Source organism: Equus przewalskii, chromosome 3 (assembly GCF_037783145.1).
Source record: "Equus przewalskii isolate Varuska chromosome 3, EquPr2, whole genome shotgun sequence".
NCBI classification, from domain to species: Eukaryota; Metazoa; Chordata; class Mammalia; order Perissodactyla; family Equidae; genus Equus; species Equus przewalskii.
The window spans coordinates 61,282,676-61,354,411 of NC_091833.1; the positions used below are offsets into that span (position 1 = coordinate 61,282,676).

The window sequence follows — 71,736 nt, forward strand, 5'->3', positions numbered from 1 at the left end:
GCAAATATATCTGTTTTTAACATCGCGTGAGTAAATCCCCAGTTCAAATAGAAACCTCAGGGACAGTCCTTCCAATGAGGAAATTAAACAGAGATTACATGGCCACCTGAGGCACTGGCATCATCTGTTAAGATTTCAGGTTTCTGTTCTAAGCATTGCTAATACATTGCTTTTTAAGTCCCCTGTGTGAGGAAGCTCAAAGTAACAGGAAGTTGTTCATTTAAGATGATAGAAGGATTGCAACAGTTCGAGACAGGCTGGTTCTTGACTGCTTGTTAGCAAGGGAAAAGGCACGTGTCGCCTGGGTTTTTTGGCTGGTGCCAGTCCCAAGCTCTGTTGAGGCATGTCAGTACTGATGCAAGACATATGTGGTAGTCCTGGAGGTTGAAATCTTAGTATTTCATTCATTCCCTGGAATCTAAGCTCCATGCAAACAGGAGCCATGTACATACAGTTCACTGTATCTAGAAGGGCTAGAGAGAGATGGGCACAGAAGTGCTCAATAGTATTCATCAAAGCAAATGGAATTATCCAATCATTTATTCCAGAGAAATTTATCAAGCACTTACCAAGTAAAAACATTTATCGAACACTTGCCTGGGTTACAAAGATAAATAAGACACAGAAGGTAACCTTAAGGAATTTTCAGTTTATTAGAGGAGCTAAGCGTGAGTTAAAATAACTGATAATACAAAGTGGAAAATGATAAGCAATAATAGAGAGGTATTGGTCTTATATTTTCTAATTATTTTCAAAATATTTCCATACCTATTTAATATGATGTAATGCCTTGGAGAATACTCTGAAATGTACTGTATGCTAAATAAATGTGAAGGATTATTGTGGTTATAAATGGCTCTGTTGTGTCTGAGGAGATACAACATTGGAGCCACTGCTTTAGGAGGATTCCTCTTCTTAGATTTCTACAGATCTCTAAACAGAAGATACGGGCAATGTATAAGATCATCATTTTGGCCTGGCTGTATTTTAGAATCACCTTCAGAATTCTCAAAACTCCCAGTGTTCAGACCGCACCCCAGATCAATTAAGTCTGAATCTCTGTGGGTGGGACCTGAGCATCCCTACTTCATGAAGCTTGCCGAGTAATCCCATTGATTGAGACCATTGTTCCCAACCCTGTCAGCACATAAGCATCAGGAGGAGCTTCCAGAAACTAAGTCTCACTCTAAGAGATGCTGATTAATTTGTCTGGAGTAAAACCTGGGCATAGGTATATTTTCTAAATCTCTTGTGTTCAATAGTGATGTGCAGCCAGGGTTGCTATGCACGGAGTTAGAGAATAACAAAACTTATATCTTATCATAGAAGAAGTATGTTTTTGTCACTGGCTATCATCACTGTGAAACCAGCAAACAGCCACTGATGATTAACTATCTAGGTACTAAAGTTTTTTCCTTTTTGCAATTACTGATTATGGCTTTCAGCTGTTTAACCCACCCATTGTTAACTGTGCTGTTGAGGCAATATGCTATCTGACTCCCACTAGGCTCCTACAGATAACATCTCCCTGGAGCCTAGGTCACCATGGTAATGGGTGTGTGAGCTGTTTTCAGGAATTAGAACTCCTTGTCAACTTCAGGCCAGTTGAGACCACCAACTCATCAACTGGGCCCATGGAGATGTCCCATAGGCGATATTTTAATGTGAAGAGGCTAAAAACTCTACCCTCAGATCATGCTAATGCCGCCATTTTGTGAACGTGGGTCCTATGAAGAGACATGGAGTCTGACTACGCTTGTGCACATCATCAGTTACCTCACCTCTCCTCACCTCCAATCACCTCTCTCCATATTTGAGACCACCTTGCCCCCATCTCATAAATATCCCTGAGTCCCTATTTTCGGCCAAAAGAATTTGAGGCTCATGTTCTCACTTCCTCACGTGGCCGCCTTGTGAGTAAACCCTCTCTCTGCTGCAATCTCGTCATCTTGGTGTTTGGCTTTCTGGGCGGCGGGCAAAAATGAACCTGGTTCGGTAACAATCTGGCAAGCCAGCCAGGAGCTAAGTCCAGACGGACCTTTTTGCCCAAGGTTCGTCAGCCCCTTGTCAGTGTAGAGAGCCTGTGGGTGAGTCCAGCAGCTGCCAGGAGTGTTTCTCCTGGGACTGTTCGGGATTCTTTACTGGCTTGGTGCTGCCAACTTCTTGGCGCATATTTTCACTTTGCAGTAGACAGATGGTTCCTTGGTTTGGAAGACGTCCTTTTGGTGAGTAACTTCGGTACAAGTGACTGCATTCTTATTTCTTCTTCCTTTAAGTCTGACTTCCAACAAAGGAAGCCTTGGTCTGGCCTTCATTGTGAGGGCCTTGGTTTTGAGGATGCCCAATAAGAAGGAAGAATTAGGGGATCCACTCACAGAAGTGCTCTTGGCTTGGCTTGGCTTGGGTTGGTTTGGAGATCTGGTTCTAGCTGCAGCATAAGTATACTTTGACCAGCCATGTCTAAATTACACTCATTTGATTCCCACCTGCAGCCTCCAGGCTGTCTTCTTCAAAATTGGACAACATTCTGTTATGAGTCCATGAAAAAGAAAAAGATGGTATTTTTCTGTAACACCACGTGGCCACAATCAGAGAGCTCTTACAATGACTAGTCTTAAGAACTTAATCAAATTTGGAATCTCAGCTTCCACTCATGGTCTTACAGATGCTAATGAAAGCTCCACAGCCCACCCCCACCCTGCCTCTGCCTGGTGTTGAAGAGCCCGTGTTCCACCCGGGAGCTCTCCTCTGCCTGGTGTTGAAGAGCCCATGTTCCACCCGGGAGCTCTCCTCTGGTTTTCGGGCACCAGTAGTGATTCCAGGTTGGCCCATTAGTCAATCCCTTGACTGACAATCTGGAAACCTGTTTTGTCTCCTGTCAAGAGCTTGTTGAGAATTTTAGGCGCCTATTAAGTCAGTTGTGGGAACAGGAGACGGGTACTTTATTCTGTAAACTATCTTGCCCAGGAACTGTTGTTTGTGTGAACTTTATCTTGATAACTCTTGTAAAGAGGCTGGGAGGGCAAGGCCTGATCACCTCTTTCCCTTCTTTGTCTCGTTCGTTACCTCCCCTGTTGTCATCAAGTCGGGGTTCAGTTCAGGCTGGACCTGAGCAGAACCTAGACCTTCTATAAAATCAAAACGTGGAAAACTTTCCGCTAGGGACTTAACTCTCAACTCTGACATTGGGAGCCCATCCCCGCCAGCTCCAGGCGTTTGCTTTTTGCCTCCCTGGCTTGGCTTGTGCTGGCTCAGGGACGAAGTGCCTAGACTGAATGGGACTTGAGTAAATCTTATAACTAGGTTGACACCTGCAGTAAGGCTCCGCACCCTTCTCCAGCCCACTGTGAGCCAGACACTGACGGTGCTTTATCACCATGGGGAATGCCCCAAGCATCCCCAGAGACTCACCCATTGGGTGCATTTTAATTAATTGGAAACACTTTCAACTTTAGATATGTTATGCCCCAGAAACTCCATCTTGGAGAAAACTTGAGTGGTTCCTCTGTGCCTTTATGATGTAGTTGGACAGGTAGATCAAACCATAATGTTGTTTGAGTTACAACACTATTTCTGAGAAATCAAGAGCAACTGTCCTAGGAAAATCCTTGTAAGACTGGAAATGCAGCTTTAGAGGCAGTTCCACCCGTTTCCCTTATCTCAGAGAGCTCGCAAACCCTCTGGGGACTATCTAGCCCATCACTAATTCCTAAGACTGAAGGAAAAGAACAAAAAAGCCAAAAAAAAACAGCCAGAAGAGTGCCCTCGCCAAAAATCTAGCATCTCGAGTGTCTTCTCCACAAATATTAATAAAAAAGGCTCAAAACAAAATTTGGATTCATAACTAGAGAGCCTCGTACCTGATTCATGGCAGTAATTTTAAAACAATAGCTGTGCAGTCTCTGTGTATGTGTGTCTATGTGTATGTTATATGTGTGTGATATTTTTACCTCGGGATGGTATGGCCAAAAATTAAGAGCTCTGTTTAATTGGCTTAAAGTAAGCACTTACCTAAATTATTTCTAAATGGAAAATAAATTAATCCAAATGTCTTTTAAGTTAACATGATATAAAATTAATCTTTGGTAAATGAAAGCTTATTTAAATTTGTGGGTTTGATTAAAATGGACGTATCCTCCAGAGTCAGCACTGGGTATGATGCAGACATGCAGCCTTTATTCTACATTTATTGGTCAAATAAGCTGGTGTTATATCTCCATTACAAAACTGGTTAGCAAAAATAATAATTTAAAATGATGGCTAATTTTGTCTAATGCCTCATGAAGTTTTATAGGCAATCTAAATAATTATTTAGAATTAGCAAACTAAATAGATGCGAAAAAGATAAAAGTGTTGGATGAACTTTTTAAAATAATTATGACTTATAACAAGTATATTTAAAATAACTTCCAAAATGTTTCTGATAACTTGAAACTTTGAAGTGTTGCTGGGTAAAATTGAATGATAAAAAACTCACTGGATATCTGGGTCATTTTTCAAATAAGATGAAATATGAAACATTATCTCTAGAAATGTCTAGATTTACCTACTTTTGGCTTCTTATTACAAAGAAATTAAAAGATGTTTGGGTCTATTAATAAACATGTCTTGTACTTTATTAAGATTGTACCATGAAGTAGCATGTTTCTAGAAATATAAAGCATATTTATAAATTTGCCAAGCCACAGGATGCTAATGTAAAGGACGGTTCATAATTGCTTAGCTTTTGGTTTTTACAATGCTCTGTAAGGGTTAAAAATTCTAATTAATATATATGTAACTAAAGCTACTAAAAATTGATAAGGCAAACAGCTCTGTATACAAAGAAATTAAAATATGTTTTCAGTAAAGAAGGTATAAAGAATGGAAGTATTTTTGTTTGTTGGGTTAAGAAAGATGAATTTGGGGGCCGGCCCAGTGGCCGAGTGGTTAAGTTTGCCGCTCCGCTGCAGCACCCCAGGGATTCACTGGTTCGGATCTTGGGCGTGGACGGACATGGCACCACTTGTCAGGCCATGCTGAGGTGGCGTCCCACATAGCACAACCAGAAGGACCTACAACTAGAATATACAACTAGGTACTGAGGGGATTTGGGGAGAAAAAGCAAAAAAAAAAAAAAAAAAAGAAGATTGGCAACAGTTGTTAGCTCAGGTGCCAACCTTTAAAAAATAAAAAAAAAAAATTTAAAAAAAAAAAAAGAAAGATGAATTTGTCCTCAAGTACTAGAAGGGAAGAATGAAAGCATGGGACAAATTCTGAATGCAAAAAGGAAGTTATAGAAGATTTGTGAAAAAAAAATTCTGGAAGGAGTTTTGTGCCTGGTCAAGTTGGCTAAGATTAAAGTAAATCCAATTAAGTAAATGAGTTTTAACATAAAGAAAAATATATGAGCTGGTGCAAAAATTAAAATTTGGTTTTCTCTCCCAAAAGGATAATTTTCTTGAACTTTTGATCCGCTCTTGATAAAGAGGTTATAAAAGGTTTTTTCTTTATTTTTGAAAAAGTCTACCTAAAAGAAAAATCTATGTTTTGTTAAAATAATTTCCTGTGATCAGAAAGACTAAGGTCTCTCTATTAAGATTTTTTTTTTTTAAAGATTGGTGCCTGAGCTAACAACTGTTGCCAATCTTCTTTTTTGTTGGTTTTCTTTCTTCTTCCCAAAGCCCCCTAGTATATAGTTGTATATTCTAGCTGTGAGAGCCTCTGGTTGTGCTGTGTGGGATGCTGCCTCAGCATGGCCTGACAAGCAGTGCTAGGTCCATGCCCGGGATCCGAAGCCGTGAAACCCCAGGCTGCCGAAGTGGAGCATGCAAACTTAAGCACTTGGCTGGCAGGGCCAGCCCCTCTATTAAGATTTTTTGACTGTTTTAACTGTTTGCCCTTGACTGTTTCTGTCATCACTTTGAATAGATAACTGAGGATTGTTTCCTATCTGAACAAGTGTTTTAAAACCTTTTGATATTTTTGACAAGCTTCCCCCCCCCACCAACTAAAATATTCAAATCCTGAATAAAGGCTTTCTTTTTGCCTGGAAGAAGGAAGAGAATTTCTCTGAGGATTTTCAGAGGCCCCCTGTGACTTCTCAAAGAGATTAGCTCTCTCTTCCTATAAGGAGGAAGACACTAAGCTAATTAGGCTTATTTGGTATGTTAAATTAGATGGGAAGCATTATCAAATAAGTGATGATAAACTTTCTTAGCTGGTATTATGTGGATAAATGTTATTGATATAAATGTTTTAAAAATTATATAACATTCCTAAAATTCTCATCAGTCCTGCTTGTCAGCCATAATTCTGGTTATTACTTTAAAGCATCATATGTCACAAAATTAACCAAATTTCTTTGTCAGTTGCCATTTTGGAATCTTGTGGTTTACAGACAGTTAATGTTTTACTCTGATACTTTTGCAAAATACGTTTTGTCTTCAGAGAAATTCATGGAAAGGACTCTGACACTCTAGAATACAGGTTTCTTATAAACTTTCAGATTGTAAAACTGAACTGGGTAAGAAATTACAGAACTCTAACAGAGAAATGATCACCTTATAAAACTGCCAACAAAACATTAAGATCAAAAATTGATTATGCAGGACTGGATGAACTGATGAGGTTGATTATAATTTATATGACTTTTCATTTGAGATATTGCTGATTTTTTGATGTTCTGTTTTGTTTCCAGATTTAAGGAAGTCTTTTTCTCTCATGGTAACTATAACTCATATCAACTTGATAAATTATACCTTTGTAAGCAGATTTGAAATATTTATTTCTCTCCCTACCTTATCCCTCCAGGATTTGAAAACTGTTAATGAGTGAGTATTGTTTTCATTGCAATATAGTTGTTTGAATAAGTTCAATAAGAATCTGTTTTCCTTATAACAGGACACAATTGGAAACATTGGTTATCTTACCAAAGCTTTGACTGGAATGTCATATTTGAGAAAAACATACAGACTCAGATATGACAAGACAGCTTTTAAGGAATAAAGTTGTCTTCCTGGAATAACGCCACTTGGAAATATTGGCCTGGTACCTTGTTTACCAGGATTCCAGCAACCCAGGTAAGTAAGGATGGTCACTTATCTGGCAGGTACCTGGAGCCTTGAAATACTTTGTGGAACCTCAAGAGAAGAGAGGAATCCACCCAAATCTGTAGGTATTGCAGGCAAAATCTGATGGCAGGTCTTTGGCTTGGCTTTCCTGGCCTCAGAGAGTTCCAGCAAAGCAGATTCTTGCTGTACTTATGTAAATAATTGGGCCAAGTTTATTGAAACTAAATTTATTTTCAAACCAATTAGTCTTAATTTGGCTATCTTTGGTAAAAATGAGGGTGATTTTAGAGAGAAAAATTACATTTCAATGAAAACTATAGTACACATTCATGGATATTAGGTTCTAGTCTTGATAATTGTCTTTGAGGTTTTTATTTTATATTTGTTAACTGCACTGCATCCTAAATTCTTCTAGTCTCTTGAAATATCTGTCTACAAATCTCCAAATTAACGTTTTTAATTTTTTTCCCATCATTTTCATTTGGAATCATTGAGAACTGAACCTACCATTTTTCCTGAAGCCTTGCAAACTGAAGCTGGACAACTTGATATAAACTTAAGAGAGATTCATGTCTGTTGCTGTGTAAGACATTCAGTAAGATACCTGAACACCTGATGACATCATCAGACACATTTCAAACTGCAAAAGATGCTTCGACTCTGACACCTAGAAATCTTTTGACTGGCTGCTGCCTGGGCTCAGGAAGGTTTATAATTCACTGGTTTATAATTTGCTCCAAACATTAACCTTCTTTTACTTTTTGTCTCTTAGAAATACTTCTTATTAAATCCCTGTTTACTTGCTGACACAATACAGGCTGAACTTTGGGAGCCCACCTCAACCACCATCTTACTAAGAGGCTGGTTCAATGAGATGGAACAACCTATGCCCCTCATCAACAGGATAATCCCTCAATATTGAAGATAACAAAAGGGGGGATTGATACCAGTCAAAACAAGGTTAACATAAGAGATGCCATATTGTAAAAAAGAAATCATATTGTAACTTTGAATGACCACTGATTAACTAACCCAGACATCCTCTGTAGATTTTATGGACCTTCGCAGCTGCTATAAGTTGATAACTTTGTTCTTTTGGGTTCCTTAGGAATGTGATGACCCCCAGGCAGAGAGTCTGTGCTGATGGCCATCATCAATGACAACTGAAAGATCAGGGCATAGGCTGTTGCTCTGATCTCTGAAACATAGCCAGTAAAACAAAAGACTATCAGGAACTGAGACCAGATGTCTGCCTCCACCTAGAGATCAGATGGAGGCCCCACTGGGATTAGGTCTATTTTTCAGGGACTATTAAAATTTGGGTTGTCTATACTTCTTACCCTTCTGGTAAGCCAGGAACAGGAGAATATTTCCAAATAAGTGCTAAACAGTTTCGTTCCTTTAACCCAGATCTACACTCCAATTCAGCAGGAAGTAGCTAGATCAGTCATGGCCCTAAAAAAAAAATCTCTCAAGAATGAGGAATGACCAAAGAATAGGGGGGATTGAAACTGGCAAACAGCCATTGATGATTAAGTATCTAGGTACTAAAGTTTTTTTTCCTTTTTTAAATTACTGATTATAGCTTTTAGCTGTTTAACCCGCTTATTGTTAACTGTGTTGCTTAGGCAATATGCTATCTGACTCCCACTAGGCTCCTACAGATAACATCTCCCTGGAGCCTAGGTCACCATGGTAATGGGTGTGTGAGCTGTTTTTCAGGAATTAGAACTCCTTGTCCACTTCAGGCCGGCTGAGATCACCAACTCAACAACTGGGCCCAAGAAGATGTCCAATAGGTGACCTTTGGACACCAAGATGCTAAAAACTCTACCCTCAGATCATGCTAATGCTGCCACTTTGTGAACATGGGTCCTATGAAGAGGCATGAAGTGTGACTACGCTTGTGCAGATCGTCAATTACCTCACCTCTAGTCACCTCTCTCCACATTTCAGACCATCTTGCTCCCTATCCCATAAATATCCCTGAGTCCCTATTTTCAGGGAAGCAAATTTGAGGCTCATGCTCTTGCTTCCTCACGTGGCTGCCTTGTGAGTAAACTCTCTCTCTACTGCAATCTTGTCATCTTCGTGTTTGGCTTTCTGGGCAGTGGGCAAAAATGAACCTGATTCAGTAACAACTGGTCACCTGTAATAACTAAGTAATATCTAGTTTAAGAGACTATTTAACTAATTTTTCCCAGTTGTAAGTGGTTATGAGGATGATCAGAAATGATTTCTACCCATGAACCCATAAGAGTTTGGGCCTGGGCAAGCAAGAAGACTGTCCTGGAATTCTTGGCCCCATGAGCAGGTTTGGTCACTCTTAGTCATTTCTCTTTGATGGAAAAAGCCCGGACATGAATAGCGTGCAAGCGTACATGATCATTTCACCATAGATGTCACCACCTATACAAACCACCGTCTGGGAAGGAAATTGACTTACCCCTTGCACATCTTATGAGGATAAAACAAAACATCGTGTTATTTCAACTATCATTTGTTTGTAAATACTTTTATTGTGTAATCTGTGGTACAGTTTGGAAATTTCTTGGATACCAGTTTCTCAGAACTGTTGATATAAATGCATCATTCTGATGCATTATATTCTCTGTTCCTGAAAAGAAAGTATTACAAAATTGAAAGTTTATTGAAAAATTCAGATACCTTCCACCCACGGCAAAATTATCTGCTTTAATTTCAAAATTTGAATAATGGTATGCTGGTTTAACAATCCTGAGAGAGTCTGTGATTTAGATGTAGAACAGAGGGGCAAATTCAAGGTGAAGGACAAGTGGAATAACTACGAGAAGACTAAAGATTCTAAATGATGTCAGGAATTCTAGAGCTTTTGGAGAAAAGAACTGACTCATCTCTCAACATTTAACTTATTTTGTTTAGTTCACTTAATACAAAATTTTCCGGATACCTTCAAATAACTTTACATTTCCGTTCCAATGAGTCACATGAATGGTAGCCTAGGGCAGTTTATTTGGCTAGAATTTTTTGTTTTCAGCTCCACCTGGACAAAGTCTGACAAGTTATTGTGGATTCATGACTGCAAAGATCATTTTTGGAGAATACAGTTTTGATGAGAAATGGGATCCAAGACCGCATCGCATTGTCTGGTGCTTTTGTTCAACTTGCTTGCATATCTTCTAGCCAATCATAGCCTCAAATACCAACTACATTTTTACCCTGGCAGTGACACATTCTAATCAGACTGAGAAAAAGGAAGGACAGGTTTAATGGGTCAGCTCCTCCTGGTTAGCCTTGGCTTCTCCTAAGAACAGTCTTTCTCTCAGTAGAAGAGAAGGGAACGCTCAGGTACTGAATATCCATTGGATATGTTATTCCATGCAATTCTCACCGCAATCCTAGAAGTCAGTGGAGATAACTATAACTAATGTTAGAAAGTAGAAATTATTAGAAATAACTAATATTTATGTTTTAAGACATTTTATAATGTTAATTTTTATAGATATAAATATCGAATTTGAAAAAAAACAACATCTGTATTTTAAACTATTCATTTGTACTCAGGTGATTCTGTACCAATTAAATTACTTGGAAGCCAAGTGAACTGTAGACATCCAAAAAAAATGACAGGCATAGGAAGAAAGAAAATCTATGAAGTGCTATACTCTCAAATACAAACCTGAAATGTAACATCAAACATTCTTGGATAAAGGGATTGAAAATCATGTGTCTTATATTCTCCTATCTGAAACTTTGAAAAGCCACCTTTTCAAGATATCCCTCTCTTTCTTCCCTCTTCTTTTTAAATGAATCTTTTTTTTTTCTGGCACTCGCGCAAAGTAGGGTCCTGCTAGTTGTCTGAGCTGACAATCCAGACCCCTCCACCTGGAGCATGTCTGGGAGCTAGAGAAGAATAAAGAAATTAAAACCAAGTTCCTTATTGTAGCTGTTGAGCAGCAGCTCCTGTAAAAGGTGTTGGGTGACTGGGGACACCATTGTAAGTGATGTGTTGTTGCTCATAGGACATAGTCCAAAATCTCTATATGGCCTTAAGGGCCCCCCCCCACCCCACAAATCCGTCCACCTCATCACTGCCTCCTCCCCGTCTAGACCCTGACCACAGGCATTCTCCCTGGGCTTCAAATGTGACCTGTCCTCTTCCAGCTCAGTCTTTGCTCAAATTTCTTCTTCTGACTGGGTAGGAAACCCCTCTCCTCACTCCTTCCATTTTACCAAAATGTGCTTAGGGCTCAGTTTAAACATGTCCTCCTTAGGGACCCTTCCCTGATTCCCCCAGAGTTGTTTGGGTCCCTCCGGTGTATACCCCATAGCACTCTGTGGCTCCTCTTCTTTAGCACTTAATGGCTTTACGATTTCTTAATCTGTCTTCCCTAGCCATGATGATGATAACTAACTCAGATTTAATACCAGGAACAACTTCCTGAGGGAGCTATTATTATTCCTATTTACAGATGAGGCAACTGAGAGTTAGTGATGCGGAACGACTTACCCAAGGAGACAGTAAGTGAGAAAGCCAAGCTCTAAACCTGGGTGCTTGACTATAAAGCCGTTTTTTGACCTCTTTATTGTTCCCTGTGCTCTATCTGGTTGCCTTATCTTCTGATCCATGCCTTGCACCTCACGCAAGGCCAGGTGCATCCTGAAACCCATAGACATTTGTTGCATGTAGGAATAAATGAACTGAGGAAAAACTAAGAATGAAATAAAATTACAAGGCCCTAGTAGCCTACAACCCACAGCTAGGCCGTGGTGTCCTACAGTAAATATAAACCATACACACAAAACATCAAGAAGAGGCAGACAGGACTATGCCACGACTGTGATAGAACATGACAAAAATAAGGCCGCTTTCAGGTCATGTGTGAACACACAGACAGGGTGCGATGCAATTACAAAAGTAATCAAATGTCCCCCTTTCCTAGTTAGCATGAGTCAATATTATTTCTTTACCAATGACAAATCCAACCTCGCATCCTTCCTTCTGCCTCTTAAATAAAATTTTTCAGAGACCCAATTGAATTACCCATGCTTTCTGACAACAGCCAGGCCAGAACAAACCTGGACTTCCTTATCCTCTCCCCGACATCATCCAGCAGAGTCCCAAACCCTATCAAAGCCCCTCCTGACTGCCCTCCACCAAAAGCACCCTGTGGCATGTGCACTCCCTTGCTGCAGCAGCAACACGCTAAGAAATAGAGCTTTTTTTTTTTTTGAGGAAGATTAGCCCTGAGCTAACATCTGCTGCCAATCCTCCTCTTTTTGCTGAGAAAGACTGACCCTGAGCTAACATCTGTGCCCATCTTCCTCTGCTTTATATGTGGGATGCCTACCACAGCATAGCTTGCCAAATGGTGCTATGTCCACACCTGGGATCCGAACCGCTGAACCCCAGGCTGCCAAAGTGGAACGTGGGAACCTAACTGCTGCACCACCGGGCCAGCCCCTAGAAATAGAGCTTTGTTTGACCATATGTATGTTCTTAGCGGACTTTCACTGCTGGGCACCGACAGAGCAAATAAGTGGTTATTTAATAAAGTTGTGGTTAAATAAATTTAACCTCAAAAAGTTAGGACTTGTACACATCAAACTGCTAGTATTCTTATTAGTTACTTATGCTACTAATAATTTTATGATGGATTTTACAGTGACTACTGAATTATCTTAGTCCTGATCCATTTAATGAAATATTTATGGATTGAATTTACTAAGTGAACATTCTCCTGTGTTAACCAATATACTTGAGAACTAACTTAAAAAGCAAGTAAACAAACAGTCAATCCCAGCTCATGTTGTCGCTCTTTGGGAAAGCATCTTTAGTTAGCAGAAGGAGAAATGTGAATTACAGCCATGGCTGTAGAAGAGAGATGGCATGACTAGCTCGCTTTATAAACTCCACTGCATTCGTTGCAGAATTTTCTTATCCTTAAGACAGCTGGTAAAAAGGCAAAAGTTCTATATTGATGTCCTCCATATCTCTGTGTAACCTCCCTTTATGTGTTGTCACTACTCTGGCCTTTGAAGCCTTCCTCCTGTCATCTCAATTCTCACAGTATCCCTCTAGCTCTCAGCCAGGATTATCACCTTCAATAACTCCCATGGTCTGCATTTTCCTTCTCTCTCCTCTCGTTAAAATCTCTCTCCTTTGAGGCACATGTTTCTGCTAATATGACATATGACTGTGTGCTAATGTCCTTAAGAGTGCTAATGGGTGAATGAGTTATCCCTCCTCTTTGATAATGGCCTGTTAAAGAGGGTCATTTGTCTTACTCCAAAGAGTTGATTAATGTTGGGAAGACTACTATGGTTTAGCTGGGGAGATTTTGAATAATAAAGACATTTTAGCACCCACCAGCTATATCATGTAAACTACAATTAGAGATCCCTATATAATTAATTTCTATTTTAGAAGCATCGCTACTGTGGAACTTCAGCTTGTAAACTCATATACACTTTCCTGGATACAAAGGGGTACAGGGCAAAAGCATGTCAACTCTGCCTGCCACCAACAGGTGGCATTAGGAGTTATGAGTGACCACTTCTGCCTTCAAGCAGTATTTTGATGGCTGTTTTGCTTAGTTTTGAGATATTTTAAGAATATGGATTATTACACAGTAAGAGAAATTCATTTTATATGTGGAAAGTGTTGTTTATATGCAATCCACGGTAATTAAAGACAGGAAAAGTGATAGACAAAAATGGAAGAACTTCAGACTATGGCTAGAGAATACACATCAATACTGGGCCCTGTTAATAGTCATTCAAGGAAAGAATAGATGGGCTGACCCAGTGGCACAGTGGTTAAGTTTACACGTTCGGCTTTGGCGGCCCAGGGTACGCTGGCCTGGATCCCAGGACTTACACACTGCTTGTATAGCCAGGCTGTGGTAGGCGTCCCACATATAAAGTAGAAGAAGATGGGCATGGATGTTAGCTCAGAGCAACAAAAAGAGGAGGATTGACGGCAGATATTAGCTCAGGGCTAATCTTGCTAAAAAAGAAAAAAAAGGAATAGGAGTTTGTCTGGAAACTTAAAGATTAAATATGGTTCAAAGTATAGCCGATGAAAACTTTTTTTAGCCAGCCACAGATGGCTCACAGGTGTGAGGACTGTTGGATTCTAAGCAACATCAAAGAAAGTGGCACATGGGGCCTAGGAGCTCCACATTATGCTGGCAAAGATGATAAGGGAGGATGTGATGGCTCTCAGCCAGCTGTCAGTGGAGATGATACTGGTTTATTTTAGAAAAAGGTGCTTTGTAGAATATATAACAGCAAGAAAGAGACAAGTTCGCCAGATTTTAGCAATTTGGAGGACCAACTTACTTTTCAATTTGATAAATACCTGTAAACTGACTGAAGAGAAAGCACTTTGGAACATTCTTTCAGAACCTAACTTGTTCATAAGAAAAGCATCTCTGGATCATTCTGCCTTAGTTATAAATGTGATTATTGTTGTGACTTTTTAAAGCTGGAAAAATCTGTGTTGCACTTGTAGGTTGTAAACACAGGGTTGCAAACGTGGAAGAGTTTCTATCTTCCAGTGTCATAATCATAGTTGTAGCCTCCAACTGTTCATAAATATTAAAGAAATGTAATACTCTTTCAAAATGTGTCTTATTTTTAAATTATTTTCTGTTTGACTACTGTAACAGTCATATTTGCCTAAGAATATGACACACATATTTATTATGGTAGCCAAAATTAGAAATAATTTGAATGTCCAATAATAGAGGAATGTGAAAATAAGCCATGATCTTTATAACGAAATATTATGTAGCTATTGAAATTATGTGGAGCAGTTTGATGCTAAGTGCAAAAAAAAGTATGAAATTACATTTACAGAGATCTGCATTAGAAAATAATATCAGAAACACTAATAATCATTATCTTTAGGCAGTGAAACCACAAGGAAATTTTTTCATTCTATTTATATTTTCCAAATTTTACATTTCCTTTTAAAATAAAAATAAGCAAACCTTTTCAAAGTGACTTTGCAGGCAAGTGTGAGGAGATTACAAAGGTTGTAGGGTGTTGTTCCTTCGCTCGCTGGGAAAGATGGAGAGGAACCTTAGGACTTGCTATTTAACTATAATACACGTCGATTTAGCAATTTTTAAATAGTGCTGAAAAATTTGTTTGCATTCACAGGGAAATATTTAATGAGAACTAGGCTTTCTCTGCTAATCATTGAAGAACTACACATCATTCTTATAGCAGCAAGGGCCTCTGGGAGTCTCTGTGGCATGGAGATCTCAACAAGCTTTTAAGTATGACTGATTTCAGATGGGAGGACGAGGAAATATTTAATGCTTTTTCACACTAATTTCCATGTGAGCCGTTTTTGAATCAATTTTCTTTTTTTTTTTTTCCAAGAAGATTAGCCCTGAGCTAATATCTGCTGCCAATCCTGAGGAAGACCGACCCTGAGCTAACATCCATGCCCATCTTCCTTTACTTTATATGTGGGATGCCTGCCACAACATGGCTTGACAAGTGGTGCCATGCCCGCACCTGGGATCCGAACCGGCGAACCCCAGGCCGGTGAATCCGAACGTGCACACTTAACCGCTGGCCACCCGGCCAGCCCCAGTTGTATCAATTTTCTTAGTGTAAAAGGAATGCATGCTTATTGCAGAAATTTGTAAAATACGTAAATGACTTTTTACAAAATTCATATTCCCACAGTCCAGAGATGATCAATATTAACCTTATTTTACTTATTTCCCTTGTCTTTTGCTTTCTCTCCCTCCATCTCTCTCCTTTCTATTTGTCTTTTTTCCCTCTTTCTCAAAAGTGAGATTGCACAGAATAGTGTTTGCTGTAGCATGGAGGTACCCAGCCAGACGTCCCTTCAAGAAGGAGTGCCCTGATCAGCTGTGAGGAGTACAACTGGCTGACACATCTTGGCTGCAGCCTCTCTGGAATCTGCCCCAATGTTTGAGAAGACCGCACTCTCCTCAGGCAGGTTTAGCCCATGGCTGTGCAGAGCACAGGGTAGTAGGGCCTGGCCCTGTCTGCCCAACACAGGACTCCTCCACAAGCAATCTCATGCCAGAGCCCCTCGTTGGCCTGGCTGAAACTTTCTCACAGTCTGAGTCTCCTCTTACCCAATCCTCCTTCTCTTCCTTGTCTCCTTTCACAGATGTCAGACCTACATTGTCCTCCAAAGTCTCTCCCACTTATCCTAGCTCCTCTCCCTTATCTTTCACAGGCATTATTCTGCCTCAAAATCTTTGCTTCCCAGAGAACCCAACCAACATGGTTTTATATCTTGATTTTCTCATTTAACATTAAACGGTGAGCATTTCCCAATGGCACTAAAATATCTTCATAAACATTATTTTCATTCCATGGATTCATTACGTGAATGTATAAGACGTTCCCAACTTTTTGCCGTTATACACATTATGATGAGCATTCTTGTTCGGATTCTTTACATGAATTTCAGAATATATTTTCAGAATAAATTCCTCAATGTGTAATCACCAGCTTAAGCTTACTACTTTTTGAAAAATGGGTTTCCAAAGACAATGTCAACTTAATATTTTAACCAGCAATTTATTCCCCATTAATTGAGCCTTCACGGCGTCCCTAAATTTGTGATCTTAAAAGTAAGATCACAATTAATATCTTTACCGATAACTCTTTCTTCACATTTCCGCTTTTCAGTTCCTCCAGCTCTGGTTTCTGCGGGGTCTTCTATGATGTTGTGTAGACCACTACACTTCCTCTTCCCCATTCCTGAACTCCGGCCTCTGACAGAAACAGCAACCCCTCTGACGTGGCTCAAAGTCTTCTGTACTCATACTTGATGACAGTGCAGCACAGAAAGAGGTCACTATGCTGTTCTGCAACCACAGTGATTCCAAGGAGACCCAATGTCTCACTAAAAGGAAACGTTCACCTACCAGCTTCCCATGATTCCACCTTCCACCTGCCCTGGATGCTGTGGGAAAGTTGTGTATTTCTCTGCTTTATACTGCCAGAGAATACTTCTGACAAAAGGTTAAGAATGCGTTACTGAAAACTTATCAGAAACAGAAATTACAAAAGGTTTAATTATATGAGGGAGAAAACCACAATTACCCCATAGGTAATTTAGGAGTAACTGGAATTGATTTGAACAAACTATTTAAAATTTTAGCTTCTCCCAAATAACTACCAGTTATGAGGAAATATTCTCCTTTGAAATAGTGACAACAGATGGCATTTGTTGTGCATTCAGTATCTGCTAGATACTATGCTTAGCGTTTTACATGTATTAATTCAATTAATCCGTATAGCAGCCTTATAAGGCAGGGTTACTATAAAGACAAGAAAATGGAGGCACAGAGAGATTTAGTAACATGCCCAAACTCATAGGTTAAGTAAGAGGCCCAGGGTACCAGAGCCTTCATTGGATCTCAGTCAGTCTGGATCATGAGCATGCTCCCTTAGTCTCTTTATTAAATTGACTTGAAAGGCCATTTCTGTTTAATTTATAAAAACAATGATAGAACAAGGACTCATAAGTTCATAGTGATTACAAATAAATAAACAAAGCTTTAGGAAAAGCTTTTCCTTATAACAGAATGCCCAATAATAAATGTAGAAGAAATGACGGATTGGAAACACCATCAGTGATGCTAAAACTAGTGGATGAAATTTTGGTGAGAAATAGTTTATTTACATAGTCCAAAAATATCTCCCTACAACGTAGTTATTAACCATAAAGGGAAAAAATAAGTAACTTCACAGTGGAGAAATCTAGTGGGTAATACCTTAACTCAGTGATCAATATCACTTACATTGTGTTAATATCACAAACACTGGGATAAACTGATATCATGAGGTTCCTAATATAATGTACTGCAAGAAACACACTATTACTTCCAGCATATTCCTTCCAAAGATATGCACCTGAATTTAATCATGAACCAATACCAGAGAAATCAAAAATGAAGAACATTTTAGAAAATAGCTGTACTGAAATCTGTACAAATGTCAAGATCAAGATGCTGAGGAACTGTTCCAAATTGAAGGAAATTAAAGAGACCTGACATTAAATGTGATGTGTGATCCTGGATTGAATTCTGGACCAAAAATAAATAAATAACCATAAAGGACATTATTAGGACAATTGATGAAATCTGAACATGAAATAACATCAGATAATAGTATATTAATGTCAAATTTCCTGATTTTAATAACTTGACTGTAGTTATATAAGAGAATATCCTTATTGTTAGGAAATACATACTGAAGTATTTAGGGCCAGAGCCACACAATATCTGGAACTTTTCTCAAATTGTTCAGAGAGAGAAGGAATGACGGAGCAAGTGAGATGAAAAGCTGATAGGTTAATTCATGGTGGAGCCATTTGCCAAAGTCTCCTATCGATATTAAGATATATTTTTTATTTTGTCACCTGGAATTTAAAAAATAACATCTGAGAGTGTATCAAAAGCAAAATTTGAGATACCCTTCACTATGTCCCAGTAGTTTCACCTCGGGGCATTTATTCTAAGGAAGTAATCATGGAGAGGCACAATGCTTTTGTTTCAAGGATATTCATCAAAATTTGTACATAATTTTGGAAAATTGGAAACTATCTACACATCCAATAATATAGCTTTGTTTTAATATTATACAGTCATTAAAATGGTTTTGAATAGTATTTAATGACATGTTAAAGTGCCATTATTAAGTGATAAAAACAAAATATAAAACGGTGCACTCAGAATGACTCCATTTCTGTATACAGGTGCATAGAAATATACCCACAATCTCATACACATAAAAGATTGCAAAACTGTACATCAAAATGTGAATGTGGAGATTTTAAGATATAGGAAAGAAAGCTAACTTTTAAACTTAGTTTTATTTGACAGTACTTTAAAAATTTGCTGAAAACATACATATTATTTTATAATTAAAAACAGTAATTATAAAAAATAACTTGCTGGAAGTCTAGAGTATGTCTTAAAAAAAGAAGTATAGGCCAGCCCTGTGCCCTAGTGGTTAAGTTTGGCATGCTCCCCTTCAATGGCCCGGGTTCAGTTCCCAGGCATGGACCTACACCACTTGTCAATGGCTGCGTTGTGGTGGTGGCTCACATACAAAAAGAGGAAGATTGAAAGACAATGTTAGCTCAGGGTGAATCTTCCTCAGCAAAAAAAAGAAGAAGAAGAAGCAGCCATAAATTTCAATAAAATTCTTATCTGCTTATTCCACACACACCCACACCCCTGTTACATAGTATCACTTCTTTGCAATGACACAGGATCCTACTGCTGAAGTTGGTGAGTGACTTGCAGAGCTTGACCCCTACACTCTTCCTTTTGTGGAATATACATGCAGGAAATTCCTCTCTGTTGCTATAAATTGATGTATGGTTGATATAAAGGGGCTTGGCTCATTGGATTTGTTTCCTGACGAAACTATCAAGGCTGAAACCAAATGCTGCACATTCTGATAAGAGAATGTGATATGATTTGTTACTATCTGTGAAAAGGGCACACTTCTTTTATTATACGTTCAATTTGCGTTTTTTAAATACCAAGGACTTCCAAGTAATTCAGTTATTTCTTTTGTGATTTGATTTCCACTGTTAGTTTCTTACATGTTTTTTAGGACATAAATTTCAGATAGTATGGGCTGGCTTCAGAAACTACTTCTGTAATCTTCTTTTTTAATCTTTTCTTTGTCATTCACCTCTGAATGTGTTTCTTTGTTGTTTTGTCTGTGTATTGCTATAAAAACAACCTGTATTGTATGTGTGCGTTTGTGTGTGTGTGTGTATTTGCCTTAAAAGGCATACTCTGTGTCTGTTATAGTCTTGATTTTGGTCTTTTTTTGCAATCTAGACTGGTCCTAATGAGGAATCATTACTTATATTATCTTTTTAGTAATAAATATTGAACTCTTCTACTAAGTACCACAGAATGACAGATGGCCAGAAAACAAGTATATATTCAGCACATAAACAACTGGGAATTGGGTTCCAATCTACAGTGGAGGCTGTGGACTGTCAGAGACTCTAAAACACAAATTTAAAAGGCAGAAACAATGTTGTAACATGGCACTTTATTTCATCTACAAGCCCTTGCTAGGCTTCCCAGTCTTGTTATATAAATGAGAGCAAATTGCTACCTTTGAGGAGTCAACTATCATTTGTATCCATTAACCTGGAACCTCTTACTCATGATTTCTAAATTATATGACACTACCAACAGATCAAGAGCCATCATGTTCATTGGAGGAGGAATAAATTCTCAATATAGCTCCTGGTATGTTCTTCAGTTCAACTTTCTCTTCCATAGCCCAACCCATGTTTTATAAAGAGGCCCTACCCAGTGATAAGGGGCTTATTTATATTCCCACAGCCAGATTCTCCCACTGTAATCTAGACTTCATCTTATGTAAGCACATGACTCACATGCATTGGTCCCTTTCCTGAAACTCCAGGTGAGAGCCAACTCTCAGTTATCTATGGTATGAGTGCCAGAGGCGGCTGGAAGAAGTGAAACGCATTGGTTATTTACAATTTACATTTTAGCCAGTAATCTTAACCTCCTCCCTAATGTCAACTTTCTTTTACTATTGATTTTAAGGAACACAGAAAAGGCCAAAGAGAAAAGCATAGGGTCTGATAAATTAAAAAAACTGCATGATCATTGAACAGTCGAGAGCTTATCATTTCCAGTCTCTTTCAGTCAAGATGCTAGATAAGCATTTTCTACCAGCAGCCACCACCAACTCCTTTAATCTAGTGCAATCTAACCTCCACCTTCATTTTCCACTAAAAACACTTTTTCAACCTTCATGATGTTTGAAAGTCAAAACCAGTGGCATTTTCTCTCTTCCTCAGTTTTTTTTCTCCTTTTATTTGTCCTAGACACTGTTAACTATTGCTATAAATCTTGAACTTTTTTTTCTCCTGACTTTCACACAATTGTGTTCTCTTCATTTATCTCCTGGTTATAGCTATCAGCAAGTCTTGTTGATATGAAGTATATTCTAAATACAGCACAAGTTCAACCACTTCTCATCACCTCCACTACTGCCATCTCTGTCCCAGCCATGATATAACTTAAGTGAGTGATTAAAATAACCCCCTACATTGTCTTCCACGTTTCAGTCTTGCCCCTCTTTAGTCTCTTTTCCACAGAGCAGATAGACTAGTCTTTTTGAAATGCAAATTATATCACCACCCTTTCCCTAACCCTCTGATGGCTTATTGCATTTTTAATAAGAGGCAAACACCTTACCGAGGTCTATACCCCCTACATTTTCTACTCTGGCCCATCTGTCTGACTTCTCTTGCCACTGTCCATTGAGCATGCTTCAGCCACACTGATCCTACTGGCTTTTGAACATTGGACTCCTTATACTTATTTCTCCAGGTCAAGAATACTTCGGCTCCACACGTTTGTATGGCAGCATTTGCCTCATTTCTCTGTGTCTCTGCTCGTATATGACCTCCACAGAGATGCCTCCCTACCCACTGAGCTAAAGCAGCCCTGAGGCCATAGTATATTATGTATTACTACCTTATTTCATCACTACCCATGAGCCCTTGGGCAAGTTACTCTGTGCCTCAGTTTACTCATCTGAGAAATTAGTCTTATAAAAATAGTTACACACTCATAGGGTTGTTATAAGGATTTAATAAGCTTTACATTTAAAAAGCTTAACTGCAAATAGTAAGCCCTATATAAGTATTTGCTACTATAATTGTTACTAGTATTTATTTATTTTCCTTCTTTTCTCACTAGAAATATAAATTCCAGGCATTTTCTGTCTTGTCCATCACTTATTCTCAGGATATAGAACAGTAAGACATATACTAAACCTTCAATAAGTACTTGTGAAATGAGTGAGTGAATGAATGAAATATTTAATGATTTCTTTTGCCTTCACAGCTCTTTTCTTTTACCAGTTCCTCAGGTGAAGACATTTCCTTGGACTCAATCATTGGTTTCCTTGGCATTTTTCCTCTACCCTCACTCCACTGAAGTGTTTAACTCAAAATGTTTCTCTGGCTTCAGCTATCGTCTCTATGATGGGAATCCCCACCATACATCTTTAGCTCAGACCATACAGCCAAGCTCCACACTGGGGAGGCAGCTCTAAGTGGGTGGAAATGCGGCCTGGGACTCAGGAGATCCTGGATAGTGTGTAAGTTCTATGACTTTACTTGCTTTGTGACTCAGGGCAAATCACAACCTTTCTGGAAACTATATTCTCTTGTAGGTGATAATTATTCATCTCTACTTTCCATCTCAGAAAGTACATTTAAACAAAGAGTTAATAGATGTGAAAGTGTTTTGTAAATTGTAAAACAGTATATACAATTGTGAAGTTTTGTCAAATATCTCAAATATGCTATTTCTACATATAAACCTTGCTATTATCTTAGGGTCAACGTATTTAAACTAGATTAATTTTATTTTTCCCAAACTGAGTTCTTTCTGACTTCTCTTTCTCTCATTTCTCGTATCCAATCACTAAAGACTTTTGGTTCTCCCTCTGAGATATGTCTAAAATTTGCCTCCTGCTCTCTGTTCTCCCGGACACAGTCTTAGTTTAAGCTTTCTTCTCCTTACTTCTAGGTCGTTACAACACTCCATTAGCTGGTCTCTCTGCCTCCAGCCTCTTTCTCTCAATCAGTCTTCTCAAAAAGTGTCATTTCAATCTTCCCAAAATTATATTTGGTTTCTTTTACTGCTGTAACAGATTGCCACAAATATAGTAGCTTAAAACAATAGAGTTTATTATCTTCTAGTCCTGTATATCAGAAGTCCAACATGGGCCTCACTGGGCTAAAATCAAGGTGTCAGCACTGGGTAAATGTCAAGGTATCGGCAGGAGCCTTTCCCAGAGCCTCTAGAGAAGAATACATTTCCTTGTCTATTCGAAATTCTATAGGCCACCTGCATTTCTTGGCTTCCGGCCCCCTTCCTTCTTCTTCAAAGCCAGCAACTGTGGGTCAAGTCCTTCCTGAAGCACAGCTCTCTGACCACAGCTGGGAACAGTGCCCTGCTTTAAAGGACTCACGTGATTAGATTGGGTCCACTTGGCTAATCTAAGATCACCTCGCCATCTCAAGGTCTGTAACCTTAATGATGTCAGCAACGTCCCTTTTGCCGTGTAAGGCAACATAGTCACAGAATCTGGGGATTAAGACATGGACATCTTTGGGGGAAGGGAGTATTATTCTGCTTATCACACCAATTTAACGGTATCCTTAAGCTGATCAAGAGCTTTAACTGATTCTTTATTACCCATTAATGTCAAGTTTATCTTCTCAGTATGGCTTTGAACATCTTTAAAATAAATTCTTAACTATTCTCAGTTAGAGAGCCTGTACTACTGTCAGGACGGTCTCCCTGACATACCTTAAACATGCTGTGATTTTCCTAGTGCTTTGGCCGATTATTCTTTCATTTGAAAAGTCTGACAGTCCTTCCTTTGCTTATCAAAGTGCTATCAATTTTCCAAGATTCAGATAAAGTCCCACCTCCTCAATCAAAGCTTCCCCATTGATGTCACCTTTCTCTAAATTGTTTGATATGATACTATTTAGTATATATGCTGGACTTCTGTTTGTCTGTTCAGGATTCACTCATTCTCCCTCTGGTAATAGCACTCTGGTTTTCCTTTGGGGGAAAATTTTCTCCCATTGCATACAAACTTGGTGGCTTCTCAACTAAAATGTACTGTCCTCTTGGCCGAGAGGTGAGCCCATACTCCCAGCTAGGCAATCAGAGGTATCTCCTAGACCACAGGCACCCAAGGTTGGAGTTCACACCTTCTAGAGGTGGCACACTGCTAACTAAGTCACTAGAATTTTCCTGGTTCTTTGCCTTTTACTTTAAGTCTATCTAACCCCCCACATCCTTCCTACAAATTTCTTCTTGATTAAGCTAGAATTGTTTTCTGTTCCATAAAAATCAAAGAACCCTAACTACTATTCTTTAAATGTCTCCATAACTTCAAATTCCTCCTGTAAGTTTCTTGAAAACTATAGTATATTTTTACCCTTCTTTTGAATACCCCACAACCTCTTGTATATTACAAAAAAAAAAGCTCTTTTCAATAAGTATTGGTTGACTAATTCATAAAGTATTGATTTTTATCATTTTTTTTCAGCTTCTCATAAGTAGTTGAGGGCCAGGAACGTGACATATATATTATCCTTGGTACCAATCTTGCCAACCCCAGAAGAGGAAATAGAAAAGCATTGCTCCCTTCTGATAGACTGGTTGGAAATGTCACCATTCTACTGATTGTACTTTTTAGGTTCATTTCTTATATCCAAATGAGTATAATCAAAGCCTTTATCCAAAGTTTTCTATCATCCTGTCACATGGCCTCCATCTATTTAGCACGTAATGGATCCATTCACAATACTGCATTAAATGAGCCAGGCTGTGCTTATTTTCTTAACAGGTACAGTGCACTTCAGGCTTATATGAAGTTTTTGGAAGACTTTTCCCAATAGTTCTCTGATATTCAGATAAACTGAATGGAGTATTTGTGTTTGGTTTTATGCGATGGGTAGTTACAGTTAGCTTGTGACCAGAAAGGATAATCAGAAGTTATTCATGTTTTATGTCTCCTTCTTAGTGAATCCATGTTGGAACCAAATGAACAGCACTTATGTTTTATGTTTTGTGGCCATTTGGGGTAAAATATATTCTAGAATTGATCAAAGTCAAATTTAGTGCCTATAATGTCCTCCTTTCAAAATTGTGATATTCTGACTCTGGTTTCATGAAATCTTTTTCCTTCTGTATAATCTCTTCAAAATGATCAATTCTGCCATCGTTGTAAAAAGTTTAGCATAATCATCTTTGAAATTACTTGAAAATGAGTCCTTCAGCACCTCGCAGAGGATGATACCAGGTTTTTGGCCTGAGATACAAGAAGGATGGAATTGAACTTAATTGAGATAGGAACACTGAAGAAGAAACAACTTTTCAGGGGAATGAGTTATTGATCATGTTACCTTTGAATGTCTAGTGGACATCCAAGTGATGTTACGTGGGTAGTCAGATGATGAAGTTTGGAACTCAGCAGAAATATCGAGACTGGGAGTAATCACTATATAGATGGCAATTAAAGGCACAAAACTGTATAAAATAAAGTAGGGAGTGGCTATACAGAGAAAAAAGTTCCAAGATTGAGTTGTGGGGGCACTCTAGGATTTACAGATCAGTGGTAGGGGATTGGAGATATTAAAGAAGGTCCATCATGAGACTAAGAAGCAGGTGGAAAACCACATGAGTGTGTCATCCTGGAAGCCAAGTGCTAAAAGTGTTTCAAGAGTTCGTCTCCTTTACCCTCTGGGTTCTCAGACTTTGAACAGAGTCAGTCTGATCGTGCTGTGAGATCCCAAGAATTTCATTTTACAAGAATTTCTGTTTCTCCCAAGAGAACTCTAAACTAGATCTCAGATTAACTCCACGTGATGGTTCTGCTGCCTCTGACATGGCCAGAACGGCAGTGGAACTGGGGATCAGAAAACTTGTTTCTCATGCCAGCTCCACCTTTTATTTATCCTTGTGACCTGGGACAAATTACTTTACCTCCATGTAAAGTGGTCATTGCTATGCCTCCCTGACCTATCCGCAGGCCAGCGAAATGGCCTAAAGAGCTGATAAATGGATAAAGCCCTCTATGGGTTGTTGAAGAATGTAGCAAGGAAGCCATCGTTGTGATGGAGGTTCAGAGCGACCAATGCTTCCTGCTCTGAAGGCCCCGGGAAGCCAGGCCTCTTGGTTGGGAGATGCTAAGGGAATCATGAGACACGCTTCTGGCTGATACGTCCTTTCAAAAGTTGCTTCTCAGTAGGACAGCTATAATCTTTGAAAATAGACTAACACCTAGAATTTCATAACTAATGTGGCTTCTTTTATTTCAAAGAAATTCTTCATTATGGTAGGCCATAAAATATGATACATTTATTTAATGCTTTCCCAAAGTAAGATCATATGTCTTTATATCTAAACACATTGTAGTCCTGTCATTGCTTTGAAGCCCTTTAATGTGTTATGGAGAAAAAGAAAAAGAAAAAAAAAACAGAGACTATGTTTATCAGTGAAGTTCTTTATGCATGGTGCCGAATGCATTTTTTATTTTTAAATTGTGTTTTTTCCCCCAGTTCCCAACAAAAATAAATAAACGTTAACAATATCTTGTAAAGTATCTATATTCTCCTTCAATATCTTAAGGTACACAATTATCAAAGCTGATATTGAACACAAACAAATTGATACAATTCAGTACTCTGATAAAATTCACTGTCAAATAAGTTACTTTAAACTGTATGCAATATAACTTTATGTTCCATAACATCTTTAACATAAACTCTATACCAAAATGGCTCTTCAAACTTAAAAAGTGCAATTACAGAGTGCAAAAAAAGCAAAGAGAAAAATACATATCTTAAATTTAACATCATCTAATTTGAATAACAGATATGATTTAGATAAAATTATTCTTTAGTTAAAACATTAAAATGTACTCCAGAACACCATTTATACAAGTTGTTACCCTCTTTCTCCCATATGAATAAGAGGAGGAAAAAAACAGAAAATATTGGGCAGCAAATTAAACACATCTTTTTCCCCAAAAGTCTACAGCATGGATATTGCAGCAAAACATGACAAAGTGGATCAGACACAAGTCTTTAAAACTGCATTATTGAAATTAACGGAAATTAGAAACTAGTATCATGCATTTGCTACATAAAAATTGATGGGCTATGTGACAGCATTTGAATTTAGCTAACTCTCTTCTCAAGAACTCAAAAATAAAAATCTGGGTTAAGACATAGTCATAGCAGTGCACCATTTTTCCCATTGCTTTGACTTTTGGCAGAGAGAGCAAAAAAACATCTAGGAGAACATTGAACTCTATTGCATTATACATGTTTAATATACTACATAAATCTCAAATTTGATGTTAAACCTTTAGTACTAACCATAGAACTTTATGTCCTTGGTCATAGAGAGTGTCAAATGAGTTATTGTGTGGCCTTGGTGGGAAGCCATAAATTATGCATTGGATTTGCATTTGTTCTCAATATGTTGGATATAAATAGCCCCTTCTAGAAATGCGTATAGTGAGAAATCTGTAAAATGAGGAAGATAAACTAAATGTGAGCCACAATCTTTCCATTGTTTTTAGGAAACATGAACTGATAGCAATCATCTTTTTATGTTTGCTCAGCATTATCCTCATTAAAACAATTATTTTTTACTTATTTTCACTTATAAAAAACACTTTTGGTCATACCTTTTTATTTAATATTCATTTATAAATATAGATTTAACTTTTACAGGGGTTCATTTTTTAAGCATTCTTAAATAAAGATTAAAAACACCCCAAACCACATACAATTAGTTATGTAATACGAATTGAGATGCTTAAGAAAAATAATATGATTTGCTTTTTGTGAATAAAAGAAATGGATTACAGATGATTTCTGGGTTAGTCAATAAATTTTCTTTGAAACAATCAAAGTCGCTTAAAACAGGCAGACTTCCTTTACACAGAGGAGGTGTCGATGGGTATGTGCAGGATTTAAAATGTGTTCTTACACAGCACATTTGACTCGGCTATAATAAATAGGAAACAGAAATATCCTTTGGGATCTCACCGAATTTTATTTTATTTCTCTTTGTTTTTGTTTTATACATTGTTGATAGAGCAACAAATGACTATAATTCTGATTGAGCTCATGTGTACATGTGCGTTTGCATATGAATAGGCACATACATATACACATACATATACACACACACACACACACACACACACACATGCAACCATATATATCTATGTTTGTTTTGTCTGTTTGCTGCCCTAATAGTAAGGGACCAGATCCAAGACTTTGGAAGAGAGTCACTTGAATGCACCAGGGTATACAACACAGGGACACATACAGAGGCAAGCCTTGGCACCTGGCACTTCAGAGATGAGCCATTGCTTCCACTTTCTTTGTTGCCCTAGCCTAGGCCAGGAAAAAATGTGGAAGAATAGACCCTAGCTGACCATGTGTGTGAGCCTGAGAGACTCTACCCAAAGGGCTAGCATTCAATGAGGCAATCTCCCAGGAGATCTGGCGGTGATGACAGCTGTGGCTCGCTATGTAGTTACCTCAAGTACCCTTATGAACTCACTGAGACCATGGGTTCTGAGCACAGGAGAAACCTTAGTCTCTTCCAAAACATAAAAGACAGAAAACAGGACCCTGGTTTCATCTCAGTCTCCATAGGAAGGTGTGGTTAAGTCTCTAAATTGTAAAAGCTTTCAAATGCATTTGTTCTTCTGGAAAAATACACTATAATTAATTTTTCTTATTTTTCCCACTTCCTGCATCAGGATTTAATTTTTAATATGTAATTTTAAATTGCAGAAAAAGCTGCTTACTGCATTGTTTTAAGTTAAAACTCTCTTGCAAAGAAAATGAAATAACTGTATTTCCATCTTTAGAAATACATGGAATGATTGTCTTAGATTATACTTTAAAATAATAACTAGTCCATCAAATTTTGGACTATGATTTAACCTTAGAATTCTTCAACAAAGTCCTTATGAAAGTAAATACTCTTAAAAAGAAGCATAAATTTTGACTTCAAGTGTGGATTTTTTTTTTAATTGTCTTAGGCGCAACAGTTACTGCACATAAACTTACTTTAAAAAGAGAAACATTGTGAGGCTACAACATACCTGCTATTTATATAAAAGCTGGTATAAAATTAGGTTCTCAATTCATTCCACTCAAGGAGAATCTATTAGATGCAGGAGTTGTGGGGTCGAATAGGGAATGGCCCACTTCCCCTCCAGGCAGATAAATATGGAGTTACAGCTGAGGATGGGGCTGGAGGGAGCGCAGCTCTCTCCCAGGTGTAGCTTGTTTCAAACAGCTAGTGTTTAGCATGTGATCTACATTTGCGTCTCCCCCATTCCCATTAGCATCATGTGTTTAATACATGACACAGTGGTGTCGACTCATATATCAAACTATGAAATAGTCAAACCAATTATCATTGATTTGAGGAGTAGAAAAATATACTTATTAAATTGATTTGACCATATATTTAGGCTCACAGAAATCTGTCATTTTTTGACACTTTCTGAGCAACGAACTGGGCGTTGCTCACTCCTAAGCGTTGTGCAGCAAACAAAGCAGTTTTGAAGCTTTCAATAAAGCATTTAGTCTGAGAAATGATTTCTTACAAAAATAGTGATTTTCTTTCTATATTAAATATTTTGTGTACATTATACATTAACAAATAGTCCATCAAAAATAAAACAAAAATAAAAACTTTTCCAAGTATTTTTAAAAAAACACCATGTTGTCTTAACACATTGTCCAACATAAATATTATTAACAAAATAGGAATATTAACATAATCTGGCATGCTGCGCATCCCTGTCCGTAAACTTGATGGCACCATTCAGACTTGTGGCAACGCTGGATCCCCTGAGGTCACCCTTTCATATTCTTTCTTTGATTCTTTACTTTTTTGATTTCTGTACCTAGAAATATCCAGAAGTGAAACTGTCAGCACTGGAGTTAACAGTAAAGAACAAAGTATGTTAACAAAAGAAACAAATATATGGACTTAAAAGATACAGCAGCATAGTGTTTCCAAAAGGACAAACGTGAATAGGTTTAGGTTGGACATGAGAAGAAAAGGAGGGAAGAAGGGAGTAGCGTTCTGTGGTCCAACAGTTTGGGGAGGAAATGGTGAAACACAGTTAAAGAAGTTCAGAGGCTTTTTAACAAGATCATGAAAATTGCAAAATTCCAGGAGAGCATGTGACCACATTAAAGCCTTGATTGTTTTTTTTTCTCTCTCTCTCTTTCTCTTCCTTCTCTTCCCTTCCATTCCCTTGTCTTCACTCTCTCTCAGTCTTTCCTTCCTTTCTTCCTTCCTTCCTCTCTTTCTTTCTTTCAAGGAACTAGTATTTTGAATACTACACTACATTCTAACCGTCACACTGATATAATGTTAACATCAATACAAACAAAAATAATTAATATTTATTGGGCACTAATTAAGCAACTGACAACATTCTAAGTGCTATACCTTCATTATTCATTTTATCCTCACACTTATCCATTATCATCCTGATTTTACAGATGAAGAAAGTGAAGTATAAATGGGTTACACAACCTGGCGAACTTCTCCCAGCGAGGACTCACGAATCTATCGTGATTCAGAATCTTCATTCATTCAAGCTATCTTCCCAATATTTTGAGTTCATTTCCTACCCATTTTGGAGATGAGGCATGTAGCCTCGAGGAAACCACATAATGTCTATGCTTAGTGGAAGAATAAGATTAGAAAGCCTTTGTTTACACTCCATTCTGCCACTTGTCAACTCCATGAGCTGAGGCACCTCAGTTCGCCTCTCTAGGTCTCATTTTCCCCATCTTTATAAAGGAAAGGACTGTAGTCAAAGAACTTTCAGGTGTATTTCAGTTTTAATAATATTCAGTTCTGTGATCATAACTAATTAGGAAGGCCTTATGATTTGATAAATACTTGGAATCGAATGGCAAAATCAATTTAATTTTAAAGTAGCATACTTTCAGGCCTTCAAAAGCAGAAGTACACTACTTTCAGCAAAAGTAAATAATAATAATAAAATTCACTCAAATCTATCCTGAACAATTTGTACCAGCTCCAAAATAAAAAGGATTTCTTGGAGACATTTTAAGGGCAGCTGTTACTAACTAGTTCACACTATCCCATGCCCTGGTCCAAACCCTAAAAACTGCCAGTCTGATATACTGTCAGTGGTTCCCATGTCCACTCTACTTTTTCTCAGGTGCCAGCATACGTCGGTATAGTATCACACATGAGGAGGGAGTGTGACTGTTTTGGGGGACTGACATGAACCATTTTTTACAAGTAAGCTTTTATAATTGTCTAGAAACTCATTTCTACCAGTCTGTCTTAAATTTTAAGATCCTAAGCCTCTGGGCTTACTAATTTACAAGACTGTGTTTTATGAAATTCAAAATTTCATACAAGTGGCTAAGTATAACATTGACATCATGCCTTTTGGATTACTTTCACATGCATTATCATGTTCAAAACTGAAAACAGTCCTCTAATTAATGCAGGATAAGGATTTCCATCTGTATTTTATAAAGGAAGGAACTGATTCTCCAAGTTTGACTTGCATAAAGCCACATAGGTAATAAATGACAGCTAAAAATAGAATCAAATTAAGATGTTCTGCTGCTAAAACTTCTTCACAAATATCATCAGTGCAGAATCGATTATCCCTCTAAATAATACATTGTCCATATTTGTAAGCATATATTGTAATTTATAAGTAAATTATAAGTAATAAATTATAACAAGTAATTTATAAGTAAAAATAAGTAATTTATAAAAGTAGAGTGTTAAAAAACACTGGCTTACCATCTGCAGAAATAGTATATGGAACCGGCGACTATGACCAAAAACAAGATAACAAGAATCACAGTCAGAGCCACATATTCCTTGCTCAAGGGCTGTTGGACAGTTAAAAAGAAGTGCTCACATCGGACGCCAGTGTAACCCACTTCACACCTAAAGGAAAATGCAAGAGAAAGATCAATTATTTAAAAAAGAAATCATAATTATGAATTAGTTTTGTAAGAACTAATCTCACACTGTAATGCAAGAAATCAACAAGGTTTGCCAAAAATTGTAAAGAAGAAGTTAAAGATCAACCTTGAAGCTGGGCCGACATTGATAAAAGAGCTCCACATGGCTCTCAAGTTAAATTGCAATATTAAAATGACAGTCTGGTTCAGACTGACTATCTAGAATAGTGTTTTATAAGTTTTGTAGGTTTGAGGTGCTTTTCGTCTAAATCAATGAAATCAGTTCTTAAAACAATGGCTGATATATAAGTCATTGAAAAGATGAAAAGTGGAGCTGCTATTGTGGGAAGTGGGAGAGGGGAGCGCCCGAAGCTTCCCCCACTCTGCATCCCTGAAGTTTCTTTACAGCTTGATAACTACTATCTATTTTTAAAAATTCACTTAATAAAGTTCCAATAGAACATATAAACTGCAGCCCATGGAAATATACAATAACTTCAAAAAATAGAACATAGAGACGTATGGGTTTAAAAACGTGTTTTTGGTTTTTTGTTTTGGGGATATTACCTGCAATAATTTTCATTCATGTCCACCAGGAAGATGCATTGTCCATGCAAACAGTAGCCATTCATGTCAGAGCTGCACTTCGTTATTGATACTTGAGCCACACGTGGATTGTTTTCTGTCTGAACTGTGAAGGAAATGGAAAGTTGAATATATTCTGCTGCCTTCTTTTTCCCTCTTCTTTTTTTTTTTTTTGCTGAGGAAAATCCACATCTGTTGTCAATATTCCTCTTTTTTTGCTTGAGGAAGATTAGCCCTGAGCTAACAGCTGTGCCAGTCTTCCTCTACTTTGTATGTGGGTTGCTGCCACAGCATGGCCAACAAGTAGTGTAAGTCCATGCCCAGGAACCAAACCTGCAAACCTAGGCCACCAAAGCAGAGTGCACCAAACTGTAACCACTGAGCCACGGGGCTGGCCCTCTGCTGCCTTCTCTGAAGTATTAATCAACCTTTCATATTAGCGACCATTGAGCTACTGTAACAAAGTAGGTCAGGTGCCAATCAGTGGAGGAGAATTTTCAGGAGAGGGAAGTTACTCTTGTTATCACAATTCCCAGGCCAATAAACAAACAACTGACCCCAAAGGAAAATGTCCAACAGACTAAACGAAACAAAATAAAACCTGGGAATTTAATCCTCAAAAGACAACCTTCAAGGATAGAAAAAGTAAGTTTAAGACACAGACAAAAATCATTACCCTCTGCTGTTATTCACTGATCCAAGCAAAGTTTGTGTAATTTTTTCAAATCTCAAAATTTATGAACTTTTGAGCCAAATTCTGAAATTCATTACTCCAAAAGCAATTGCAAGCTGAGTCCATAAATTAATTCAAGAGAGTTTAATTCTATAGTGAGATTTAAGCTAGTAAGTCTTGTTCTAGTGTGCATTCCCAAATTTTTGAGGTTATTGTCAAAGAAATCAAAGTCTCTCAACATCTCTAACGAGACCTGAATAAACCCTGTGTTAAAAATGTCTGAGGTAGGCAAATATAATATTAAAAATAAGAGCCTCATTAGAAATAGTGTTGCAACCTACTTGTAAAATTCACTTCAGTATGTTTTAATTTAAAAACGTGAAGGATGCTTATGAAGTAATCAAAAGATAGCATCTTGATTGCAGTATTCTTGCTCAAATAACTAAAAACAAAAAGGGAAGGAGGGAGACCAAACCTCCAGAGAGCCCAATGATGTAAGAGGACAAGAGAGAAGGTGAAATTATCGTGGAAAAGACCCTGGTTCCTTAGGATAACGCTTGACTCAGTAGTTCAGACGGAATACAAAGCAGATCTCTCTTGAACCACATCCAGGGCCTTCTAGGGTCCTTAAAGGAAGAAGACTGGGCGTCACTTTATTTTTGTATCCCTGTGCTTCAGCACAGAGTTTGACATGAATTAGCATTGCATAAATATTTTCTGAATGAATGCTGCAACTAGAAAGAAAGGACATCATTTGTTCCTTTTACAAAAAATAACAACAACAACAAATACATTGATTATCTATGGTGGTGTTGTTGTTGTTGGTGCCAACGTGTTGATTCCAACCCCTACTGCCCCTGTGTACAGCAGAGATGAACCCTGCCGTCTTTTTGCCCCACTCTCTCCCCTTCTGGTGCTACATCAGACAATGCTCTGCTGCTATGCATAAGATTTTCGTGGCCAATTTTTTCGGAAGTGGGTGGCCAGGTCCTTCTTCCTAGCCTATCTAGTCTGGAAACTCTGCCGAAAATTGTCCACCATGGGTGACCCTGCTGGTATTTAAAATACCAGTGGCATAGCTTTCAGCATCACAGCCACACACAGCTGCCACAATATGACAAGCAACAGGTGTGGTTCCCTGACCAGGAAATGAATCCGGTCCCAGTGGTGAGAAGCCGAACCTTGACCACCAGGACTGGCTATCTATTGTAGAAAGTTTAAATTTTCCTATATTGCCTGGGATTCAACCCCTAACAATGGTTTCACATCATAACTCTGGGGACTGGACGAAGGGAATCTGCTTTTCTTTCTTCCCTATCTCTTTAACATCAAATCTCTCTATATAACTAGATGCCCAGTCTGTCTCCCACCAGCTATTCCTTTATCTAATTTTTCCAGATTGCTAGCTCATAAGGGGGTTAAAAAAATCCTTTCCTTAATATAGCAGCTACCCCTTGCCTTTTTCCACTGTCACATATTTAGAGTCACATTTCAGTCAAAAATCTGTCCTCCTTTGCTGCAGCACTGACAAAGTTGGGCTTACCTAAGGCTGTGCAGTTGTCTTCGGACTCTCCTGGGATACACGAAGGGATCACGGTTGTACTGAGAACTGCTTGGAGAAGATGGAAACCTATTGATGGAGGAAAATCAAATACACAATCAATCCTTCAAAGAAAGAAACTCTGATCAGATTTCCATACAACTGCAGTATTTATGGAATTGTTATAATTTGATCCATCAAAACCATAAACAAAATAATTCATGGAAACAGGCTTATAATTAAAAACAAAAGAACTCCCAGCTCTTCTAGCCAAGGGTAGAAGCCTTGGCCTTACATTCACACTCCTAGATTTGAGTTGCTCTAAATGTTTCATGGCCACCTGATTTTGAAAACATCCCTGATTTTGAAGTTTGATTTCCTAAGAAGTTTAGCAATTGGAAAATTGGGGTATTTCCACTGTTTTACTCCATGATGTGTTCAAAGCAATCCTCCAAAGTAGAACCTATCACAAAAGAAGGCTTCAAATAAAAATCAAGTTCTATTTATGGCAACAACTAAACAGGACTCTGAACCTAAGGTACATTCATTGTTGATTGACGTGCTTAAGTTGCTCTTTGCATTGTATCAGGAACAAAAATAGATTTTAGTTAAGAAAATGCAATCTAAGTAAAGTCAGCATCTATCTTATCTAATATGGGACAGAACACCCATACTACATGAACCACACTGAGCCCTCGAATCCAGTTTCTGTGAGGCCAGTAAGAGTCTGAACACGGTGTTTCATCGTGTGTCTCCACGGAAAAGATGAATGTTGGAAAACAGGCACTAGAATGATTCAAGTTTCTGAATTCCACAGAAAGCCTAAGAAGAATCCTTTTAATATTTTCCTTACCTTGTAGAGTTTAGGGGAGAATTAGATGAAGTGGTATTTTTCTGAAATGCCTAACATACCAGAGACTTCCATCAGTGTTCCTTTATCCTCAACATGCAGCCATTTAGCAGTATATGTAGGTAGTGCCCTCTACTGGTCTAATACAAGATTACAAATCTCTTTGCAATTTGGTATTTTAAAGGATAACTTGGTCCATGTAATAAAGCATTTTATTTTATTTTTCTCAGCCAGAGGAAGCTTGAATCTGTTAAGCAAATTGTCTATCCTTTGGATACTAAAAAATAAATTACATATCAGCATGATTGTTTGTAATTTTATGTTTCAAACTTGATGCTTATAACCATCCTATAAAGTAGTCATTAGCCCCAAATCAGCTCAGTTAAATTAAATGTCTTGTCCAAGACCAATAATCTAGTGACCATAGAAGACAAGAGTTACGCATCTGTCTTTTGACATCAAGGCTCATAATCTTTCAATGATTTGAAAATACTTTTTGAAAAGTTTAGAATGATCTCCTTCCCACTCCTCATTTCTCCTACAATATAAATGCTGCTTCAATTGCTCTTATAAGAAAAAAAAATCATCTTTCTTAAATGACAAAAAATGGTTAAACTTTGGGTTTCATCATTGGTTTAACAGAGATTTTAAAAAGGTGACTGTCCACATAGCTTTCTGTGGAGGATGAGCTAGAAATGCACTCAGGCCAGCTTTGCTGTACTTCTCAATATAATTGTGCCATGCAGTCTCACGACTGAATTAAACCCTTTAACTTATACAGTCTGTTCAACACAAACTGGATTTCCAAATGTGCGTTTTTATATCCCTGACACTCCTATTCCTTCATGGTTCTTCAACTGAGGAAAGCATTGGAGGAGACATTACCAATTCTCCCACCACCAAAGGGGCCAGCCAGGTCCATTGTGCAAACACACATTGGGAGCTCATTTCTCTGTCCTTTGCAGAAATCAGAGACTAGCCTTTCCTGTTTGGAATTGCTTACAGCTGCAACCCATGACTATTATAGAATCTAGCTAATTGCTTTGTGGGGTTGCTTCTTGGTCTTTTTTTTTTTTTTTTAAGGTTTTTAGTAATTGTTGGTTTTTCCACTGGTGGAAACTTTGTTCCAGTTTGTCAGGCCACAGGTGAAATATTTGTCTTGGTGAGTTAAAGAATGCTCAGCCCAGGGTGTGCCTCCACGAAAACTGGGCTCCCCTAACCTGTGACGCTCCCTTGGACACAGTCCATTACTCGGGATGGTTTCTGTGAGACTTGCTTCATTAATCCAACATCCGGGTATTTTACAGATGAAATTGTAAATAATTTTAAATACTTCTCTCAAGCATTAGACTACAGTTCCGTCATGGATGTATGTAGCCAATGAAATAGCAAAACTGGTGCTAAATCTTGTGTCCATGTGCACAGATCTATTGCTTTAAAACAGTGGTTCTCAAGCTCTCCTCAACCTCACCTCTACTCCAGGCCTTGCAAACTGGGGTAGAGGGGTAAGTCGGGGTGATCAGAAGATTGAAAAAGTCCACCATGGGAGATTCTGATATCCACCACCCTGTCACCTTTAAGAATCACTACTCATTATTTTAAAGTCATACAGGGAGGGAATAGATTCTAAAGTCATATCCATTTATTTCGTGAATCTTTCAGTTTTTCATGACTTTAATGTTATTTGAAATAACAATCGCTCTATGATTCAATTGCAAATATTTTACTAATGTTTTGATCCTTCACTATGGGTGCCGGCTAAGAAAATAATTCACTACGATACTAAAGATTTTGGATAGTGTCAAGATGTCAGAAAACAGATCTGGCAGCAAGCTTTACACTGGTAACTAAGATAGAGGGGAATTCTGCACAAGGGGACCTGGGGTAAATGATCTGTAAATTCAAAATTGGCAGTGGGAACCTCTGTTTCATCAAGACTCCTTTAGAGGTCATTTTTTCTGTCAAACTTCCAAATGATTTTAGGAAGTTGAGGCTCGCCTATTCATCTCCCCACCATCACCTTTCAGAGATTGCATTTCAGTGCATCTCAAATGTGCCAGCAGGAAGTGGGGCTGGTGACTCAGAGGATACAAATCACCTCTACCCTGTGAGTCAGGGGAGAACCCACACCCTTACACAATCTTGGGGATGGCGTGGGGGAGGGGTTGAGTACCTCCCCCCCACACCCCCCCCCCCCGCCCCGAGAGGGGTAGCACTAAACGTTGTGGGACCTTATCGTGGCCCTGTCATGGGCATTAAGAAGTCTTTGCCCAATAGTCAGGCAGAATGCCAGATGTAGAAAGCATCCTTCTTATTGCACATAGTTTCTCTGGCCTTGCTTCCTTATGGCCACGCTGAGGGGCTCATCTAGAAGGAAGCTTGGATTTGGTGACTGGCTGAGCAAGCCAAGTCTGCAAAATCAAATGCACTTCTCGGAGATAAAATGGCTCTCCTGAAAAACAATCGAGCAAATAAAAATGACCCCACATTAAAATGAGGCAGGTTACAGAAGGAAAGGAATGCCCTTGCTTTTCTAATTTAACCTTTTAGAATATTTAGACCAGAACAGCAAACTCATAATGAATCATAGTATTTGTCCAGCCTAAACAGGTAGCAAAATCCGCTTTGTTCACACTTTTGCTGTGGTCATACGCCAACCGACTCACAGACTGTTCCTTTTCTACCTTCTTGCACGGTAGTCTATAATTTTAGGATTTGTCTTCAACATAGTAGGCTTGTTAGGTCTTGTATACTTTCAAGGAGGGAATATGCTTCACCATTTCCAGATGCCTTTTTGTTTCAAGTTAAATCGCACTATTAGATAAGGTCTTGCTTCATTTTGTTTAAAATAACTGTAAACTCTTTATCACATCAGATACTGAAAAGAACTAGTGTCAGCACTTTCTAGTAATATCCTCTTTTTCATGCATATATACACACACTTAATAAACCCTGCCGTCTACTGGCAATCATTCTCTTCCTACAGTTTTTCAATGTTAACTTTATAACTAAGCTACATTAAAAACTAAATGTAAAAACTAACTATAACCGTTTGAGGTAAAACAGGATGAAACCAGAGGCTGATATAATAATGGTTTACAAAACAGTATTCCTTTTAATTTTGAGTTTTAAAAGACAGCCATAGGATCTTCCTTGTCAAGTGGCAAGAAAAGATTCAATAGGCTATGTTTTCAATTCATAGGTATTAAATTATACTTTTCCATTTGGTAGTAATTTCTAAATCACACTTCAAAGTGCTCATATATTTTAGTCATCATACAATGCTATCCCTAAAGATATCCAAATATCAAGAATCAGTGAGTCCAAATATAAGGGTATAGTTTACTTTACCCTAAAAATGGATTTAAACATGTATATCTTGTACACACGGAAGTGTTCTCATAATGAAAGAGAATGCTTGTCAACTCTTGTGTAAAGGGTTCAATTTATATTAATCTGAGTGTTTTGGAATTTTGTGACTAAGAGCTCTAAATATGGGACTTGCACCCCCTAAATGCCAAAGATTCATTTCTAGATATTATTTCAAATGTTCTATCGGAAATACCTTTTTTTCTTCAAGATAATGTTACATGGGAGGTTCTTTTTATAACCTCTCTACCTTCCCTTTCTTCCATCTTGCTTCTCCCCACACCTATCCCTACAGATCCAATTGAGAAATTTGAATTATTATTACTTTATTGTTTCAAAAGAAAAATGCAACAGTTTGGATTACAAATGTTTTCCATTTGCCTTCTTTTCATTATGATCATATTGTGGCCTGAAGCTTTGAATGCTTAACAGCATTTATAGAAGTATATTGATTATTATATCATGGCTTCTTTAGAGAAGCCTGTTGCAAAAATAAATTTGAAAAAGGATAGAGTTTTAATCAGAGAGCATCTAATAAAAGAGGAGAAAGCAAGAACAAGAAGATAATTTTACATAATGCAACTAGCACCTTGGAAGCTGCTAAGAAATTTTATTTTGTGAAAATACATTTTTGGTTAACATTGGAGACCCCAACTTCAGTGAGAAGCACATATGCATCTGTGGAATGACAGAAGGGTGGCAAAGGCTGACTTACCCCCAATAAACGGAAAAGAAGGAGGAGAGTAGCTTAGCCTTTTAGTAACTACATGTTTCAAATTATATTTGTTCAATAAATATCTATTGAGATTTTTCTATGTGCAAGATATTGAACAAGATGCTGAAAGGAAAATTGATGCAAAAGACATAGCTCCTGTCCTAAACAGAGTTAATGGAGCTAGACGCCTGGGGGTGGTGAGGAAAGAAGAGAATTCACAGATAATGCCAAGTTTCTGGCCAGAAAATATCAAGGAGGGTGGTGATATTAAAAGAGAGGAAAACACAGGCAGGTCAGCAGGTTTTTGGTGGCATTTGCAGCTAGTAGACATGAAAGGAAGACATAAGAAATGAAGGAATTGGAGTTTGTAGTTTATGTATCACTTATTTATATTTGTGAGGCACTTTTGAATGCAGATCTTAAGTAGAAAGAATAAGAATGGAGTTGATGGAGTCTATTTGAAAGGCATATGAGGAAATATGACCTTTATAGGCATAGGGGCCATTCATATGTTCCCAGGGAAATAGTATGGAATAGAAAATAATAGAACTTTGGGAAATAGGTGGTAAGGAGTAGATAAAAATGGCTAAGGAAATTGGAGAAAAAAGAAAGTGCAGTGTGGTGGGAGTCAAGAGATCAGAGTTACAAAAGGAGACACAGAGTGGTCAGCAATGCAATGATTGAAAAGAGTAGGAGTGACTCCTTCATGAATAAGATTCAGTCTTATTCATGGTGTATTCATGGTGAACGGTGCTAAAACCAACAATAAAAATTGCTAAATTGATTTTTCTAACACTAGAATCGGTTTTATATTTGCATCCAGCTTATCATAAAGATTAATTTTATTTGTCTTGATAACTCAAAAACCGATTATTCAAACTATGAATTATGACAGGCAATATGTTATACCAATGGAACACACATTAGCCTGGTGGTTCTCAACCAGAAGCAATTTTGCCAACAAAGGACAGTGTCTGGAGACGCTTTTGGTTGTCACAACTGGGGGGGGGGGGGGGTGCTACTGACATCTAGTGGGCAGAGACCAAGGTGCTGCTGAACACCTTGCAATGCATAGAACAGCCCACGACAAAGAATGATCCAGTCCGTGCGAATAGAGCCAAGGCTGAAAAACCCTGCCTTAGACCATGTGGTTTGGAATCCAGTTCTAGCTCAGATACTAACTTTATCCCCCAAAAGCTCCGTTTCCTTATCTCTGAAAACAGAGACCCAGGAGTGGGGTGGAGTAGAGGGGGGAGGGCATTTAGATTAGATTACTCTAAGGTTCCTTTCATTTCTAAAACAATACCACTCTTTCTTTCACTGATTATCCATCATTCAGTCGTATCACTGCTCAGTCACATCTCTTTTTCTCTCTCTCTCACACACACACGTAGTGTGTGTAATATACACTCAAATTCTGTTAGGTACACCATCAGGGAATGCAGGCTATAGTAAAACAGAGAAATGGGAAAAAGAGGGAAGAAAGATTATTAGACTTTATCGGAAACAACAGAATTGAATTTTCAAAAACCACTGCTTAGTCTCAAAATATTTTGCTTCTCAACTACATTATCAAAGAAAAACTGGTTGAGTCAAAACATAGTGGTGAGAACTCTGAATAAAGTATCATTCTAATCATCCATCTAACAAACGTTTATTGACTGTTTCATATCAGTCTATCACAATATGAATGATAAAAGATGAGTATAGCACCTGTAAGGAGGGACCCGGCTAGATTCACACTTCCAGTGCGATGTGACAGGGCAGGATGGGAGGAGCGAGCAGGAGAGGTGCAAAGGAGGGGTGGAGGGGTGCAGGCTGCCCACCTACTTTTGAGGGTGGGAGACAGGTGGAAGGGGTTATCAGAGAAGGCTTGTCTGAGGAAGGGACACTTTCCTTCGGTCTTAAAAGATGAGTAGAACTTTCACGCAAAGTGCAGAGTGAGTTGGGAGGGTACAGCACATTCAGACGTGGAGCCTTACATGCTGGGCAACTCACTTATTTTTAAGTCTATTTCTTCATTTGTAAAATGGGAATATTAAAACCTTTCCTGGCTAAAAGGGAGCTACTGTAAGGATCAAATGAGGCATTTTGTAAGAAAGCACTTGAGGAGGAGGAGGCGGATGATAGCTCTAACTTAAAAGTGCTTTTTATTATTTCCTAATATCATCGTATTTATTAAACTCATATACAATAACCTGGCGACATAGCTATTATAATTTCCTTTTATAGATGAGAAAACTGAGGCTCCAAGAAGAATAAATGTTTGTGAAAGTATGAAATAAAAGAACTGGGCTGTGAAATCTGTATTGTATACACTTTCTATGTCTCAATTCAAAACTATAAAGTTTCACATATATAAATGTGTGTGTGTGTACATGAGAGAAAGAGGCTTTTTCTCTCATCCTAGAATTTTCAAGAATATCTGTATTTAACTCACTTTCATGCCTCATATTTAAAATTCAGGATTTTTGGCCTAAGAATTTAAGGGTTAAGATATTTTTCTGGACAATCAGCAAAATGTCTTGTGTATTATAAATAGTATCCTAGTTAATTAAATCGTTACTTTAACCTAGAATGTCACTGCACCTTTATTTGCCCTGTAACTAGACACCCAGTCTTACATAAACTGCATTGCTGGAGGACACTGAGTCTGTCGCATTACTTCATTTTTTCAAAGGTTCCAGAATTGCCATACCAAGGCGATGGGTGTCAGGGCGCTCCTCCCTGAGGATCTCCCCTATGACAGCTTTGGGGAGCCTTCCCATTGTCTTCCATGGAATATTCCCAACAGCATGACAACCATATTAATTAGACCATTTGCACAGGCCTATATTCAGAATGAAGATTGACAGATGACGAAGCTACACCTTAATTTACAGTCTCTTTGAAGAGGGTTTCTTATATGACATTTGCGTCTCTTTGTTGAACATTAACCAGGAAATGGAAGATTCTTGTGCAAAAATGTACAGAAGACATTCAAATTCAATTTTTCTAAAGTGACTATGTATTATACATTTTTTTTTAACCAAGGAAGTATGTCTATTTTCTTACTGTTAATGGAAATGTGCTGTAGATTCCACCTTGGTCCCTTATCGATACTATATTCAATTCACAATAATATAAAAAGGATACAGGGAATAAAAAGAATACAGGGAAAAAACAGGTATCCTTCTCCTTGACTGCTTTACTTAATAAACATCTAGGAAGATATAGAAATAAAGGCCCCAGTCTGCTGACATCAATGACCGCTTCACAGTAAAAGTCCTTTCCTGGGAACTGTGTTGATCAAAACTGCTGAGTGTAGGTTAAGTGAAAATTCAACATATTCTAGCAAAATTTAAAACAGTCCCATGTTTTCTATGCCTGATTTTGAGTGATACCGTAGAGATACCATTTCTATTCATATGCCTGTCCTCATAACAGGTTCTAAGCCCTGCGGCTGCCCCCAGACTACTCTGGAACTTCTCTTCTAGAATCTGTTGTTTTTATTATGCTCCTGATAACCCAGAGATCCTCTGGCTCCTTACACTTTGTTCCAGAATGACCTTGCCATTTACTATCTCTAAGTCTTTGGAAGGTATTTGACTTCACTGAGCCTTAGTTTCTTCATTTGTCAAACTAGGCTAACCATACCTACTTCATACAGTTATTTTAAGGAGTAAATGAGATGATATATGTAAGGCACCTAACACACAACATGGTCAGCTCACAGGAGGCATTTAGTAATTGTTAGCTCCCTTCCCAATTCCTGGGTTTGGGCCCTAGTTACTGAACCACACACCCGAATTACCCAAGTTGTTCATATGGCAAGATGATGCGGAAGGCAGCTAGGGTACCTGGGTTAAAATCCAAACCAGAGAAGCCTGTCATTACGTTTTCTACCTATGATGTGTCATCTCAGGTTGTGCGAACGCTCAGGCAGCTCATAAACTCTCTTAGTCAACTAAAGTTCTGGGATGAGCCAATGTCTCATTGAGATCAGGGCTTCTCACATTTCAAGAAAGAATCTTTATTCTGCTCAATTCTCTGTCATTGTGCAATGAAGTAGGGATAAATTGTCTTAGAGATGTCATTCAGGAACACGCTCAAAACCCATTTGGGTAGCAATGAAAATGTTTAATTTTAGATCGAAAGCCCCCTAAACATTAATTGCAGAACTCAAGATAAAAATTTCTCCTCTTTGAAACAATCACAAGATTAGAAATAATAATTCAGCTCTAAAACTATAGATTACTTAGAAATGCAGTATCTAGTTTGGGGTCCCTAACTCTCTTACTTAATGTTCAGTAGACTAAAAGTGCCTGCAAAGCCAGGTGTGAACTTTCTCAGGTTAGCACTGCATCTCCATGGGACCTTGGGTCATAGTTTCCCAATCTATAAAGCAAGAACCTCAATATCAAAAACTTATTAAATGCAAAAGTAACCAAATGATTACGTGAGTAGCAATTTACATCTGCATGTGTTGGAGGCAGAGGGGAACCGAAGGTGTCCATATTTTTCCACAGTCATAAATATATATAAATTCCACAAAAAGCAATAATAAAGTGTTTGCTGAAATCTAAAATAAATGTCTCCTTCTTTTGAAGGATAGACATTTGGGAAAAGCATTTCCGGTAATATTTTGTTTGGTAGAAAAAAGGTAGCTTTGCCTTTTTTCCATGTGCTTTAGAATACGGCTATTGGACTTGCATACCTGAATGGAGTGTAGAGATACGATATAGAACTTCAAACAGGAACTTTCCTGGTGGTAGAGAAATATCTAAACAAACTGGGAAAACAGAAACTGACCTAGCTAATTTGGAAATGGGCTTGGCAGCTGATGAAATAGATGAACTATAATTAAGTAATGCAATAAAGGACTTAAGCACTTTCATGACAACAAAAACACACACAACACACAAGCTAGGTGGGTAGTAACCAGGTTATTCATAGGCTCTTGCTGTCTGAAATTAGAATATTCAATGAGTGGCCCAGAACAGACATTTGCATTGTTCAGATGCAACCTTACAGGTGGAAAAAAAAAAAAAAGCGCTAAGCCACTTGGACCTCTAGGTTCATTTCCAGCTCTAGGAAGACTGTCACCTTTCTGATTTTATTCTTTTCACAGAGACTTCCAAACAAAGACAGCAAAGCCACATTATTTACTGAGAATCTTCTAGCAAATCATTCTTAGCACAGTTTTGGTAGAAACCAAGATTGCAGTTTCCACTTATATTCTTGAACTTGGACAAATTAGTTCCAACTATGCACGGTATGCATTTTATTAGGTCTCCCCACCCTTGAGATAAGGCATGTTGAAATAATGATTTAACTGTCACATCCTGCACAGGTAAAGTTAGCTCGTTAGGGAAATTCACCTCCTTGCAACTCCAGAAAGAATGTGAGACTGGCAACTTTTATTTCCTTATTCAAATATTCATATACAGCTCCAAATTTCTCTTGAAGTTTAAGGAATTAGGGAGAACAGATTTTGTTTTCAAACCAGGTTGGCTACATAAACGTTTTTTTTTTCCTGCCCACAAGAACAAAAGCATCTCAAATAGAAAGACATGTACTAAAGCGCGCTCAGTGATTACTCGCTTTGGGGTGCAATTAGCAGCAAGTGAAAACCGCCCGGCCAGCCTCTCGCAGCGCGGGCTGCGGGGACCGGAAGCGCAGGTGTTGGGGTCCAAGGGCGGCGGGGAGCGTCAGGACCTGCCCACGTTCCAGGTCCGCGAGAATCGCGTGGGATTCCGTCGCGCCTGGAGCTCTAGCAGAGTTGGCACTGGCGCGTGCCAAGGCCTCCGGAAGCTTAACCCGGCTTGATTTAGAAAACTGAGGGCAAGACAGAGGAGGAAAAGCATTTCTTTCCAAAAGGTCTATTAGGCGCGGGTCCAGTCTCTACTCCCCCACCCCCACTCCTCTCAACACGAAAGAACAACATTTGAAATATCAACAGTGCTTCTCAAGTCTTTGCGTTTCTAGTACTGGCAAATTTTCAAAAGAAAAAACAATAGCTTTTCGATTTTTTATTTTGCCTAATAAGGAGCTAAATTAATTCATGCATAACATATATACCGATAGCAATTTATCAATGAAAGGCATTTTTAACACTGATTGCCTCTCCGCATTCCACTCCCTTCCATCCTAGGTTTAAGGGAAAGATGGACTCAGAGTAACAAGAGACATCCTTTTAAATGGAGTGCACTTTAGCTCGGTGGAAAACTCCCTACTTGGCAAGCGACAAATGCACCCGGGCCGGGGCGGCGGGAGCGGCCGGAAGGAGGCGGCCCGGCTTACCCAGGGAGAGCAGCAGCGCCTGGACCGGGCCGGCGCGGCGCGGCTGCATCCCGCTTCCCACGGCGAGCATCGGCGGAGCGGGCGGGCGCGAGGCGGCGGGCGGCTGCGGGCAGCGAGCGCACCGGCGGGCGGGAGCCGGCGGGCCTCGGGGCTGCGGCTGGAGCGCGCCGGAGAGCCTGGAGGGGCCACGCGTCAGCCGAGTCCCTCGGACACCGGACCTGTCAGGCAAGTGAGCTCAACTGCCCTGCGCTGCGGCCTTTATAAGTCTGGGGAGGGGCCTGGGGCCGAGGACTAACTAGCGGGGTGAGGTACAAAGTGCCCAGAGTTTCATAATCAGCCCCGGGGAAGGAGTGGCCGGAGGACTGTCCGGATGTCATCCTCCCCGTCAGAACACCTGAGAGTGGTTTAGGAATGAGAAAATGCTCTTCTGGTTAGCCTCGGACTACTCCCCAAACTTTTCCATCTCCCTCTGACTCCTGCGGGAGGAGGTGGGGAGCGTGGACCAGATGGATTGGTTTGCTTTGTGGGGTCACCTGCCTGGGAGTGGGTGGTTTTAGTTGCTCTGGGTGACAGGCATAACTTGAATCAAAGTCAGTCTTCCAGCTAGGGCTGGTGTTCCTAGTACGTGCTTTTGGAAAGCTGTGTGCGTGAGTGAATGACTTGTGGACATTCTTGAAGTTTGTCCGTGGCTCAAGCGCTCTCCTCGTATTCATACCAGACACCACCCAGAGGTGCCTTTGGTATCCACACCTTCCTTCGCAGCCCCTCTGCTTCCAGTGTGGTATAGTAGGCATTTATGGCTTCAAAGTCTAGTACTTATCGTGATGATCATTTCGTAATGTATATAAAAATCCAATCGCTATGATATGTACACGTGAAACTGATACTGTGTGTCAATTATACTTCAATGAAAAAAAAGATCTAGTAATTATGAAGAAAAGCCCTAAGTTATCTTTTCTCTGTCCTATTTACCATCTGGCAGCCTGCTGCTTTTAACTTCCCCAAAATTTGCTTTAATTCTGTCACTCCTGGGACAAAATCTTTCAGTGACTTCCCGTTGCCTTTTGAACAAGGCCTACCACATTGTGAACCAAATCAATCTTTTCAACCTCAGCTGCCACGAGGTCACCAACTTGTGGTCGCCCCCCACCCCACCCCACCCCACCCTCTTTGCTTCTTCCCACATTCCCGCCTTTGCTGTGCTGATGGAGTCCCAGTTCAGGGGAATGGCTGTCTTTTACTGGAGCTAGTCAAATCCTACTCATTTGCATGTTTCTCCCCCAAGGGCCTGCATTTCTTGATCCTACAGGCATCTCTTTTCATTCTGATCTCTTACAGCTTGTATCGTTTATCTTCTCCCTAGACTCATAGAATGCTAGATCTGGCCCTTCACACCTGGTGAAACTACTTTGTATTGTTATTGTTTAACTTTTCTTATTTGTAAGTCATATGTTCAGATCTGTACGAATACATACATTCTCTTACCTTTTTTTTTTTTTGAGGAAGATTAGCCTTCAGCTAACATCTGCTGCCAATCCTCCTCTTTTTGCTGAGGAAAACTGGCCCTGAGCTAACATCCGTGCCCATCTTCCTCTACTTTATATGTGGGACGCCTGCCACAGCGTGGCTTGACAAGCGGTTCCATGTCACCCAGGATCCGAACCAGCGAATCCCGGGCCGCCGAAGCGGAACACGCGACCTTAACCAGGCTGCCCTCTCTCTTACTTTTTATTGTCTTTCCCTGTAGGTCCTAAGAACAGTGAGTCAATCTAGCAGTAATGAAAACATATATAGAAAGTGGAATCTGCTGGATGTTGATAACTCCTTACCTTTCTACTTTTAATTATTTTCTTCTTATATTCCTTTTCTTTTCTTTTTGGTTTTTTGGCATCTTTCTCCCTCACCCCAAGTCGTGTGTTTTAATGTCCAGAATTCTCATGTTGGAAACAGATACTTCATCCTTCCTTCAGTGGTTAAGATCGTGGGTTCTGGATTTAGACTGTCTGTGTGTGAATCCTTGAACAACTTATTTAATCTCTCAGTTTCCTTTACGTAAAAGAGGGATAATAATACTGTCTAACTCATAGGAGCATAGTGAAAGTGCTTATCACAATGCCTAGTGCAGAGTTAGCGTTCATTAAAAATACCTATTATTATATGTAAACACGGATGCTCAGGGTTGTGGTACTTGGTAGGTGGTCAATATTCATGAGTTAAATGAACCGATGCACAGTAGGATAGAGGTAGGCTTATGGGCTCCTGAATCTAGCTTCTAAAACTATCAAGAAAGCAGGCAATAAGTGAGTCCTGACCCAACTGCTCTTTTGTGAAAGAACAAATGGAACCAAGAAAGATGATCCTGGCAAAGAGTTACAGTTTTCTGGAGCATTGACAGGGATCACAAGTTTGGTAAATTAGAATTAGGGAAAGGGACTGCTGGCTACATAATGGCTTTTGTTTTACAGATTGGATCTGGAAAAGAAATAGCTCAAGTGTTTGAAAAATTAAGGCAGAATTTGAAAGAATGGGATGTCAACTGAGAGCATTCCGTTTCCAGATTCTGCACGTAACACTGTCAGATACTTGCAAGGAGCGACAGGAAGGATTTATTAGTCCTGCTTAATGACTTGTTTCATCAAGTATAGTTTTGTGCTTTGTGCTTTGAAGGATGGGGTGGGAACACACTGGGGAGAATGGGGTCACACTGCAACAGTCAACTCTGTGGTGTTGATATGTGGGGAGGAATTTTTTCACTTTGTAGCTCATGCCTGCAAGCATGAGATATCATCATCATAAAAAAAGCCTTATGCTTATCCCAAAATTTTCCACAGCGCTGTGCTCGCCTGTGGGCTGATTTCACATGGCGTGAAGAAATCTTTACTGGTTCTATGTTTACTCAACTTTCTAGCCATTAGTTTTTGAGAATGACTCCGTCATGACACATCGGGGAAGATTTGCTACTCCTCCGCAAAACAGCCTTCTTCCTTTTTTTTTAAATAATTGGGGACAATTTTCATTAATCGTTCATTTAAATATATATACATAGTATGAAGTACAATCATAATTCTTCTTAAAGGCACAAAATGTATTTGAAGATAAAACACCTTGAGAAGAAAATAATCAAGCCATCTAGAATTTTCCAACTAGGAAGCGACGTAAAGCCACCAGCCAGATCAGCAATTCCCAATCTGACAGGTATTTGGATTTCTTTTCAAGGCATTAGTAAATTTAAATAATATCCATAGACTGTATATCTATCTAATACTATTTAAAAAAATGTATTGAGTCTGTATTGTGAGTACTAAAATGTATGCATTTTAAATTGAGACTGAATTCAAGGTGGCTTTGGGGCATATGTTTTTTAACTGATACATAACAAACATGTAGCCACTGTGGCGGGGATGGCTGCTGTAAAAGTCATCTTTTTAGATGAGAAGGGGTCCCCTTGGGAGAAGTGAGGAAATCCTGGCCTGGCAGAACGTGCACCCAGGCCCTACACTTGAATCGGGCCTCAACCTATTGCAGATGGAAGCCAGGTGGAGCCTGACCTCAGCCAGCGTCTAGCCTCAGGCAAGAACCTGGAAAACCTCACAATTCTTCTTCCATCTCTTGCTTTTTCCTTCAACTTAGTGCTCTTTGGGACTACAACTGGCACGCATTTATTATGAAATTACTGCTTTTCAAACTGACAACTGAGAATAACTACTTTGGTAAATTAGCTTTTATATAACAAAATATTTAAAGTCTTTCTTTATTAGCTAGTCCTTAGCAAAAACTGCTGAGATGGAATGGTATTGGATTGCTTTTTTGCAATGAAGGTATTGAAAAATATAGGAAAATATCGAAGATCAGATTATTAAATTTAATGCTCAAATATGAGAACTTGAACGTGAATTCTGTTCTATCAGGTGCTAACTTTTGAAAAAATGGTTTTTATTCAAAATTTAGCTAGATGTTAATCATATGGGATCTTCTTAGCAAGTTACGTCTGAATGAAGAATTTATGTCTTTCATGATAATTTTTTAATACATGTTAATTAAATGTCTTATAAAAGAAAAATAAAGCACAAATTTCCAAGCAAAATTCTGGGTTCCATATTTCCCCACAACTTTTATGAGAAGTGACAGTTTTGCTTTTGTCCTTGTCCAAGAATCAACAGACTACAACACTATTTAGGGGCATCTTTCATTTATTTATTTGTTCAGCAAGTATTTACTGAATGTCTCTGTAATGGCGTTGTTATCTAGATAAAGGTAAATATAAATATACAGGTACATCCCTGAACCCAAAGAACTTTTGATTCAGTTAGAAACAAAACAGAGAAAAGGAAGGAACATAAATTGAGTGTCATGACACACTTCTTTATTTGAATAACTTCTATCATAGGTTTTTTTTGAAAGTCTTTTTCCTCTGTACTAATTCATTCTTTTTTTTTAAGTATACTTTTTTTTGATGAAGAAGATTGGCCCAGAGCTAACATCTGTTGCCAAACTTCCTCTTTTTTTTTCTCCCCAAAGCTCCAGTACATAGTTGTGTATCCTAGTTGTAGGTCATTCTGGTTCTTCTATGTGGGGTGCCACCACAGCATAGCTTGATGAGTGGTGTGTAGATCTGCGCCCAGGATCCGAACCAGCGAACCCCTGGCCACCGAAGCAGAGCATGTGAACTCAACCACCCGGCCATGAGCCAGCCTCTAGACTAATCCATTCTTTTGTTTTGTTTTGTTTTGTTTTGTTTTGAGGAAGACTGGCCCTGAGCTAACATCTGTGCCCATCTTCCTCTACTTTATATGTGGGACGCCTACCACAGCATGGCTTGCCAAGCAGTGCCATGTCCGCACCTGGGATCTGAACCAGTGATCCCCAGGCTGCTGAAGTGGAATGTGTGCACTTAACTGCTGCGTCACCAGTCTGGCCCCTAGACTAATCCGTTCTTAGTTGAGAATTGGTTTAAGAATTCAAAAAGATTGCACAGCAAAAGAAAATATCAACAAAATGTAAAGGCAACCTACTGGGTGGCAGAAAATATTTGCAAATCACATATCCAGTAAAGGGTTAATATCCAAAATATATAAAGAATTCGTGTAACTCAATAGTAAAACAACAATCCAATTCGAAAATGGACAGAGAGGGCTGGCCCAGTGGTGCGGCAGTTAAGTTCGCATATTCCACTTCAGTGGCCCGGGGTTCACTGGTTTGCATCCCGGGTGCGGACCTATGCACCACTTGTCAAGCCATGCTGTGCCAGGCATCCCATATATAACGTACAGGAAGATGGGCATGGATGTTAGCTCAGGGCCAGTCTTCCTCAGCAAAAAGAGGAGGATTGGTGGCAGATGTTAGCTCAGGGCTAATCTTCCTCAAAATAGATGAATAATAAAAAATTTAAAAAAATTTTTTTTAAATGGGCAGAGAATCTGAATAGACATTTTCCCAAAGAAGACACAGGTGGCCAAAAGGCACATAAAAAGATGCTCAATATCACTAAACATCAGGAAAGTGCAAATCAAAACCACAGTGAGATATCACATCACATCTGTTAGAATGATTATTATAAAAAAAGATAAGAAATAACTATTGTTGGCAAGGATGTGGAGAAAACGGAACCCTTGTGCACTTTTGATGAGAATGTAAATTGGTGCAGCCACTGTGAAAAACAGTGTGGCTTTCCTCAATAAATGTGGAGGTTCCTCAATAAATTAAAAATAGAGCTACCATATGATCTAGCAATTCCACTTCTGGGTATTTATCTGAAGAAAAAGAAAACAGTATGTCAAAAAGATATCTGCACCCCCTGTTCCTTGCAGCGTTATTTACAATAGCCAAGATATGGAAACAACCTGTTTATCAATGGACGAATGGATAAAGATGTGGTATATATACACAGTGGACTACTATTCAGCCATAAAAAAGAATGGAATCTTGCCATTTGTGACAACATGGATGAACCTTTAGGACGTTATGCTAAGTGGAATAAGTCAGACAGAGATAGACCTTATGATCTCATTTATGTGTGGGGAATCTAAAAAACAAAACAAACAAAACAAATTAAAAAACCAAGCTCATAGACACAGAAAACAGATTGGTGGTTGCCAGAACAGAGGGGGTTGGGCGGGGGGAGTGAAATGGGTGAAGGGGGTCAAAAGGTACATACTTCCAGGGCTGGCTCCGTGGCCGAGTGGTGAAGTTTGCGCACTCCACTGTGGCGGCCCAGGGTTCGGATCCTGGGTGCAGACGACATGGCACCGCTCATCAGGCCACATCCCACAACTAGAAGTACCTGCAACTAAAATGTACAACTATGTATGGGGGTTTGGGAAGATAAAGCAGGAAGAAAAAAAAAAAAAAGGAAGATTGGCAACAGTTGTTAGCTCAGGTGCCAATCTTCAAAAAAAAAAAATTATAAAAAAAGGCACACACTTCCATTTATAAAATAAATCATGAGGATGTAATGTATAGCATGGTGACTATAGTTAATAACACTGTATTGTATATTTGAAAGTTGCCAAGAGAGTATATCTTAAAAGCGCTCATCATAAGAAAAGAAATTTTTGTAACTACGTATGGTAACAGATGGTAACAACTTGCTGTAGTAATCATTCCGCAGTGTATACAAATATCGAATCATTATGTTATATCATGAAACTAATATAATGCTATACGTCAATTACACCTCAATGATAATAACAAAAGGATTCAAAGTGGAAAGTTCTCTTGTTTTTCCTTCAGTATATCATTAAAGAGGTAGAAAAAAAATAAAAACCGAGAAAGCTTTAAAGTCTACTTAATAGTAAATTATATTTTCTCATTGATTTACCTGATATTTGAGGGTTTTACTTAAATTAAAAATGATTCCAACACGTCAAAACTTCACACCCTGTTGGAACATTGAGTGATTGGTGTGGATGGCTAATTAATGATTGGATGAGTGTAGTCACTAAAAAATTTGTTCTATTTGTGGCTTTATTCAGATTGAGAACTATAGATGAAAAGGAACGTGAAAGTAGTTATTCTTAAATCTAAATGAGATGTGCCAAATAATAATAATCATATGGTAACTAATAGCCATCCCTAGCATTTTTAACTCACTATGAAGTTTGAAATATAGTTCCTTACATATTCCTCAAAATAGCCCATAAGGTGAGTACTTTTTATTTCCATTTTACAAATGAGACTAAGGCAAAAAAGGTTAAGGAATTTGTCCAAGGCCCTTCGGCTCATAAATGACAGAGAGGGGGTTCAAACCAGGCAGCCTGGCTCCAGCGCTCCACTCCTCACCACCACACTCTGTGGCTTTCACCTGTAGTAACATTTACTGCAGCAAAAGCACAGGGTTTGTTACATGTGCAATGCGCTCTGATATCCATTAAAGTCCATGTTTCTGGAGTTTTCTAGTCAGGTTATTTGCAAAGAGCAGTCACATCCCTTTGCAGATAGTTTTTACACTCTTTCCTTAAGAAAAATGTTCTATGTTGTTTTGCTGTTAAGGAGAAAATCAGGTCTGCCAGTCTTCCAGCTTCCATCTCCAAAGCATTTGTCAATCTTACTTTTTTATTGTTCATATATTGCTTATGAAAAACATCTTATTCTAAAAATGTCACATCAAAAAAATGCCATCCATGAGTTTCATGGACAGAATCTTCTGAAAAATCATTCAGTAATCACAAAATACAAAAAGAGCCAGATCCTAGTTGATTTTAGGAAGCTGACAGATTCTGAAGCTCCTGCTTCTTGAACTTGCTGTGAATTATGCCCTGATAATAGGTGAGCCTCCCCTTTGTCACTTATGCATACCCAAGGGCATTAATTACACACGCAGTGATGATGCATTAGGAATGTGGCTACCCCTACTTAAAGCACAGCCATTTCGTGTCTAGCTAACGCCTAGTTGCATGTCATTGTCATTGCCTACCTTGATGCTGCTACTCCCTGAGCAACATTTTACAGTTAAAATATTAACTTTCATAAAGTCATTGATTTAGCAATCATTTTATGTTTGGTCATTCACCAGACGTTTTCTGTCTCAGTCAACCACAAATCAGCCTTTGAGGAACTTTGCATTTTCCTGCTAAATCATTTTCTTGATTATTGCGCAATTACATATGGGTTGGTATAGTTTTACAAATATTTAATGTTAATGTTCTTTTCAGGTGTGGAAAAAGAACAGAACATACATAGTAAATATTTAAGCTTGAAACTTTCTTGTCTTTCAATCTCCTCAAAGATACTTGAATTACTTTCTATATCTAAGTCTCAATAAACATTACCGAGGATTGCCTAATTTATGCAGACCCTGGGGGTAAAAATATCCAGAAGACTGAGTGGAATGCCACAAAAATCCTAGGATTTTTCTGTTTGATATTTTTTTCTCTGGTTAGCACTACCACTAACAGACAGGTAAAAACTTTCTAGTGAAGGCATAAAAACAAGAGCTATTAAAGTCTTTATTTTGATTGTATTGGATATTACTAATAACATCTCTTTGACTTAGAAAATATGCCCCAATAAACTTACATGTAAAGAAGATCATACTCCGTCTTGCAATGCATCTTAATCTATAAGGAATTGTTTGTGTAAGTTGTTAACATTTGTTGTTTGGCTTGCTAGACACTGGTTCTCCCCCGCGGCCGCCCTTTGAAATCACTTGGTCAGCTTCAGAAAAATTGCTAATGTCTGGGCCTTACCTTCCCAGAGATTCCAGTTCAGTTGGTTTGGGAAAGGCCTCGAACGAGTGTATTTTTACAAACAGACAGCTTGATATTTTAACTAAAACGTGGAAAGAGAGGAAGAATACTAAACCAAACATTTAGCTTCAGGTTCTAGTCCTAACTGAAAAGAAACTGTTGTGTGATCTTGTATAGGTCATTTTAACTGCTCTGGGCCAGACTTTTCTCCCTCTTAACCTGCAGGTTTGAACCACATGATCTCCAATGGAATAGCTTCCTATGACCTCTGAAATATAGCACCGGGAAGATGAAACGACAGCTCTATTGTCTCTTGACGGTAGGTGCCTTTTAGCATTGAGCAATTTTAGGCCAATGTGCAAAGGCATTGGCTAAAATATCCTAGAGTGATAGCACAGATAATGTCCCCAGGATATGAAATAGTAGTTCATCTTATAAACAGGCTTCTCCAGTCTTCTAAAATCTTGCCTCTATCTCCTTTAGGATCTTTGCTTAGGCTTCTTTTTTCCTTTTGTTTTTCTTTTCTTCCATTTGCTTACAACTTATGAATCACAAGCTCCAGACACGCACACAAAAATTGTGGGGATTTAGAAACTAGAAAATCTAGATCTTGCTGCTGATAAAGAGGACTGTCTTGTTGTATGACCCAAACCACGTTTCTAAAGCTTCACTCTTTCTGGTGGAAAAAAAAAGTATATATATAAAATCACTAAAAAGCGGAAAAGAAAGCAATCAATTAAGCAAAAACTGACATTCAATCAGTAGTTAGAAGCTCTAGCTTTCAATCCTGGCGCCCATGATTTGTGAGTCTTTTGCTTTTATGACCTTATTTACGCGGCACTAGCTTCATCTATGAAATTTGGAGAGAAATGTTTGTCTTTCATTCATCGCAGTGTTTTCATGGGCCTCAAGTGAGGGAATGTTTAATAAAATTGTGAGACAGAGCTGTAAGATATCATTGTTGGCATTAATAAACATCAGACATTCACTTAGTGGCAGGATATATAAAAGAGTCAAAAAAGTTAAAAGGGTACCATGAGAGCCTGGATTCCCAAAGCAGAAGGCAGTGGACAGTCCAAAGAGGAGGCCCAGGTGCCAATAGCAGGTGGGACAGAAGTCAAGACGATGGAATGGAGGAAGAGGTTTGGCAATGATAAGGTCACTGGTAACCTTTCAGGAGAAAGTTCAGCAGAAAGGAGAGGACGGAAGTCAAGTAGTAGACATATGATATCCTTTATTTCTTCTAATTCCAATATTGCCATCAGAAAAAATGAGTCATCTGTGAGCCTCAGCACAGGCCTCTCTGAAGTTGTCATAACTGAGTGTAAAGCTCACGTAAGAGAGATGAGTCATTCTTCCTTGAGGGCCTTTGTTTAACCCTTACTGGACGCGAGTGAATGAGACAGAGAAGTTGCTGATTGTAGGTTTTACTATAAGATGCATTTCGTACTTTTTTCTTGTTTAATTTGGAGGGAAACATCAAAATAATTTCCTTCAATACGACATAGCTCTAAGAAGGTATCCTTATACATTATGATAGAGGGATTAGGGAAAAAGAGATTTTCTGAGATGCTGAGATTTTAGACTTGCTATATCACTCACTCCTTATTTAAATGTATTTAGCCTCTTCTCTTATTCCTTTCCCATCGATCCCTATTTCACTATTTGTGTGTGTGGTGGGGAGATATATACAATAGAAACTATATGTTTATACATAGATGTATATATGGTATATATGTATATGTATGTGGCAGGGGAGGGGGAGATATATATACAACAGAAACTATATGTATATATAAATATATGCATATAGTATCTATTGTATCTCTGGTGAGTGCAGATAGCTGACTCGAGAGAAACAGACATGGGTCTGCATCCTCAGTCTTTACATGGTGCTATAGAACTTATTGTACCAGAAGAAATAGTCCTTCAGATCTATTCTTCCCACTTTAGTGCAACTGCATGCCTAAGAGTATATAAAAAATGAAGTTAAATGAAACCCAAAATCTCACTAGAGAAAACCTGAGCTTTACGCAAATTCCCTAGAAACTTTCTGTATCCTAGCTAGATGATAGAGTGTGTCACTGGATTTGAAAGACATATTGCCCATATAGCTGTAGGGTTCCAAAAGGAATGGTTGTAAACTGCACTTCTCTTTGCAGCTACCCTGTGCGACCCATCTCATAGTGGATATTATGGTACCCAAAGATGAAAACTGCTGCTCTTTGTTATGATATTGATTGTACCAAGGTCCCTGAGAAATCTTTGACTCTCCAAAATCACAAGCCCACAGAAGATATTCAAAAGGGAACACTAAAGCATGGTCAATATGAAACAGTAGGATAGGGATGGCTTTGATGTTAGAGGGTAAATTTGGGGGTGGAAAGGTTGACGCCGTATGACATTTATACTTTTGTGACTTTTGATTTCAAAATACTTTTACGACACTCCAGTTCCAATGAATTGGCACTTTTGCTTATTTTTTGCTCTGGTCAACACTCAAATGAGTCTTAACTTTAATATCACTTCCTCTGGAAGCCTTCCCTGACCTTCCAGACCACGTTAGGCACTCTGAATGATGTCCTTGCTTTATATCCTGAACTTTCTCTATCATAAAACTTATCAGTTCTTCATCCGTTTGCTTCTTTGCTTCTCTCACTGAAAGATAAGCTCTAGGAGGAAGGGATCAACGACTATGCTTATTGAGTAACTTATGTGACAGGCAATGTTCTGCAATATGAAGTTAAACATTTTGGAACATTGCCTGGCACATAATGTTAGTCCATAAATATTGACTATTGTTATTGTTAGTGGTGATTTAAAAGTTGTATTCTCAATACCAGATTCTAATATTCTTGAAGCCAAAGTGATGCCTTAATTGTGTTTAGATACCCTGCTGTCTCTAGTTTAGTCTTGCATATAGTAGGCAGTAAATACATAGTTGTTGAATGAATTTGTTCATTACCAAAGCTGAATTCCATATTATAAATTATAGGAAGAGAAGAAAATTACACCGGGACTCAGTTGTCCTATATCTGGTATTGATCAGCTGTTACAATGCTAATAATTGCAACTGTAATTCCTTTTACATTAATGATGTGCATATTATTGCAACTAGCTCCTGGACCAGTTTTGCTAGACACCTACAAATCAAATTTAGGGCCAATGGTAAGGAAGACTTGCCCATTAAGCAGGACACTTAACAATACTTCTCTGAATTGATCAGTACCACTGACAAGTCACGATGTCGTATGATGGGTTTGGTATGGGCAACCAAAAGCCTGTTGAGCAGAAGAAATTATTTTAAGCAATCTTCAGATTATGATGTTTGTTGAAGACTTTATGAGATCTTGAATCATGCTGAGAACCGGTCAGAGATGAGATGAATCATTTTAAGAAAACACTCTGCAACTTAAGGAACCAAGGGACTCCTTCTATTGGCAACCCAGTGATTAGGAGCCCAACCAACCCCAGACCCTTGTGCTCCATGTGAAAAAGAGCTGGTCACATTTGGATGACCATCACTATGAAAATTAACACAGGAGTGATACTAAGACCTGAAAGATAAATACATCAGCAACGTTATTGAGAGAAGCGGCGTCACTCAATTCCATGTAGTAATTATTATGAAGCATTTGAATACTTCTTACCTATGCATCCCTAATTTATGACAGATTTAGCAACAATGATAGCATAAGACAGCCCAAGTTATTTAAAAATCTTAGGTTTGAAACTAAAACACTTTTTTGATAGGGAAAAAATAGCATGACACGTAGTTAAGAAATTATAAATAAAGAAATACAAATAAACTGCTAAGAAGACCCAGCTACTTCTTTCTATTGCTAAAAAAATTCTTGCTTCCACCTTCTTCATTGGATTGGCCTATACATATGTTCAATCATAACTTTTCTTCTGAATGGAATTCCATTATATTTTATTAGAGTTTATGAAAGTTTGTCGTTTCAAAATTATTTTACCAAAATGTTATAATTTTCATGAGATTTTTCTCAACCTCATGAAGTAGCGTGGGGTCTTCCAGACTTTTCTTGACTGAGACCTAAAGTCATTTTACATTAAGATGCAGCATACTTAAGAATATATACTCATATATATCTAAATAAGTGCTTTAAAAGCAATACTTTATCTTGTTGAAATGTACTGTGATCTCTTCTATTTTATTTCATACAAAAGATAAAATAATGGCTGAGATTCATTAAAATTTATTTAATGACACACTAATTGGTTACAACATGCAATTTAGGGAAAAAACAAACAAGTGTATCAATGATGCGTTAGAGTCGTGGTTTTCCTATGGATCCTGGAGCCCTGGAGCTATGTGAGGAGGTGGGGCGCTCAGAGTCTGTAGTGGTCAGAGATGGGAGCAAGAATGTGTGTTCCTGGAGTGGATGGATTCCAGGTTGTCACTCTCACTTTGTTATTTTTTGTTGTGTATCCAGGTCTTCCACATAAAATTTCATTTAAAGAGCATATCATTATGGGCTGGCCCAGAGGTGTAGTGGTTAAGTTTGGTATGCTCTGCTTTGGCAGCCTGGGTTCGTGGGTTCAGATGATGGCACAGACCTCCACCACTCATCAAGCCATGCTGTGGCAGTAACTCACACACAAAATAGAGGAAGACTGGCACAGATGTTAGCTCAGTGCCAGTCTTCCTCACCAAAAAAAAAAAAAGGAATGTATCATTGGTTTAAAAAATTGACAATTAACCTCTGTATATTGTAATTTCCTTACCTTATGGGTCAAATCCTGTTATGACAAAAACCACTGCTTCTGAAATCACTACAGAAAATAAAAGATTTCTTGTATGATGTTTTGTTTATTTCAAGTAATGCTATAGGCACAAAGTTACAGTAAAACTAAAGTATTTGTCTGGGTCTTAGGATTTTTTCATAACAGTTTTCCTTACATCTTTTAAATCTGGCATCAGAATTTTGGGAGTTCTGTTATGGGCTTGTGTTAAGTTGTTTAGATGATTTCCATGGACTTTAGCCCCCTTGCTCAGAATTCAGTGCTGAGTTTGTTTTTCTTTTTTTTTTCCTTTTTCTCCCCAAAGCACCCCGGTACATAGTTGTATATTCTTAGTTGTGGGTCCTTCTAGTTGTGGCATGTGGGACGCCACCCCAGCGTGGTCTGATGAGCAGTGCCATGTCCGCGCCCAGGATTCGAACCAACTCAACACTGGGCCACCTGCATCGGAGCAGGGCCAGCCACTCGGCCATGGGGCCAGCCCCCAGTGCTGAGTTTTGAGTGGCCACTGTTTTTGTTTCTGATAAGTGAATACATCTTCTTCTTTAAAGGTCAAGATAGTTTATTTATTGACTTATTCTTCATGCTTTTTCAGATAAAGAACATTTCATTTCAGTCAAGGGAAAATTAGAGTATTTTTTTAGACTTTATCAGTTTGTCAGGAATGAGAACAAATTGTTCCCAGACAGATATGCAATATTAAGGACAAAGGTGACATTCCACAGTTTTAAGCTAATTAGAAAGAATTTTAAATGATTACTGGAACTTCCTGAAATTACATCTGTTTGAGACAGGAACAAAAACCCTGCTTATAAAGATGAATCAAAATTGGAGAGGGGTGGGGGATGGGAGAGGATTAGGGAGCAAAAGAAGAAAGAGAACTTGTATTGATTGAATGTTCGCTGTGTGTCAGACGTTAAGCTGAGTGTATTACATATAGTCCTTCTTTTAATCCTACACAATCCATTGAATAGATACAAGAATCTCCAATTTACTGATGAGGACCTGAGTGTTGAATGACTCATCCAAGCTCAAGCCGTGATGGAGCTGGGATCTGAAACTAGGGGTGTTAGATTCCAAATCCACGGTCTTGCCCAGCGTTCTCTTTGCTTCCCGAGACCAGGCCTCTTCGGCATGGTTCCGTAAGTTGCCCTCCTCACTGCTGCCCCAGCGCAGGTTCTCTCGCGGACCCTGGTCTGAACCCTGAGCCATATTCCCTCCTGCTCTCCCTCTCCTCACTCCTCCTATGGCCAATCCCTCTGTGGCTCCTCCTTCCATTTGGGGCCCATCTCATCCTTTAGGCTCAGCACTCTCTGCCCCTCCCTGTTCCTTAGCTTCCACCCGACTCCAATTTAGCTTTGACTTTTGACTTCACAGCATCAGGCTACCTAAGGTAGGTTAATAAGCCTCGTGGTTTAAAGCAAGGACTCCTCCTACAAGAAAGTCACATCTCAGTTTACGCCGGACCGCCAGGATGGAGGATTAGCACCCATGTAGACACTTCACCTCTCAGTAACTCAGGCTTTGGTTGAGAAAGGTTTAGGTTCCAAATTTGAGGGTCTGTTTGCATGAGAATTAGAGGAGCTGAAGAATTGAGAGGCCCAAAGGAGTAAACTATTTGAGGTCAACGACTGGCTGGCGTCGTGTGAAACTCTTCAGAGGGGTTTATGCCGAGCCAAGAGTCAACTCTCCCCCGTCCCAAACAGTCTATCAGATAGGGAGGAAGGTCACCCAGAGGGGAGACTGGATGGGTGGCCTTAGCTTGAAGTGGAAAGACATTTGTGGTTGCGGATAAGGGACAACTGGGTGCGTGGAGGGCAGAAAACTCAGAATTTTTTCTAGCTGGAGGGTAAACAAAAAAGGCCAGAATGAGGAGTACATCAAGCGCAAAGCTGTAGCATGTGGTTTTGTAGAAAGCTGAGGGTACAGCAGCACAGTTTCTTTGTGACGTAAAGAGAAAATGTAGTGCTGTGAGGAAAAAGAGATTTCTCTGTGCTCTTATGACTGAGGGAAAGAAAACAATCAAGAGCTTTTTTTCAAATGAAGTATAGATCCTCAGGAAAGGAGGTTTGTTGTAGCTAGGATCCTGATGACAATCTGGAGAGCTCTCATGTGTAGAGTTTCCCGAAAGATCCTCCTTTTTGTAGGTCAGAGGACGGGGGAGAGCCGTTGAATTTTCCCAGGCCGCTCTAGAAAGGCCTGAGGAACACTTTTTAAGTTTGTCTCCTTTTCTGGTTGGTGAACCAGGCCTCACATCTTGCACTTTTTTTACATCCTCCAGTGCCTGGCTCTGTACCTGGAACATAATCAGTGCTCCATTTATGTTCTTTAGGTGGATGAATGGGTTGGGCATTAAATGGGATGACATATGTGAAAGCACTGAAGAGGGTGGATGGTGAAAAGCATGGACTTGTATAGAGGGAGACTGGCACAGAGGTGAGCTCAGGGTGAATCTTCCTCAGCAAAAAAAACAAGCATGGGCTTGGAGGGAGCCAGCCCTGTGGCCTAGTGGTTAAGTTCGGCATGCTCCGCCTTGACAGCCGGGGTTTAGTTCCTGGGTGCAGACCAACACTACTCATCGGCTGCCATGCTGTGGCAGTGACCCAAATGCCAAAAAAAAAAAAAATGCATAGACTTAGAGCCAGATTGCCTGGGTTCAAATCCTGACAACCCCATTTACTAATTTTATGACTTTGGGTAAGTCACTTAACCTTTCTGCACCTTGGTTTTTCCCTACTGGTAAAGTGGAAATAATAGTATTACTATCTCTTAAGGGTGTTGTGAGTCTTGTATAAGCATATTTAGAACTGTGCCTGGCCCATGGTAAGAGTTCAGTAAAGTTTAGCCACTTGAAACTTAACAACCTGGAAACTCTAAACCATACAAGGTTTTTATTGTTTTTAAAATGGCCAAGATTGGATAAAAAGCTAATGCAATACAGTAAGCCCATGGCATTCAAGTGTTTAATATTTTAAGTTTGATTGTTTGTTATCAGTCCTAAAGGTTGTAACTTAGAGTAATGGGTAATTTTACTTATGAATGAATTTAAATCGCCGGTAATGTTAGACTTATATGCAAGATGAATCTTTTCTCTGGAGAGTGTGCCCCAAAATATTGCTCACGGCACCTGACACTGCTTGTAATTACATATCCATTATCTATTTTCCTAGTAAGCACTATGAGGACAAGGATGATGTATGTCTTATTTCCAGAGCCTAACACAATAATAAAAATAGCTAAAAATTATGGTACATTCACTATGTGCCAGCTACTATGCTGAAAGCTTATAAGCTTACATAATTGGCATCAATTAATATCTCATTCAATACTCACAACAACCCTTTGAAGTTGGCACCATTATTGTAATAGATTATTGTTCAAACACATTCACTCTCCTACTCCCACTTCTATATGTAGAAGGTACTTCCATACCTCTTGATTCTGATGTTGGTCATATGACTTGCTTGGGCCACTGAGCTGTAAGCAGATATAACACAAGCTGAGGCTTGAAAAGCACATGCATGTGTAGGGGAGGAAGACATTTCCTCTACCCACTCTGGGTCCTTCTGGCCAGAAAACAAATTAAATTCACATAAGACAGAATAACAAGAAAAAATTAAATAAAGCTTTATAACATGTATACATGGGAGAGGCTCAGGCAAACTGGGCAACTCACCAAAATGGCTGAAGCTGCCACCTTAAATATCATCTTCAGCTAAAGACAAAGGAGGATGTTGGGGGTGAGGGGAGGTTTCGGGAGGTTACCAATCAAGTACAGTAAACAAGAGTAAGATTCTTATGCAGACTTGAGTCCTCGCCTTCAGCATTGATGAGAGTTTCTAGAGATAAGGTCATCCCCTCTTCCTCCTGGTACAGAGAGGGAGACACCTTTACAGATGAAGATTTCCTTTACAATGTAAGTGTCTCTTAACAAAGGGTAAGTAAATTCTGCTTTTCAGGGTTTCTTTCCTGTCTGCAGCTTTTAAGAGTTACCAGCCCCAAATAATCCTCATGCCAAAGAGATGTATCTTGGAGTGGCCAGTTTCAGTTCCCCACACATGGAGGGTCTTGCTTTCTTGCACCTCTGCCATCATCATTAAAAACAATGCCCAGGCTAGCACCTGCTCCCAGCAGAAGGATGAGAGACGTGAAGCAGAGCTAAGCCTCTAGTCAAAACCAGTCAAGATCAGCCCATCTCCAGCCAAATTCCAGACTCATGAGGAAACCCATTCAAAATCAGCAGAGGTTGGCAGCTCTTTTTAGGCACTGTACCCACAAATTTTGATAAGTTGTGTTTTTATTTTCATTTGGTTCAAAATATTTTTTAATTTCACTTGAGACTTCTTTGATTCATGTATTATTTGAAATGTGTTGTTTAATCACAAAATATTTGGGGATTTTGTTAGTGATGTCATCTTTAATTCCACTGTGCTCCGAAATCATACTCCTTGTGATTTGTCTTCTTTTAAAATTGTTGAGGTGTGTAATATGGCCCATAATGTCATCTATCTTGGTGAATGTTACATGTGAGCTTCAGACCCATGTGTTTTCTGCCGTTGTTGGATGGAGTGTTAGGTCATGTTAATTGATAGTACCTTCAAGTCAACGATATCTCTACTGATTTTCTGCCTGCTTGATCTATTAGCTACTCAAAGAGTTGAAGTCTCCAACTATAAAAGTGGGTTTGTCTATTTCTCCTTTCATTTCTATCAGTTTTGCCTCAAAGTTTTGGTGTTTTGTTACTAGGTGCATATACATTTAGGATTGTTATGTTTTCTTGGAGAATTGACTCCTATATCATAATGCTTCTCTTTATCCCTGATAATTTTCCTTGTCTGCTTTTTCTGAAATCAATACAGCTCCCCCAGTTTTCTTTTCATTTGTGTTAGTGTGGTATGTCCTTCTCCATCCCTTTGCTTCTAACTTTTCTGAGTCTTTATATTTAAAGTGGGTTTCTTATGGATATCATGTAGGTGGATCTTGTTTTCTGTCCACTCTAACAATCTCTCTTTTAATTGCTGTATCTAGACAATTCTCATTTAAATTGACTTTTTATATAGTTGAATAAATATCAACCACATTTGCAACTGTTTTCCACTCATTGCATTTGTTCCTTGTTTCCATTTTTGACTCCTGCTATTTTCTGCCTTCTCTGGTTTTAATTGAGCATTTTATATGATTTCATTTCACCTCCTCTATTAGTGTATCAATTGTAGAACTTTTTAAAAATTTTCAGTGATTACTCTAGAGTTTGAAGTACACATTTTAGACTAATCTAAATCCATTTTCAAATAACACTGCTTCACATGTAGTGCAAATATCTTACAACGGAATATTTCCAATTCCTCTCTCCTATCCCTTGTCACATTAGTGTCTTTTATTTCATTTATCCACATGTTATAATCACCCAATAAATTATTATTAATTATTATTACTTTAAACAGTTATCCTTTAGATCAAGTAAGAAGAAAAATAAAATATTGTACTTTACTTTCATTTATTCCTTTTTCAATGCTTTTCTTTTCTTTATGTAGATCCAAGTTTGTGGCTTGTATTATTTTCCTTCTTCTTGAGGAACTACTGTTAACATTTCTTATGGGGCAAGTCTGCTGGCAAGGACTTCTCTCAGTCTTTATTTTTCTGAGAAAGTTTTTTATTTCTCCTTTACTTTTGAAGGACAATTGCTGGATATAGGATTCTAGGTGGTTGTTTTTCCTTTCATTGCTTGAATTATGTCACTTCACTCTACTATTGTCTGCATGGTTTCAGAGGTGAAGTTCACCACATTCTTATTCCTCTACAGGAACATGCTTCTCTGGCTTCTTTCAAGTTTTTCTCTTGTCTTTGGTTTTCTGCAGTTTTTATATAATTGACCTAGTTGTAGGTTTTTTGTTATTTATCCTGCTTGATATTCTCTGAGCTATCTGGATCTGTGGTTTGGTGTCTGTCATTAATTTCAGAAAATTCTCAGCCACTGTTACTTCAAATATTTCTTCTGCCCTATTCTCTTTCTTTTTTTCCTTCTAGTATTACAATTAAGTGTATGTTACACCTTTTGAAATTTTTCTACATTCTTGGATGTTCTGTTCTGTTTTATTATTATTTTTTCTCGTTGCATTTCAGTTTTGAGTAGTTTCAATTGATTTATCCTCAAGTCCATTGATTCATTCTGTGGCTGTGTCTTGTCTACTCTTGAGCCCATCAGAAGCATTTGTCACCTCTATAACAGTGTTATGACCTCGAGTATTTCCTTTTGGTTCTTTCTTGGAACTTCTATCTCTATGTTTATATTACCCATCTGTTCTTGTGTGTTGTCTACTTTTTCTATTAGTGTCCTTACTATACTAATGATTGGTATTTTTAATTTCTTATCTGATAATTCCAACATCTGTGTCCTATCTGAGTTCTGTCACTTGCTTTGTCTTTTCACACTGTTTTTTCTTGCCTTTTAGCATACCTTGTAATTTTTTGTTGAAAGCTGGACATGATGTATCAGGTAACAGAAGCTGAGGCAAACAGGACTTTAATGGGAGGTTTTATGTTAATCTGGCTGTATGGAACGTTTGCTGCAGTTGTAGGTATGAGAGGCTTAAAATTCCTCTAGAGTCTCTTTTTTTCTTTTTCGTTTTTTTTTTGGCTCCCCTCATTACTTTGGGAAGCCCAAAGTACTGGTCCTCAGAGAGAGGCTGCACATCTTGAGCTCTTTCAGCTATAATCTGCTCTTATTATACTGGGACCCCACTGTCATAGTGCTAAGATATGTGGGAAGGGAAGGGTTCTATAATCTTGTGATTGTCTGCCTTTTAATGAGTGTGTCCCTGGGCTGTGAGTGTGCTTTTTCCTCCCTGAGATAAGTTAAGACTAGAGGGGGCTGGAGTGGGATCACTGCACTTTCCTCAGGAGGGATAAGGCTCTGGTAAAGTATTTCCTATGGAAAATAGGCTCTTGTTATGGAGACTGCTCTGGGCATACTTCATAGGGTTATGCTTCCCCTCCCGACTAGATCCAGGAGGTCTCTTTCTAGGCTCATTGGAGATAAAAACCCATTAACATATGGGTTCTCTCCAAGACTGCAGTCCCCAGGAGTTTCTCATTCCATACTACTCCACACTCAGCCTCGAGAAATTCCTCAAAATTACCATTTAAGTGTTCATACCAGTTTATGGCTCCAGGTTTCTGCTTCAATAAGCAGATTTCAGCAGTGACTCTGAAGTCATCTGTCTCTACTTTTCAGGGCAGCAGTTTGTCCTGTGGCCTCAGTTCTCCAACAGGTCCAAGAAAATGTGTTGATTTTTAGTTTGTTCAGCTTTTTCTTACTGTCAGGATGAAAGCGATAACTTCTAAGCTCTTTACATGTCAGAGCTGGAACCAGATAACCATCAAATCATTTTTTAAGAAGGGAAGATGTTAGTCAGAAACTACATTCCTACCTGGAATAGATTAATCTCATTCTTAACAGCATTCCTCAAATAAGCTCAATTTATGGACTTTCCAATGTGAAAAAAAATCCACTAGGGGGCCGGCCCAGTGGCACAGCAGTTAAGTGCATATGTTCCACTTCAGCCACTCGGGGTCCGCCAGCCAGGATCCTGGGTGCGGACATGGCACCGCTTGGCAAGCCATGCTGTGGCAGGCGTCCCACATATAAACTAGAGGAAGATGAGATGGATGTTAGCTCAGGGCCAGTCTTCCTCAGCAAAAAGAGGAGGATTGGCAGCAGATGTTAGCTGAAGGCTAATCTTCCTCAAAAAAAAAAAAAAATCCACCAAAAACTCATTATGAGATTTAACAACATTCCCATTGAAAATCAGAAGACTATGTTTATTCAACCTCTGTGAACTCATTTTCCCCTTGGAGCCTCTCCCATATCCAAAACAGAACCCACGAATTTAATTGGCTGATGGAATTATACAGTAACATCAGAGACTTGATAAAGACAACATCCAGAGAAGAAGTGCCTATGAATCTATTTTTTCGTAACTGGAAACAAAGACAACATTGGATGTGCCAAGAAACTATGTAATCACTATTATTATTATCACTTGAAAATGAACAATAATTATGTCATAGATATGGTCATTGAAATATACTGGTAAAAATATAGGTAAAACTCATTGGATTTTTTTGGTTTATCTATTTGGTGGACTCTTTTGGTATTTAAACTTGTCCCATTATTTCTGTTCATCTCCTTGTTGAATACTCAGTCATACAGATATTGAAGAGAGCCTGGGTAAGTCCCAAGAGGTCTAGCCCAACTTGAAGTCATTCCCATTTGAAATAAAAACATGGAGTAATGTTTGCAGTTAGTCTGTTCATGTAAGTACCAAATGGACTCCAAGAGTCTACTTGAACTTGTGATTTGGTGGCAGGATCACCCTGGGAACCCAGGGCGAAACCTGAGAACAGACACAGATCAGTGTCTGTGCTGGAATCTCTGGCCTGAGCACACAACCAAGAGCAGCCACAGGAATGGGGTGTAGAAAGAAAACCTCTCCATTTTGAGTGGTGGTGAACAGACTTTCTCTCTTTCAGCTGAGACAGGACAATCAGAATGTTCTTACAGGATAAGAGGCTTCCAGGAAATGCTCCAGCAGTTAAGAATGGAGATTGGAAGGGACCACAAAGGGTGGATGTAGAGTCTTGTCCCTGAAGATTTTAGAGGCGGGGAAATCGACTGCTATCTATGTTTTAAGTGCAATTTCGTCAAAAGACGGCAGAATAGATTAGGTCACTTCTTGGGGTATTGACTTTGCTAATGATGATTTTCACTATTTTTAAACTTCATTCTTGAACCCCAGCTGCCCCACCCGTTAGCTCGAAGTGGTTTAACAAGCTTGAATCATAGTTTTATCTGTAGTATGGAGTTAACAGAACACATATTGTGGGATACTTTTGAGGCTGAAATAATTTCACTTATTCAAAGAACAGGAAAGAATCCCTGGCAGACAGAGGGTGGTCAAGAAATGACGTGTCAATTCTCCCTAAACATACCCTCCTCACCCCGCTCCCCCACCACATGCCAACTAGGAAACAATCCTTGTCCACGATGAAGATTACAGATAAACAGTACATGCCAAAATGTCAGAAAGGGCCTTTCAATTTTATTATAAAACAAGCAATAGTTTAACAGATGTAAATGTCCTCACTGTGGGAAATGTTGCAATTTTATGACGGTTTAAGCAATGTTCTCACGTATGCACAGTCGCTGGATATCAGTAGGACACAATTATAAACAATGACTCCTCAAATTTAGCGTGGGTAGGATCTTTGTCTTTTACAAAGAAAATTGAGTAATAGGACTTTTTTTTTAATGTCTAAAATGTTTATATTGTACTACATATCAGAGCACGGAGGACAAAAAGAAATAATTTAATGTGACCCCTTCCTTTAGTTTTTCTTTATTCATGGCTGGGGCATCCATCTTCATTTTGGTTCCTGAAGTAATGTCAATTTTGTATTGTAAGTGTTGTAATATAAACTTTGTAAGCCTGAGCTTAACTTTTTCCTTAAAATTTTTTTCAGAAAGCATAAACATTACAACTGTTCTGAAATTGCTGCATATTTGACGTCTTATTTTGTTCAAGGACAGAGACAAGTTATTAAACAAAATTAAATAACATCCAGAGTACAGGATTCTTGAAATTACACATTTTATTGATGTAAAGTTGTAAACAATAGGAACATTGCTGGCAATCTGAAAGAGCCAGTAATCTGTAAATTCTGTAGTTATCTATAAAACTACAGGTCAGCTGATATTTGCTGCAAATGCTTATGGCAGTATTTATTCATTTAATCCTTAGTCAGAGAATGCATGATTTTATTATAATAGAATATAACAAATTTTACAATTATTTATATTTACGAAGTCACATAGTTTTTCATTCTTTTACCATCCTTACTGCTTAATCTAATTGTGTTGATTTCCCAGTTTGAGTGAGAATAATTTTGCACTAGGAAGATAAAAACAATATCATTTAAAACAGAATGGACAATGATTTGTGTTACGGACTGACTTTCGTCGCTTAAACAATATCATTTGAAACAGAATGGACAATGATTTGTGTTACGGACTGACTTTCGTCGCTCTAAAATTCATAGTTGAAGCCCTAACCCTCAGTACTTTAGAATGTGACTGTATTTGGAGATGGGGTCTTTAAGAAGGTGATTAAGTTAAAACAAGGCCATTGGGGCAGGCCCTGATCTACTCTGAGTGCTGTCCTTAGAAGGAGAGGAAATTCGGACACAGGGAGAGACATCAGATACATGCACACACACAGAGCAAAGAACATGTGAGGATGCGGCAGGAAGGCAGGCCAAGGAGAGAGGCCTCAGAACAAACCAAAGCTGCCCATACCTTGATCTTGGACATCGCAGCCTCCAGAACTATGAGAAAATAAATCTCTGTTGTTTAAGTCACCCACTCTGTGGTATTTGTTATGGCAGCCCCAGTAAACTAATACAGATTTGAGGCTTACAAATCCTTATGAGGAAGGTATGACTATTATTTTTTTAAATTTATTATTATTTTATAGGTAAGAAAAAAACTATAGCACAAGGAACCAAGGTTTGAACCCAGCAGTAAAGAGCCAGAGCCTCGCCTTTGACCTCCCACCTTTTTTCTGCTCTCCTCACTGCACATTATATACAATGCTATTAAAACCATACTTACGTCATACATATTTCCTTTGCAATCTAATTGAGTACATTGTCAGTGAAAACAATCTCACAAATTATGATGGGAAAAAAGGAGAAAAGAAAAGGAGGAAAAATGTAGGCAGGTGTAGAACACTCACAAGAAAAATATTTCCACTGAGCAGATAAAAACTATGACCGTGCATTGCTGTAAACTTGTGTGACTTGGAGTGATAATCTAAGTTCTGTTAAATGACTTAGGAGACCTCAGGGCCCCGTGAGGAGACAACAGAATGACTGAAGGCACGCGTTGTCACAGCTTAGGAAAACCATAGAAGAAAAGTAAAATTTCTTATAAATGAACAACTTTTTGAAATGCCAAAAGAAGACAATAGAGTTTGTTTAAAACACAGTAGGGGACGCGGAGGACAGAATTGGGAAAAGCAAGTAAAATAATAGATGTAGACAAAATAAAAATAATTAAGGTAGCAGAAACTCTTAGTTTGTTTACATTTTACACTAATGATAAGAAGTGGGGAGACTATGGTATTTTGGATTAACCTTTCTACTGAGAATATCAAGAAAAGCTGCAGGAAAACAAAACAAAAGGAAGTATTGCTCTGAAGGCATCAAACAGCTAGCGAGGCAGTAAGGAATGGAGGGAGCCACATCTGGGAGGAAGGGGAGTGCCCCATATGTTGGGCTGCTGTCCCCTTAGGCTGATTCCCAACAGAGAAAGCAGTGGATGAGGGACAGAAAAGCTGAGCAGAGAGATTGACAGACTTACAAGGATGTGGACAAAAATTAGAATTTAGATCCTACCAAAAAGGAGGGTCCTTGTTACCATAACCCCTGCGTTCTATTTGGGACTTAACGATTTACATCCTAATAGAAGAAAGAACCAGAAATAGATCAGGCCTCTCATTTTACAGTCAAGGAAACCAAGGCAGAGAGAAGCTAAAGAATTTGCCCCAGGTCATCCAGTTACTGGTAACAGAGCTGGGGTTCGAACCTGGCTCATCTGACTCCAGCGTTCATGCTTTTTATTTTCATACGACAGTATGCATAATATTGACACCCAAATCCAGCAAAGATGCACAAATAAAAACTTTAGACCAATTTCACATATGAATTTTGATACAATAATCTTCAAAAAAACCCCAGAAAATAAAATTCAGCAGCACATTTAAAGAATAATATAACAAGAGCAGGTGTGATTTGTACTAGCAATTGGAAGAGAATTTACCATGAAAAAAATTATTAATTTAATTCAACATGTAGAACAAGGGAAAAATCGTAATAATCTCCATAGATGTTGAAAATTCGTTTGATAAAATTCAATATCCATTCTTGATTTGAAAGTATAAATAAAAAGATTTTTTTTAATATACATAGATCAACTCAAGAGTCCACGTCATGTTGATGGAAAACACTAGATGAATTCACACTAAAGCTGAGAATGACACAAATTAATACAGGCCAGTATAATTATTAGCATTAGATGAGCAAAAGAAATAAGAGGCAAAAATATTTGAATAGCAGGATATAAATTATCATTATTAATAGAAGAAATGATTTCGTATCTTTACAAAACAAGAAAACTATAAACTATTACAATCAAAGAAGCGTTTCAGTAAGATGGGTGAAAACAAACTTTATAAACAAAAATTGACGGCCTTCCTACATAAACTCAACACCCAGTTAAAATATAAAATGGCACATCTAACTAACAGTAATAGAATGATTTTTAGTATCTGTAAGTAAATTTAACAAGAAATGTGCAAGAACTCGACGAACAATATATTAAAATACTATTACGAAAGATAAAAGAATTGACTCAACTGGGAGGTATACCCTAATCTTGGATAGAAACACTCAACATCGTAAAAATATAAATTCCCTCTAAAGTAAGGCTATGCATGTAATACAATGATAACAAAATGACATGCGATTTTTGAAATAGACTAAGGAAATCAATGAAACAAAACA

The 71,736-nt window shown here is 38.6% G+C and overlaps 1 protein-coding gene across 1 annotated transcript; it reads right to left on the minus strand.

The window, feature by feature from the left end:
- Positions 1-26,136: 26,136 nt before the first annotated feature.
- EREG (epiregulin) lies at positions 26,137-45,998 on the minus strand. The gene is made up of 5 exons (XM_008510521.2): positions 45,668-45,998; positions 34,455-34,541; positions 32,221-32,344; positions 31,487-31,636; positions 26,137-29,585 (listed from the first exon to the last, which is right to left on the minus strand). The coding sequence occupies exons 1-5, from the start codon at positions 45,735-45,737 to the stop codon at positions 29,504-29,506; spliced, it is 513 nt and encodes a 170-aa protein (XP_008508743.1). The 5' UTR covers positions 45,738-45,998; the 3' UTR covers positions 26,137-29,503.
- Positions 45,999-71,736: the final 25,738 nt, after the last annotated feature.

What these genes read in the sequence shown, in the direction of transcription:
- EREG (XM_008510521.2), bottom strand. Translation starts at nt 45,737, where the DNA reads ATGCTCGCCGTGGGAAGCGGGATGCAGCCGCGCCGCGCCGGCCCGGTC. An exon ending in ATGAATGAAAATTATTGCAG is followed by an intron (nt 31,637 to 32,220) that starts GTAATATCCCCA and finishes ATTTTCCTTTAG; the next exon opens with GTGTGAAGTGGGTTACACTG. An exon ending in ATATACTATTTCTGCAGATG is followed by an intron (nt 29,586 to 31,486) that starts GTAAGCCAGTGT and finishes GGATATTTCTAG; the next exon opens with GTACAGAAATCAAAAAAGTA.